The sequence below is a fragment of the Fringilla coelebs genome (genome assembly GCF_963513975.1).
Source record: "Fringilla coelebs genome assembly, chromosome: 5".
In the NCBI taxonomy this organism is placed as follows: Eukaryota; Metazoa; Chordata; class Aves; order Passeriformes; family Fringillidae; genus Fringilla; species Fringilla coelebs.
In genome coordinates, this window is record NC_140033.1 from 47,174,617 (window position 1) to 47,245,763 (window position 71,147).

The 71,147-nt window shown below is 44.9% G+C and overlaps 3 protein-coding genes across 3 annotated transcripts; 1 reads left to right on the forward strand and 2 right to left on the reverse strand.

The window, feature by feature from the left end:
* Positions 1-1,619: 1,619 nt before the first annotated feature.
* HEBP1 (heme binding protein 1) lies at positions 1,620-5,865 on the reverse strand. Its single transcript, XM_084205540.1, has 4 exons — positions 5,690-5,865; positions 5,419-5,557; positions 3,767-3,947; positions 1,620-2,461 (listed from the first exon to the last, which is right to left on the reverse strand). Exons 1-4 carry the CDS (start codon positions 5,765-5,767, stop codon positions 2,290-2,292), a joined length of 570 nt encoding a protein of 189 aa, XP_084061666.1. The 5' UTR covers positions 5,768-5,865; the 3' UTR covers positions 1,620-2,289.
* Positions 5,866-21,354: 15,489 nt separating this feature from the next.
* Positions 21,355-42,673, forward strand: FAM234B (family with sequence similarity 234 member B). Its single transcript, XM_084205529.1, has 13 exons — positions 21,355-21,427; positions 26,483-26,875; positions 27,827-27,925; positions 30,168-30,356; positions 32,219-32,349; positions 33,043-33,190; positions 33,534-33,675; positions 34,303-34,446; positions 37,780-37,861; positions 38,079-38,234; positions 38,814-38,931; positions 40,058-40,284; positions 40,696-42,673. Exons 1-13 carry the CDS (start codon positions 21,391-21,393, stop codon positions 40,699-40,701), a joined length of 1,872 nt encoding a protein of 623 aa, XP_084061655.1. The 5' UTR covers positions 21,355-21,390; the 3' UTR covers positions 40,702-42,673.
* An 872-nt stretch (positions 42,674-43,545) lies between these two features.
* On the reverse strand, positions 43,546-50,509 carry GSG1 (germ cell associated 1; the record flags this gene model as incomplete). Its single annotated transcript, XM_084205533.1, has 6 exons — positions 43,546-43,858; positions 45,062-45,173; positions 45,293-45,445; positions 47,491-47,538; positions 50,035-50,353; positions 50,492-50,509. The coding sequence occupies 6 exons, from the start codon at positions 50,507-50,509 to the stop codon at positions 43,546-43,548; spliced, it is 963 nt and encodes a 320-aa protein (XP_084061659.1).
* Positions 50,510-71,147: the final 20,638 nt, after the last annotated feature.

The window sequence follows — 71,147 nt, forward strand, 5'->3', positions numbered from 1 at the left end:
AATAGAAAGATAAACTGGCAACCTACGGTCTAGCAAATCAACTACTCCCACTGAGCTCACAAAGTCAGGGATCAGAACAGAAGTTGTAAATCACAATATCATTATTCATTTATTTATTTCAAAACTAGAAAATGCAGACAAAACACAGGCATCTTCATGTGTACAGAAAAGACAATTCAGTTTGCGTAAGGCTTTGACATTATTTAACAATGTTTATGAAATTCTATCCTGCCTGCCTGATGCAAAAGGCAGGCCAGGAGCAGGGCTGCACAGGCAGAGCCTACAGATGTTTGCTCTCACTGTTGGGTCTGAAGCTCTCACTCTCTGTTCAGAGGGTATGCACTTTATAAAAGAACCCTGTATCTGCTGAACTGTGCAGCTCTGTTTATACCAGGTTTATTACTGGCATCCCTAACATCTGAGATTTCACAAGATGAATTTTGAGAAATTTCAAGGTTTTGATCATTGAAGGACATTCACCACAGGTCTCCAGACTGCACCCACAAAAGCTCCAAAACGAACCTGGGAAGGCACAAACTGGACAACACTGTGCTCCTCCATTCCTCACCCACACAGGTTAAAATAATCTGGGACATGAACCGTCCCTTTGGATTCAGATGCAAGCTTTAAAAGGGCATTTGCTGCTTCAAAAATTCACTCAAAAGCCTAATTCTTTGTTTGTCTTGATTTCTCTTTGTATTCTTCCTCCCCTGCACTGCAATCACTAACCACAGCCAATAGTTTTTCCCCGTCATTGTTGTTTGCTTTTTGCTTAATTAAATGGTATCTGCTCTTTTTACCCCTCCTGAACTAGCTGCTCTTGCACACAGGTGACTGAAACTCTCATGAAGTTCACAGCAAAGCTCTCATATGGCTCAGCAAGAGAGAAAATGAAAGCAGATCAAAACCTCAGGTTTTCTCCTTTTCCTGCTGAGATTTGTTCTCAGAAAGCAGGAGCACGTGCAACAGCTTGACCAGCCAGAAGCCACAATGCCAGCTGACAAATGTCTCTTTCAGCTCCGGGGGAAAATGGCTTTTGGAAAGCACCTGAACTATGGGGCACTTCACCACCAGAGGAGCACACCTCTTTTAGTGCAGGTAAGGAATTGTACACACCCAGTAGCAGGGTGAGCATTCCCACTGTGGGCACTCTGGCGTGTCCCTGGCAGAGCCAACAGCTAAAATGCTGGTTTGATGCCTGACATTTCAACAGTGCCACTCTTCCTGAAACATGACCCACACTTGCTATTGTATTTGAAGTTTCCAAAAGGCTACTGATTATTTGACCCAAGTCCCTGCTTTCCAGAACAGCCATGTTTTCCTTTTCCTCCTCTAAAGAAAACAGCTGGTCTACATAGCCCTTCAAAAATTGACACCTTTTAAGAAAAGTTTTTTAGATTGGCACCCATGGTAGTTTCACCATATTTTCACCATTCTTCAAATGCACCCTCAGATCACAAGTAATAGACATCTGCTTTCTTCCCAGCCTTGCATTTCTCTAATTCAATTAGATAACCACACACATTTCTGCTTTGGCCCTTGCATAGGCTAGTTTTAAAGACATGTTACACAAAAGTAATAGGATGGGGAGGAAACAATCTTGAGGTCTCCAGGTAACATTGTCCAGCTGCTAGCTGAGATGAAGACACAGCACACGCCAAAACATCTCTCCTCAAACAAAAGAAAGCTGCAAACAGAATCTGGATCTTTCTCTGAATGGCATTTCTCAGACAGATGACAGAAGCGCTGATCTTCTGCACACTCTGAATGAATGTAAAGGATGTTTATTTCTTCTATGCTGTGTTGGCAGCAATGCCCGTGTCCCTTTAGATTGTTTGTGGAAGGGCAAAGATAAAAGCAGCATTTTACAGCTGCAGCAAACTGAAGGAGATAAAAAAGTCTCTGTATGCACTTTTGTCATGTTCCCCTGCCCGTCTCGGGTGAGACTAATAGTCTGCCTACACTTGGACGTGACTCCTGTCAGGCACCAGTCAATTAAGTACTTTTGGCTTTCTCAGCACTGAACTCTGGAAGCACAAAAGAGATAAAAACAAAGCCACGGAAAGATCCCGAGTCTGTGTGGCTGAGGACCTGGTCTGGAATGAAGGAGCAGGACCGTCAGCAGGGTCAGCAAGCGTTCTTCTAAAATGGCTTTTATGGTCCATAAAAGACTAAGGCATAGGCATGGAAAAAGGCCTCTGTTGAATTCTTAGTTTATTTTATAAAGAGGACAGGGACATAGCGTGGGGAGGTTATCAGAGCAAGGCAGCACCACGGGGAGCCAGACACTCACTCCTTCACAAACCAGACCTCATTGCGGCGTCCGTAAGGCTTCATGGGGGGGTCATAACCATTGCACAAGTAGGAATCCTTTTGATAGGCAGCATCACTCCCCAGAGCAGCCTTCAGCTTGGCAGCATAGCTCACATAGTCTGCCTCTTTGGCATAGCCACCAAACTGCCTGCAAAGAAACCAGAGAGATGTTGAGCAGTCCTGGAAAAGCAAAGAAGGAAGACAGAGAGAACAATAAATAGCCACAGTATATTTACACACACATTTGATCCAGGCCCTGCCAACATGCACTCATATGTGCACTGTTCATTGTGAAGCAGCACACTTCATCTGGGACAGATGAAGTCTCATGGGTGACACGGCCAAGGGTGACAAGTGCATGAGATAAAATCCACCTGGGTCCACCAAGCACAATAACAAAAGTCCCTGGGCAGTTATCCATTGGGAGGCCCCAGAGGGATCCCCCCAAACAGCCCCACGTATGTCAGCCAGCAGAATGGCCCTGCCCCGTGAATCAGCACCATATCAGAGAAACAACTTTCTAAAATACAAGGTTATCTCAAGTCAGCTCAGCCCACAGCCCCCACCAGTGCTGTCAACAACCATGTTCACTGTGGTGTGAACAGCCGTCTGCTGGCTCATGAAGGAAAGCCAAACTCGAGCTAGCCCAAGAAAAAGGGGAGGTAGGAACACACAATTGGCAGTTACAGAACACAATGCTGTGTAAAAGGGGTGGACTGAAATGGGCCTGGTTTATGTCGACCTCCCACCAACAGGAACTGTTCCCACATCAGCCTGCACCTCACCACCCTCCCTCGGAGCTGAAATTTGAGACAAAACTGGCTGATATTGCAGAAGTGGCCCACACCCAGAGAGCAAAGGCCAAGCAGCAGTTGGAGGCAAGAAAGAAGTCAGTTAGTCAGCCAAAATAGTTCAAGAAAGTAGGCAGGGGAACCTCCAAAGGGTAAAGATAAGGTGAAGAGCTTATTGCTATTGTGATGCTAGTTTGAGTCCAGGCTGTCAGTCAACACTCCAAGACATTCAAAGATGACTTGAAGCAACGCAGTGGCCTCTTTGTTTCCATGGTGGAGTCTGGTATGAGTCCATCTGAATGATGCTTCAGTGGACAGTTTGTGAACTGCACCAAAGAACATTCTTAACGAATATGAACAATCTGGAACCCAGAAAAATGGGAAAAATAGATTCATACAATAGAAATGGGACAGTATCTTTCAGGGTTAGCCTCCACGCTTGTTTAGCCAGTGGAAAAAAATCCATATTCCACACCAGTGCAACATGACCAGGGGTAAGAAGTGACATAAAACACCTGTCTTCAGTCTAGACATATCCTCCATCTCCTTCTGCCACATGCACCCCTTGTACAGCAAGTCACCTGGTAAAACAAACACTGCTTATCAGAGCACCCTAAAGACCTCATCACTTGAGACTGGAGATCCCAGGATGCAATCCTTACGTGGAATAAATGGTCATCCCCTGTCTTTCTTCAATCTTAATGCTTTCATCAGTAGGACATGGAGGGCTGTCTTGAAACTGACTCGGGATCCGCAGAGAGACTTTCACCTTCTGCTGAAAGGAGCCATCTTCAGCAGGAAAAGCAGTGATGGAGACAGGAGCAGTCATGCCCATTCCAACCCCTGAAACAAACAGACATTACTAAAGAAGTCTAACCTCTCAGGAGCTCACAAAATTAACAGGGAATTCACAAAAGCTAATTTTAGTTTTGGAAAACTCCTCATATGAACAAACTCCTTGTCAGGAGTGGGCTCCTCTGGGGAAGCAGAACAGCCATCATCAGGCTTGTGCTTGGGCCAAGCTCCCTGTCCACACCAGGAGCCTGGGAAATAAGTGTCCCAACTGACCTCTGGAGTGCTTTTCATTAATGGTGCTGCTTTCGTGGTTCTATTAAGACACTCTGTTCTTCTGACAAATCAGCTGTAAGACAGCAGGGTCTGTAGCTCCAGGGCAGGCTGGTGGCACGTATAAATCTACATCAGCATTTAAATTAACACTATCTGCACTTAGTCGTGAGCCACAGCCAATACTGGGTGACAGCTTTCTCTTAAAACCTCCCAAATGCTTCCAGACATCCTACAAGTTCCAGCGCCCCAAACCTCTGTGCTATTACGGCTTTCAGCAGGACTCCCCATACTTTCCACACTCCAGGAACAGCATGGTTTTTTCCTACTCATTACCACCAAGAAGTACCACATGGCACTGAAGACCAGCTTTTTTCACTCTTTTTGCAGCAATAGGGAACCCAGCAGAGATCAAGCCATCTTTCTCATTTATTTTCTTTTGATGTCATACCTTTGTTTGTGTCACATGTTATAGAAGGCACCCCTTCTACTACAGCAACAGCAATCATCACCTTTCCAAAAATGTTGCTGCAAATACCATTTCCCACTGCATCCACCTGCTACTCCTATAGAGACTACACTAGTCCCTCTCCCAGATGCTAGAGAAAGGTGTTTAAGAGCATGTATATGCCTCAGAGCTACTCTGCAGTCTTCTCCTGCTATGAATGGTTAAAATGGGCACATTTTAGTAAGATGAGAATTAGAAGCAATCACCTGGAAGCACTGCCATAAAACATTAAAATATACCATTAAAAAGAAAGCTCACTGTTCATTACCCTTTCATGAATAAAAATAGCCAGATAAAATATCAAGGTCGTAACTGGTATTTCACTGCCCACAAGGGCACATCATAGAACTGAAGTGTCCCAGATACTCTGGATTTCATCAGCTACTGCTCACCCAGGGAGCTGTGATAGATACCTGTCTGCCTGTCCTCATGTTATCCCAACTGCAAGGTAACTCATTCCTGTTTAAACAAATAATTTTTGAGATTTCATCCTGAAACAGAGACAGGTTATAAGCGGACTCATAGCATGAGTTGGCTGGGCACGACTTAGCCTGTTACAAATTCTTTCTTAGCCTGTTACAAATACTTTTACCAGTGAGGGGCCATCCCCGCCAAAGACCCGCTGCGCCAGGAGCCACAAGCCAGGCGGGTCTGCAGTGCCATTGCCTCCATCCATCCTGCCGTCACCAAGCCTCAACCACAAACACCCGCCAAGCCCCGCGGGGCAGGCAGCATCCTCACCCTTGTCGTTGCTTCCTCCGACGTACTTGAGGAGCTTGACCGCCCCTTCCTTCGAGGCTTCGTCGAACGGTTTCCCCACCAGCTCCACCGCCGCGAACTTCCCGCCCTCGTACGTCCTCTCCTCGTAGCTGACCTGATCCTGGGGAAGGAGATGGGGATGGAGGCGCTGCCAGGAGGATCGCGCTGCCCGGGGCCGATCCCCGCTTTCCCTCGCAGCGCCTCAGCGCAGACCCGCCGGGGGCAGCGCACACCCGCCCGCCCCGGCACAGACCTTCTCGCCCTTGCTCAGCAGGCGGTAGGGCCATGCCTCCACCGTGCTCAGCAGCGAGTTCTTCACCATGCCCAGCATGATGCCGCGCCTCGGCTCTGCCCCGCTGGCTTCGGCTCTGCCCCGCTGGGCTCGGCTCTGCCCCGCCGGGCTCGGCTCTGCCCCGCCGGGCTCGGCCCTGCCCCTGCCGGCTCGGCTCGGCCCCGCTCGGAGGAGGCGGGAGGGCCGGAGCCGCCCCGCCCGCAGCGCGGCCGTCGCCCCCGGCGTGCGCCCGAGGCCGGCGGCGCCGCGGGGCCGGGGCCGGGCGAGGGCAGCGGGAGCGGCGGCCCCGGAGGGTGAGGTGTGGGGGACGCCGAGAAGTGTCAGGAGTCATGAAGTGCGGGGACAGATGGTATTCATCTCTGGGAGACAGGAAATATGAGAGGGGATATGAAAGGAATGAAATACAGGAAAAGGGAAGTACTGGCAAAGTGTGTCATGCATAGCGTGGAAGGGCACCGTGGTCCTGGAGTTGCAAAATCATAACCTCTTGTTTTTTAAGTCTTTTGTGGTTTTTAAAAATACACTGAAATAAGGGGAACATAGTCGTTTTTTAAGGAGGTGGTCTGGTCACTGGATATTGTAAGCTTTTGGTGAAGGATAGATTTTAGAAGTTCCTAATGATACTTGATCTCCCTCCACTGACCACCCAACTGGTCACCTCAGTTTAAAAGCTCCGTCCAGATCCTTTCCCAGAAATACATGTAAATGAACGCAGCAGAGAGCTTTGATGGCTTCTGTGGCTGGATATGCATGGAGGACTTGGACACCTTGTAACAAGTGTTTTTTTGTTGTGTAAGCCACGTCTAAGGGCAAGTGCCAGCTAGAGAAAGTGCCTTACCCAGGATCTTTTAAGAAGAGGTTAGCAGGAGCAGAAATCAAATACCAGTCCCTGGGAATCAGTCCTATGGGTCAGGCCAGCTTCCCCAGGCAGATGGGACAGAGGCATCTCAAGTTGCTCAGCTGGACTGCTACCTCCTCAAATAGAAGGTGAACAATGCAGAAGTAGGCTGGCACATAACCTTCCTACACTCTTAAAGAGCAAAGAATAAAATTATAAGATAAATAGGACACTAACACTTTTCCATTTAGAGAGAGGGTTGTGCAAAGAGGTGAAAGAAGCTGGCTGTTATCATCTGATCAAACAGGCTGTGTTCAGGTCAGGGAGCTGGGCTGGAGCCTGGCATGGGCTTTCACAGTGGATGGCAGGGCTGCTGTCACTGGTGCCAAGGTCACAGATTAGTAATTTATTAACCATTTATATTACTTGGTTTATTCACCATTGTGCAAGAAATTGAAGAATTGTTAATATACATTGCATGCTGCAGCTTATTCTCTTTTAAAGTAGACGGTGACTTTCTCCCTTGTGCTGAGGAGGTTTTGCCAAGATTACAAACTTGCACATATCAGCATAGGAATACGGGACTGGGTTAGACTGGGGGTCCACCTTGGTCTGCCCTCTGTCTCTAGCAGAAGCTGGTGGTGGACATTTAGGTATAAAGTAAAAGTATGCAATGATCTGGCCTGGCCTCCCACCACCAGCCATCTGTGACTTGAGGGACTTAGGGAAGTCTCATCTTTGTGTTTCAAGTAGTCCTTGATTTATACAACTTCAGGTTGCCTGATAAAATGCTTGTGTCTAAAATACAACCATGAAAGCTAACATTTATGTTGTACTCTTCCTCCAGATAGGCCAAAATAAAAAGCAGTCCCTACAGCCCCAAGCAAAGCATCCCTTGGAGGGATCAGCAGTCTGTGCAAGGATGCAGCTGTTGCTACAGCATAGCCTAGAAACTCTGAATGCAGAATAACAAGAAGTTAGGGGCCTTTCTCTCCTGTTATTCCTTGTAATTTATGTAAATATATTCTGGGATCAAAATGCTCTACATTTCCTGAGAAATTATGATGACAACTTCAACAAAGGCTCAACTGTATCTTTTTATCAGCCTTTTCACAGTCTGGATTTTCCTCTTCTCTAGCTAAGCAGCATTTCAAGTTCCCAAGTAAAAGCCAAAGAGGGCCAAGTTCGAGTTTTGTTATTTTCTGAAAACCTGAACTCAGAGAACTTACATCCAGGAATTACTTACCAGATTGTCTTATACCTCCCCCACTCAACTAACTCCCAGGCTGCAGCTAAAATTCTTGCTGCATTAATTCTTTTAGTTCATTCTGAAAGATATAACACAAAACTAGTTTTTACCCCTTTCCTTTTGGAGGTTATTGTACTGTCACTGAATTTCTTTCTATAAACTCAGGCTTTGGGAATCCTTAAATAGCTAGTCTGCATCCTCACTGTGACCGGACAGTGTTTTCAAAACAACTGACATGCCACACACCCCCACAATCATTTAGACATAATCCATTCTTTATTTGTGTTCTCATAAATTGCTTCATCCAGACCTTAAAGACAACCTGTTTCTTTTCCTCCCTGACTCTCTTTCTTATGTTTCAACACATGTCATGTACACAGTTGACTGCTGTGCTGAATGGAAATCTCTGTATTGGATTTATCTTTAGAGACCTGAAGGGCAAAGCCAGTCTATCCTCCATTCAGTGCATAATTTGATTCATGCACTCTTTTTTTCTCACCAGCTTTATTGTCAGGAAGACACAGGCAAAGACAAGCTGAAGGCAGGGTATTCTGGGTAATCCCTGAGGGACCAAAGTCTTTGTAGAGTGTGGTTGTTAATTTTCTACAGATATTAATTGTGCTAAAGGATGGTGGAAAATGTCTGGAGGTCAGGGCTGGCATGTGGAGAAAATACTCACGCCAATTGAATTATTATCTGTGATTTTGGGGACTGAAGAGTCTCTTAAGCTATTTTGGAAAATCTTTCCAGACACCTATCTTTGCCATTAGGTATCTAAAAAGTATTGAAAAAAAAATTAAAAATCCCCTGGTTTCCATGGGTCTGTGGCAAAAATCAGTTCAGTGTGTTTCAGAGTGCTGGAAATTCTGAACATATCTACTGAATAACACCATTCTGAGTGCACAGTTCCAGGTAGTAAGAAAAAGACTCTCTGCAGAAGGTGGATGTTCATATTTGGTCCCTAGCAGTTGATATATCTTCAGTGTTGAATCATGGTGTACAGACCAAGGTTATCCAGCCCTACTCACCCCCTGAACATATGAACATGGACAATAGGTTAAGGTGATATTCTGAAACATAAGTTCCTCTCCCTCTCCCTGCCCAGCAGGAAGTGCCAAGCACTAATCCATCTTTCTGCATTTATCAGTTGTTCAACACTTTCGAAGTTCAAATTCCCCAGCTGTTTCAGATGGAGTGCTTTAAAAAGAGGGCAGAGAGAGAAATTCACCTGATCTTTATAGAAAGACCTTCCTCTGGTAAGCAGAAAGAATGCCTGTATACAATAAAGGTATTCATACTCAAGAAGACTGAGCTTGTCAAGTTTTTTCTTTTGCTTGCGACACAAAACAGCCGTCATTAAAGAACAGGGTCAGTTTTTGCCTACTGACCTAAGGCAGCAACAAAATGCAGAAGTTCTGGTCTCCTTAGCAAAGCTGACTTGTGTGTGTGCTTTACTTTCTTTCTCTCCAGCAATGTCTCATTGAGAAAGGCTTAAGCAGATGAAAAAAAATTTAAAGATTTCCCTTTTTTTCTGGTAGAGAATTAAGTGCTCTGAGGTCTGCTCTGAGGTCTCCTGCGAGCATATAACCTTCTCCTGTGTGTCGGGAGTCTCCTCAGCTGAGTATTCCCACGCCTCTGGCTCTGCAGAGCATTCAGTCGAAGGGGAAGGACAGTTTTGCTGATGACATTGAGACGTTCGTTCAGTTCTTCCAGCCTTTTCCTTATTGACTGGACTTCCCTCACAAGGTTGTCCACAGCTGCAGAGACAGGGCGGAGACTACAACGAGAGTAATGCAGAAGAATAAATCAGTTTTCTAGGGAGTGTTTCTGAGCATGCAAAGTAATTTACCATGACCTTTGTTTCTTGCTGGGTAAGGGCCCTTGATGATGAAAGAGTTGCAACCATTAAAAATGCTTCAAAGGTACCCTGCTCTTCAGTGATGGGAGTTCATCTGAGGGCCCCATCTGAACCCTGGAAAGCACAAGCTTCAGGACCAGCATGAACAACATGGTCTTTCTACCACCTTATTTTAATTAGTAATAATTAACTAGGAGTACACCTGGAGGCTAGGCCAGTGGTTTCCATGGAGTGCTGTTAGTCCTCAACATTGCTAATGGACTAGTCTGTGTCCTTGCCAGCAAACTGGTAATTCAAAGCCCAGTACAGGATGTATGGCTGGATACTCTCATCACATCTTCCTGGACTAAAGTTACAGCTTCCCAAATACAAGACTTAATATCGTCCCTGATAATCTGAGGCACCAATGAATTTCAGCACTGTCAGTGGGAAAGTTGTGATGAATTCTGTGCTAGCAACAGCCACCATGCAGCCAGGGAGAAATCCCCTTGATGCCAAAGGCCAATGTACAGTCTATGACGTATCCTCCCGAAACACTGATTTGCACAGATACCATGTGACCACCTGCCCAATGCCTTTTTTATTCTTCTAACCTTTCCTCTTCAACTGGTTCAATGTGTAACATTTGCAAACTTGTTTTTTCTTGTCTCCTGAAGAGAACAATTAGTTATGGAAGACAGCTACTTTACTTGCTTTAGGAACAATTCTGATTTAAGTGATATTAGGTTTCTAGTAATACCCAATATTTCCTTTTTCCTCTCTTTCTTTCCCAGCCTTTCCTACTCTCTTTTTGGAAATATGAGATTGAATTAAATTTTATGAGTTTGTTCAACAGTTAATATGTCCAGCAATGCAAAGGGGGAATATGATGACATGAACTCGTGAATTGCTTTCTCAGATCTAGGTGTTAGAGATTGAAATTAAAAAAACATCACAGACCAAATCAGCTTCTTTTCCCTGATCTGTGGCCAAGCCCATGTGTGGATTTGTAGAACAATTCATTTTTTCCAGCCTGTTCTCACAAGTGTGAGCTGCCAAGGGCATTTCTTTAGGAAGATTCTTGTAATACAATGATGGCAGTTGAGAGTGTTTCACAATAAATAGTTAGCAGAGTATTCAGTTTACTAATCAGAGCTGGTAGCACAACAGGTACTGAGATAGTGTGTTTTATTTCCCCCAGCTGAGAAATATGAAAATTCATCTTTTAGAAGATGAGTGCTGCTCAGGGAAGGACACCCAGGAGAGGACTGAATCCCACCTCCAGATGAGAGGAATTACCTGGAGAACTCAGGCAGGAGAGCATTTGGGTTGTTCAGCAGGGTATGCTTCATTTGCCAGAAGATGTCATTTCCCCATTTCTCGAGGGTTTGAGTAATGCTGTAAACACCTTCTATGTTGACCTTGTCAGCTAGGTTAGCAGGACATCCATGGAAGAGAGGAAAACAAATGTGTCAGCACAAGGAAATACAAGCCAGCGCTCCGAGTTTGATTCCATTCCCCATCACAACTCAGTTGGGATGAAATGCCCTATATCAAACACATGGAGGATCTAAATTAAAAAGCAGGTAACTCTCCCTCACAGTGTAATGCTCTGCCTCCAGGTGCCCAGGTTTTCTGCTGTCACTGGATAACCCAGCTGATTATTTCTAAAACCATTTTTTTCTCCACAAGTCTCAGCAGCTACCCAGGAATCAAGAAAGAGCAGTCATGGATGAGCAGTGTCTATCTCACTCCAAGGACGAAATAAGTGAATCTGCATCTCTGAGTTACTGAACACCTCCCATGCTGAACCACCACTGTGACCTCCTACCGCCTTCTCTGTAGTTCCACTTCTGATGCTGGTCCAGAAAGTCCTCCTGAGATTTACTGCAGGGCAAAAGGATGAAGAGGAGGAAAAGAGGAAGAGTCACCATGATAGCTGTTGTAGGATCTTGACTTCCCCCTGCCTCTGTGGAGACAAAATGTCTTGCTAAGTGCTTTATTTCTTTTTTCTTCTCTTTCTCCACTTCCCATCTGTCGTCACAACACCAAATTTCTCTGCTGATGTTTTTATTTAAAATCTTGTTCAGGTTGCTCAGAATAGGTTTTACAGAAGCACAGGGACCTTTCTTCTTCTCAAGTATGAACTTTACTTCCCTTTCAAGCAACAGAGTGGTACTGAGATGCTTCATCAACCAGCAGCAGCTGGGAAAGTAGCTTTGCTTCCTATGTAGCTGTGTTGGGATATCACCTTATAGCTACAATTGTTCTAGCAGTGTCAGGAGGAGGTACTACAAAGTGTGAAAATCACTGCATCCCTACTCTGCATTTTGGAGAAACAAGGTAAACAACCATTGAACAATTTATCAAGTGTCTCATAGTGGCCAGAATAAAAAAAAAAAAGTTCTTTTTGATCACTAACCAGTTGCAATATCTTAGGTGCTGCCCAGTGATGGAGCCTCAAAGGTAACCCCACCCCCCCTGTACTATCTCCACCTTGCCCTGGTGTCACGGGGTCAGTTCCTCCTGAGCAAAGCTGCAGAGTTGACAGGACATGTATATGAACTGATGTGAACACTTACCCAACTCCTTGTTTTCTTTCAAGTTTCCCATCATTCCCAAGCCAACCCTAACCCACAAGCCCTCCTGGGCAAGCACCATCCCTAAACGTAAAGTCTCTCCACAGCTTACTCATGCTGATTTGTTATTCCTTCCCAATAAATTAGTCCCTCAGTGTTGAATCTGGTACTTTAATTAAAAAAAAAAAAATGTCATGAACAGCTGTTCTGCTAGAAATTGGCTGAAAATATCCATTATGCACATATTGCACATAGCAAACAGGAAAAATGCATTGCCAAGTTCATGGGGTTTAGTGATGATTTTGGTCATCTGTAGTCACAGTGATGGAGGGGCTCATGTGAGAAGCAGGCACATCCAGAAAATCTGAATTATTTTCCTGTTCAGGCACATGCATCAAAAGCCTAAGATCTCACTGTGGACATTTATGAGGACATTAAATTTCTTTTTTAATACAATATAACCATCTGAGAAGAATTAAATCACCTCAAAACCTACTAGAAGCTGTGTGCAGATAAAGCAGTAAATAAATAATTCCTTTCACTTTGTGCCTTTCTTACATTTGATCACTAGTGCATTTTAATTGCAACTGCATTTATTTTTCCACTATTTAAAGTATCATTATGAATATAACCATACTAATGGAAAATGTCATGATACTTTAAAAACATTCCTTTCCATCTGTCAGGATGTAATTTGCATTTAGTATTCTTCATCTAATTGCAGTATTCATTTAAAGGAAAAATAAATTACCTTCTTCCTATCTCACACATGCATACACCTTTTCTTCCCTCTAACTCAGAGCTGCCAAAATAAAGATCTGTAAGAAGGTCTGACAATATCACCAAGGCTCAAAATGAAAAGGTCTTCATGGACCTTCTTGAAACTATTTGCATTGACACCATACCTCCTCCACCTCTCAGCTTTTCCAGATAAATGCGCCAGCCTTTACAGCTTTTTTTCCCCTCTCTTTCTTTGAATGACTATGCCCTGCACATGCCTTTTTAATCTTCCCTGATGGGAAAGGACTTACAGACACCTATGTGTCTAATTGCAAATGATTTGAAAATGCTGCCAACATCAAGGAGACAGTGTGGCTTCCAAGCTAATTGGAAAACTTCCTGTAGAGATTGTCCATTCCTTATCCTTTCCAACTCCCACTTGTTTCAATACCCCACAGCTGGGATACTTTGATCTTTTTCTTTTTGTTAAAAGTAGAGTGGTAATAAATTCCACCTACATCTTAGACTGAAAATCCACGCTACTTGAGCTCCAACTTTTTAAAACATCAGGTGTCCAAATGAAACACAATACCCACATGTTCTATTTGCAAGGCCCCTCACAGACCAGTTTCTTTGTAGCTTTGCTCCCTGCATTCCTGAGGGTCTACTGTAATTTATTATCACAGTAAACATCAGGTTATAATCATCTTTGAAGTAGATTCTCATACCTCAGGCCCACAGAAAATGAGCAATCTTCCCTCTCTTAGGTGGAATTGTAGACAGCAAATGGATATTCACGAACAAAGTTCCTAGCTGAAAAAGTCTGCGGGGTCATCTGTAACAGGAACCAGATCCCCAGCCGATTCAAATATGTCTTCTGCTCTTTTGCAGAGTTGCACTGGAAAGTACTATCAGGGTAGAACACAGATGGACAAGCAGGGACAACTCTCCCACATCCTTGGATGGAAACTCTTTCCTAAATGCAGAGAATAACAATATCAACATATTAGCTTTGTCATTGTTACTATTACTTACAATAATATGAAGTGCTGTCAGAAAATTACATCACATTCTGCCCTTGGAGCAGAGTAGGCTCAGTGATTCACTGGACAGGCCCTTCATCTGGAGGCAGTGAAGACCAACATATTTGTCTCATTATTACACAATATTTTTTTCATCATTTAACCTTTTGATTCCTCACTTCAGCATGATCAAAGAGCTCAGCTAGCTTAATACCCTGAGCATAGCCCTGCTGGGATCAGCAGTTGAGCCATCCGAGCCAGAATCGCTGCCCCAAAGCAAAGGAGTACTGCCAGTATTTGAACTCCCATCACTGTCCCTCTCCCATTAACCCCTTTGGTTTCTTGTTGCTCCATTTCCAGTGTTCATCCCTCCTCACAATGTAGCGCGTAATCCCAACAGAGCCCTGAGATTTCCTTGGTATCTGCCTCAGACTTTGACAACTGGGGTCGAGCACGACATGCACCACTGCTTGTGGGTTGTGCTGCCTGCCAGGATATGGGGGATTTACCCAGATTACTGCTTCTAGTACCAAACACAGCTTCATTTCAGAGAGCCCTGTCTCCGCTGAAGCCTGAGGAGAACACACATCCTATTGCAGACAGGCGAGTTGTTGCTTTATGATGCAGAGTTTGCCTGCCCCCTGTACATCAAGAGGGCTCAAAACCTTCCCCTGTTCTTCTGACTGTTCCAAACACATGCCCTCTCTGAGTGCATCAGCATCCCAGTGTGTTAGCTCAAGCCCATGCTTGTTTTGAGAGGAGGATGTTGTTGATTACAGTTATCAATCCCTGCAGTGATACCTAGAATAAGGGATTTTTTTTCTGCATTTGAACATTGAAATGTGAGTGAATTATATAAATGCTTTTCATTTGAGTTCTGTTCTCCTCTCAAAACTTTTTCAAGTTCCTGTTGAGCTACTGTCAGACTGAAGCTGAAGAGTGATTCTGGATTTTGGGTCGTTTGCAGGGAAATAAAATATAGCTCTAAGTGAATCAGGGAGTTTGATCTCAGGTGAATCATAAATACGTAAAATGTAGCTCTCACTCCAATGATAATGGGTATTTAAACATCAAAGCATGTTTAAGATTCTCTATTTTGTAAAGGATCTCAATAGATAATAAAGCTAGTTTTGCATACTGTTGGAGTTCCTCTTTGCCTTTTTTTCCTTCTACCTCTTTTATTTCCATTGCAGTATTTTAAGGTTATATTACTTACACACACCAAACTGAAAGGTTCTGTTTTATGTATTAGGTTCAAGAAGGTTTCAGTTATATAAACCAAACAGTTTCTTATTTAAAAAAAAAAAAAAAAAAAGCATATTGTAGCTGCATACAATTTCTAATGCCAGTTCTGTGAGACTCCCAGCCTGGGATCTTGAAAGGTCTCTAAGCTTTTAGAGGAGATAGCTGCCAAGCCTGTGAGTCCAGAACAATCAAAGTATTTGCAAGAGCTCTACTTGCAAAGTGGATGGCATTTGTTAGCTCTCCAAGCCAAAAAAAAAAAAAAAAAGCAACATTAACATATGCTTGTAGAATTATGTAATGGTGGAAAGATCATGAAAAAGGCCAAAAATAATTTTAAAAATTGGATCCTACAATATTAAGCCAGCCACAGTGGTACAGAGAGAGTATCACCTGTTTCAGAAGTCTTTGTTATGAATCCATAGTAATGGAATAATCTTCAATTTACACGTGTGGGTACAATGCTATATGTTGGTAGACACACACACTCAGTTTGAGGTTGGAATAACAATATGTAGGAATAACAATATCCTCCTGAGTTTTTCCAGTTTGGCTACAAATTTGAGTTAAATAGTGCTTTTTCATTTAACTAAGAGTTACAGTGCTCATTTTCTACCTGGATGTTGCGTGAAAGTGAAGGGCATCTGAATCCCGGAAACAGCCTGACCACCCTGTCAAACACGGAGATCTGATTGAGAGCCCTGATAACAGACAGCTAAGGTGATGCTGTTGCCAGCAGGCAGCCATAGTGGGGATATAGAAGAAAAGAAAACAAAAAGCCATCCAGGTGCAAAGCAAACATCTGCTGCAATACATCTGTAAAGTACAGTTGGTTTTGAGGAGGTAATATTCACCTTCTGCCTCTTCTCCAGGAGTGCCTGCTTTTTCAGGATATGTCTTATCTTCAACTCTCTCTCATTTATACTCGGTCCTTCCTCTTAGGAAGTTTCCTCTCTCTCCTTAGATAGACACTCACAGACCTTGCACTCTCCATGTCTGTCTGTCTGACAGTCTGCCTGACTAAGGACTTTTTCTTTCTCCCTATTTCTCTTACTCTGCACACCCCTGTTCTCTGTAGGAACTGTAGGTAGCAATCCTCCAACCTCCACGTCCATGCCAGTCTGCATATAGTTTGTCCTCTCCTGGCTCTTCCCACAGGTGCCTTTAGAGTCCCTCCATGCAACAACCTCTTTCTGAGGTGTATGGATCTGTTTCCTCCAGAGGAAGAAACAAAACATTCCTGGGAAAGAAGGCAGAGAATTGTATACAAGCATTACCTTTGCTCTTGAGGCCAGTTCTTCTGTGATGAAGCTTCCAAATCTCTGCCTCCCTGCTCCTTTCTTCCCCTTACCACCCCCTCTGCATTTCAGCTTGCAACGAGTGACGTGTCCCTCTTCATTTCCCTGCTTTCCACATTTCCACAGTCTTTCCGTGGAGCCTCCTCCAGCTGTACCTCTGTTACCCCTCCCTCCCACTCCTGCAAACTGGCCATCTTCCCCCACACATGGGAGCCTCATGGGAAGGGAAGCCTGGGCGATGGAGCCCTTCTCAGAAACAGCTCCGTCTCCAAGGACACTCGCGTTATCTTTGCCCCCGGTTCTTTTGGGCAGCTCTCAGCCGCCGGCTCTCTGGCACAGCTGCATGACTTCTCCTGCTAGTCACAGTTTCCACTATGCAGTGCTTCTCTCTGGCTGCTTGAACCCTCCAGCCATCCAGTCATGAATTTGTTCACCGCGTTCTTCCTGCCTTTTAACTAACACGCCAATTAATTCCCTGCTGATTAGTTCATTCCTGATGCGTTCTGCCAAATCTATTTCTAGTGGAATAAACAAGGAGGGATGAATCGGCTGCAGTGTTGTTGTTTTTTTCCCTTGATCCCCTCCCCCAGGTCTGCATTTGCCAAATCAAACAGGCTTTGGTCTGGTTAGTACTTAATAAAGCGATTTCTAAACAAATGCAAAGTGTTAAAGGGATGGGTTTTGTGAAGCAGGGGTGAACCCCTGACTCTGGTCCGATGTCTGTGTCAAACTGGTACTGGGCTGTGATTTGAGAAGATGTGCAGCCACCGCAGCCCGAAGCTGAAGAATTGCTGCGCGCATCTCTCATGACTAGACCCATGGCACTGCTTGCGAGTGCCTTGGCCAAATCTGCATTCTTTTTAGTATTACTTCTCCAGTATCAACTGGCAAAAACACCCTCTCTGCTTCCTGACCAGCCTATTCTTACTTAATTCAGCTTTTCACAGCCAAGACGCTGCACTATACAGTGAGAAAAAAGACACTTTTCTCACAGAGCAAAAGACTGCCCAGCCACTAAGAATAAAAGCAAACACCCAGAAGTAAGGAACCAGGGGGTATATGCAAGTGATACAGACAGAGCAGTTAAAAATGCAGTATTGTGATCACAGCAGATGCTGGTGTACACCAACTGAGGAGCTGATTGTAAGGGAAGATGAGTGGCTTTTAAGCATAAACATCAGCCAGCGTTATCCTTTAGTCAGCCACTTAAATCCAGTCAAGAAGAAAGAGGTTCCACTGGAACCAGACTCAGGGATAGCTGCTTCTCTGACACCAGAAGCATGTTGTTCTGGCTGCTCCTGCTCCCCCAGTCCCACTGGCTCTGGGGCAGGGAAATTTCTGAGAAGACTGCCTTATTCGTGGAGCCTTGCCACTGAAACAGCAGGACGCTCATTTGCAAAGTTATAAAACACCAGTTTTTAAAATCAACGCACAATATACAGGCTTAACACAGACCAGCCTCCGGTGGAACTGGAAACATATTTTTTCAGGGCTCAAACAAGCAAACAAAATGTCCAGGCAACAGGCAAATAACCCAAACAATCATCTGCCTCCAGCTGTTTCCCATTCAGCATGTGGCAAACGCAGTCCTGTTATGCCTTTGCATCTCCCTGCTAAGAGGAAGCAAACTGCTGATGGTCAGTGTGAGATGAGGACACCAGCTTGAATGCTCTGAGCAGGACCCCCTCCATGGGGGCATAGCACAGAACCACTGGGTGAGCAAACCTGATGGCACCTCAGAGCATGCATCGAGCCAGTGCTGGCAGACCCAGCTGCTCCGAGGGAAGAGGGCAGTTCCCAGGGGCACATTAAGATGTATGCTTGCTGCTGGGCAGTTTGTGGGATTTTGCAGCAGGTGCTGCCTTCCCTTTTGTATAACATATCACTTTATTATCTACCCTCTCCTTCTCTTTATTGTGTCTCCAGTTCATAAAGGACTGGGCACTTCCCTCTGGGCTCTCAGCCACAGGGTGCCCAGTGTTGGCAGAACAATGCTGAGAATAGAAACAGGGCCATCAGGAGTTTGGCTGGGGCAACCCTCTGCAGTAACTCCCTTAACTAACACACCCCGTGAAGGCAGCGTGTGGGCACATCCCACAGCCTCAGGTGCTGCACAGATTAAACTTTCCACAGTCCTGACCATCTTTTGGCCTTTTCTCATGCTAGGGTGAACTGGTGTTGGTTTTACTGCATGGGTTCATTAGAAACTCCACGGTGATCTGCACTATTTAAAACTTCCTGAAGTGTGCTGTTTCTCACCTCCTAGAAATGCTGTTGGCACTTTTCCTGGGTTCACTTGCCTTTATTTTTGTTACTGTTATCCTTCACTGCTTGATTGTATTTATTTTGTTGTTTGAACAAGCATTTCCTGTTTATTGCAATGTCTGCTCCTGTGTGATGACCCTGTCATGGAAGGACTCAGCCAGGCACAGGAGGAAAGAGGATGGTGTTCCTGGCCTTGCCTTGTAGCCAGGCAGAACAGAAGGATGGGATGAATAGAGTGGGTAAAAACATTGGCTTAGCACTAGTAGGAATGCAAAGATACAGTTACTTCTTTGCTCTGGATGCCTGGAAAAAGTGAACAGCTGGGAGCAGCTCCTGCCCCAGCAGCTCGTCAGGAGGTGACTGCCCTCTGATCTTCCAGCAGGGCTGTGTGTGCAGCCCCTCCATTGTGCAGCTCTGCAGGAGTGACCCTCTCCAGCCTGAGAACCTTAAATAGCAGTGTTTCATGTGGCTCCTTTCAGGGTCAAGGAGCAAGCAGAGGTTTTAGCTCCAGCAGGCTGGAAAAGGCTGTAGTCTCTGGCAGACAGGTGGCAAGAAGCAAGGGGTGGCACAGGCTTAACACTGATGAGGGGCTGGTGGATGTGTATTTTCATGCTTTTTGCTTGTCACATTTTTCTAAAATGACCACATCGTCTACACAAAGCTCTCAAGTCTAACCCCAAGTATCTAACTTTTCACCATCTGGCTATTTCAAACTACTTTGGAAAAGAAAAAATAAAATAAAATTAATGGTGACATTCACATCAATTAATGAACTATTTGCAGCTTTTTGATTGATATTCAAACACTTGACAGGTCCAATTTATATGCAAATCAGCTTACATTCACAGCGTAAAGAAGGAAAACTTAATTTCTCATGCTTTGCAAATCATTAAATCCTCTGAACATATTGCTTAGTCATATGTTCCTCAAAAGCATCAGTTTAACCACAAATCACTTGTCCTTGCAATCCATTAGCCTCACAGAGAACTCTGAGCTTGGGGAACAAGCCATTTTTGTAGGGACACATTAAATTAGGAGTGGGCTATGCTGCACCCCAAATGTAAAAGCATAGCAAACTGTGGGCTTTTGCACTGTACGTGTGTGTGCCAGATGTTAGAAGATCACAAATGAGGACACCAGACATCCCAGCTCCTGCTTCTGGCTGTTTTCTGCCGTTCCTTTGCTCCCAGCCCTAATTGGTACCAGAAGCATTTTCTTAGAAGGAGTCACTCTGCTGGACAGCTCTTGCCCTGTCTATCACAGGCTTTGCTAACTGAGACTTGGGAAGGATCCAGGATCTGTCCTGTAAATATTTACATAGATACAGGACTGTCACTGCTCTTAAATCAAAGCCTGGAGGACAGGAAATGGCACATGGAACAGAAAGACTCTGTATTCAGAAAGACCTGGAAGGGGAAGAGTGACAACAGCTGTGATGGCTTCTCCAGAGTTTGCCACCTGGGACTGCCCCCGCAAGTGCTGTGTTTGTTCTCAGGAAGGTCTCTCCTTGAAGCCTGGTGACATCAGTGGAAAAAAAAACCCTCTGCTACCAAAAGATTTTGGATCAGAACTATTCTCTCTCCTGTTCATATCTGTGGAAAAAAACAACAAAACCTCTCTTCACCAACTAGACCACTTGGTGTCTCTCTTCTGCTCCTTATTGTTACTGTTCAAGGAGTTCCAGGGCAGAGCTGGACATGACAGAGTGAGGACACCATTGGCAGAAACAGCACCTGAGACAGGGGAAAGCAAGAGCAGCAGCAGATGCTGAGGAAACGTGATGTGTTCATTAGCCAGGCAGAGTCTCTTTTGATGTATTTGGCCAATATTCTCCCCTCTCATTCAGTGGCAGAGGATGTTGCCTTGTGAGTTCTCACATAAATCATGATTTGAAGAAGTGGCATGGTTGGAGGCCTGGGAATCAGGAAGCCTTGTGGCTTTGGGGAAGCCACAAAACCCTCCTTGCTCAGCTTCCCCCTTGTGGGAAAGGGAGAGTTCACTTATTCACTCACCTCGGAAGGCCGCGGTGACTGAGGACAGCTTTGGAAAACAACCTGGCCGTCTTTTGTAATTAACCAACTACAACAATAAAATAAAATAAAATAAAATAAAATAAAATAAAATAAAATAAAATAAAATAAAATAAAATAAAATAAAATAAAATAAAATAAAATAAAATAAAATAAAATAAAATAAAACAAAATAAAATAAAACAAAATAAAATAAAATAAAATAAAATAAAATAAAATAAAATAAAATAAAATTGCAAAACAAAAAGAAAACAACTAGATTTCTTCCAACCAAAATGAAGGCATATATTTATAGCAACAGCAATTTAAGGGGACTGGCGCTTTCTCTGCAAGCCACGTAGGATGACAAGCCTGTTTTTCATCTGTGCGTGCCCACACAGCCGCGCAGGCTGCGGAGATCTGGGCTCTCCTGGGTCACGGCTGGCTGCCCCCGGCCCGGCCCTGCCCGCGGCTCTCTGCCCCTCAGACCCGCGGGGACACGGAGGGCCCGGCCTCTTCTCCCGCCTGGGAACTACAATTCCCAGCAGGCCGCGGGGCGGCGCGGGGAGCGGGGCGGCGCGCGAGCGCACTGCCGTGTCCAGCATGGCTACGGTGCTGTCCCGGGCGCTGAAGCTGCCGGGTAAGGGCTGCGCGCCCGCGGGACGGACCGACCGCCGGCCGGGCCGGGCTGGGCCGGGCCGGGGGAGGCTGGGGCGGGCCGAGCCGGGCGGGGACAGCCGCGGCCAGGGCAGCCCCGATGGCGGGAGGCGCGGGTGCCGCTGCCTGAGGGCTGCGGGCGCGTTGCCATAGCGATGTGGCGATGTGGGGTGAGGCCCGGCCGTGCGGGCGGTGAGGGGCGGCCGGCGGGCTCCGCGCGGGGCCTGCGGCCGTGGGACGGACGCAGGGGCCGGCGCGGCGTCTCGGGGCTCGGAGGGCGTCGTGTGTGGCAGAGGGGAGCCTGGGCCGCGGCCCTGTGAGGGGGCTGCGCGGGAGGAAAGGAAGCGCTGACCTCTCGGATCCGCTCCTGCCGGGTTTTGCCCACAGAAGCCAGGCCAGGAGTTCGGTAAGTGCCAGTGCAATTACCCAGGTAAATGTTTAAAGCCTGCCTGCCGCCTCTGCACCTTCCAGCCAGAGATCTGCAGCGAGATGAAAGGATATTGAAGCATAAGGGGCTATTGTGTGCGGTGAGCAGCAGTCAAACAGCCATTCTCTTCAGTAAGGAGATTAAAAGGGAATTAAAATACCTTGCCAAACCAGATCTTGGAAGCATGCTAGTTGCTGTTGTATGTACTGTAGACGGTGCCAGTGCACCTGGCTGCATTAACTTCAGTGGGAAGAGCTCACTGCTCTTCCTGACCGTGTCTTGCCTTTGGGACAGCCCTGGGACAGACAGGGCCCAGCTGTGTGCTGCTGGGGAGGGCTTCTCCTTGGCACTACACCCCGCAGTGGTCCTGCATGGCCCCAGCCTCTGAGGCTCACTGATCATCCTTTCTGCCTCCAGCAGTCCCTGAAGGTCCTTCCTTCCGTCTTTTCGTAACCCTTACCAGGAGTCATTACTTTTAGTTTTGTTTCTTACTTGTTTTATACATACATACATACATACATACATACATACATACATACATACATACATATATATACACCTATACCTTTGTCTAAATGGGAGGGAATACATTACCCTGAAGTCTATTTAGGACGAGTGCAAACTGGTAGGTGTAGGTGTGTGCATTAGGGCATGACTACTGCAATAAGAAGTGCAGATCTCTTCTGGGACCTTTGGAACCAGCATGATGTTGGGAAACACTGATTTGGAAAAGGATTGTAATAGGCCTTGCAGCTGCATTTAAGAGCACAGTTCTTGTATCAATCCTGAGGTTAAATGCAGAGATCACACCTTTCTTGTGTGTTTAATTGTTGAGAAATGCAGCTTCCAACAGCAATGAGAAAGCGGAAAGACTATTCCTATATCTGTTTTTTTTTCCTGCATCTCATTAAATTAATTAAAAATCCATATGGGCTTAGAGATATGTCTGCAGTACCCAGTGACTGGTGCCTGCCAATTGCCAGAAAAATAAACAGAACATGAAATTAGCACAACACGTACTGGAACCTGTGTGCCATTATTGGAATAATGCAATGAAAATTGCATTTGTCTAAAGTCCAAAATCTGCTCTTTTCACTCCAAAGTAAATGCAAAGAAAAGCCTTCCCCATCTGTTGAAACCAAGAAAAATATCTTTGTTTACTCTACCTGTAGGAAGGAGGGAACACAGAGCTATAGGGAAACTGACTTTGCTGATACTAGCCCCATACCTGTGAGGTGGATGCAAGAAGTACATATACACTTGGTATGTATTCACTTGGAGTCTCTTTGGAAGACAGATAACAAAGTGTGAGTTACACAGACCTGGTACCTACATAAGGCCACAGAACTGCAGCTTGCTTTAGCACAGAGACTAATTTCTCATGGAGGCTACACGGTGGTTATCCTTTCAGGACATACAGTGAGAGTTTCACCAAGAGGTCAACTCAGATCTTACCATTTCTACTTCCACCATGGAAAACTGAAAACTGTGTGTGTTCCCTGACAGCTGGTTGCTTGCAATAGAGGCAGTTTTAGCTTTCTCTTGATGGACTGTTTTCCTTCATCCTGAGCCTTATTGTTGACCAGAAAGAAAAGAGCTTGATTTCTGAAACACTTAAAAATAAATCTTCATTCTCTAAAAGGTGTGAGACTGCCTGTGTTTTCACACATTCTTTACTGGTTTTTATGTTAGTTTGTGCTTTTCTGCTGAAAAATCATCTGGGAGTGATTAGTGAAAACCAGGTGTGTTATCCCTCCTTCCCACAGCTAGTGACCTAAAATTTGGATGAGGAGTCATGTTCCTTCTGCTCTCCCTCCAGCCAGGTGAATCATGAGTTACATGTTCTCTGTACCACAGAACAGCCTTGGGAGGCTGAGCTGAGCACATGCTTGCCAGCATTCCAAATGCATTCCCAAAACACCTACAGATTGGTTAAGGTTCTCTCTGAACAGTAGGGGATAAGTGTTTGAGTCCTCTGAGATGAGCTATACAATTGGGTTTTACATGTGCTAGATGAGTGCTCCAGCAGCCTTTCTTAAAGGGCAATATCTTCCCTCCTTTTGGCTTAAAAAACCCCAAAACTGCAGGGCACTTTCTGCCTGGGTTTACTGAATGGCTGTGCCTTGTGGGTGTGTTGGATAACCTTTTGGGGAAAGATAGGGTGAAGGAGTGCTGGTTTCTGATTCCTGCTCTAGCTTAGACATGAATTAAGACTGAGCAGCTCTCTGCCTTATAGCTCTCCTATTTTTCTCCAGATTCTTAACTATGTAGATCATCAGAAGCTGTCACTACTGTGTAGTGGCTGTTTTCTAGCCACTGCTCAGTGGTTCTCAGTAGGGCAGGTGTTCCTGTTACAGGTTGTGGTTGATACCACTGTTGATCTCAGCATCTCAGTCCCTGCCAGTTTGAGGAGTGGGTGAGCCATATTTTCAAGGTTCTTTCTCTCTCCAGAAAGGCATCCAGAACAAAACTGTTCTAGATAAATTTAATTGATACCAATGCTTTCAGTTGCATCAAGGATGATCAGCAGGTTCCAGTCTTTTGGTTGACTGTTTGGAATTAAAATAATTAAACAAAACATAGTATATGTGAAGCATAATTATACTTTGAGTTGTTTTACTCAAAGGTTACCAGTTTCCAAAATCAGGAGCAGTCTAGTTAACACAACTGTCTGGCTTTGACTTCCTGGGCTTAATACCATTTACTCTTGGGCCAGCCATGTTTGTTTTTCATGCCATTCTGACCTGGCTTGAACTGGCACATCTGGATCTGTTGTGAGAAGCTGCAAGTACCCTGGCAGCGAGACCTCTGGAATTTTTTGTTTTGGCTGAGTTGTCTTCCAGTCACTTTTTAGCACAACTTATGGTAATACACACCTGTGAAATTACACTGCAACCTCTGAGCAGAGAATTGTGTGCCACCAGGGTCGGTGGCCTTCTGTGCACTCACTCACAGGATGGAGCCAAGGTTCTCAGGACTTCCTGAAAAGCCCACGCTTTGAGCACATGTTTAGAGCAGAGCTATGTGAAACAATGCAGTATGTCACAGGTATACACCAGACCGACCCATAGGAATGCAGTATCTCTTGGTTCCTGCCTCCACAAGGAACTGTGTTTTGGAGTGTGTATGTGCACCAGGTTTTTGAGTCTTTTTGAGTAGAAGCCCCTAATTCAAAAAGGAAGAGTCTGTCTTAGATATGTGAATATGTTGGATATTTTTATTTTCCTCTGTTCAGTGTAGGTGAGTTGTCCTGGCTGTTCCACCTAATTTGGAGCATTTAGTTTTTAGTGAGATTGTTTTTCTTAAATCCTAACAATGAAGCTGAATACCACTTGTAAGTGGTAGATGAAGGGAAAGTGAAGGTCCTTTTGTGGGGTGAGAAATGAGGAAGAACTAAGATACATGTGCTGCAAAATACACCCTAGATTATGCAGAATAGCTGTGTTGCACTAACTAGGTACTACAGTACATCTGTAACTTGAGTGTCTTTAGCAGGAAAACCAGAAGTATGGTATACTATCTTTAGTCAGGAAGAATAATCATGAAAGCCCTAAAATTTCCGCTTTGTAAAGCCTTCCCATCATCTTAGTGTCTGAGAGGGGTTACAGCTTGCCTATTTTTGCTTATTAGTTATGCCTTGCATGTATCACTTCAGGAATCTTCAGGCACAAGCTAGTTCCTGTTTCAGATCAGCTTTAAACAAAAGGAAATGAGACAGATACCTAGGATAGCAAGGTCCCACCTTGTAATCGGAGAGAGAGAGAACCAGACTGAGACTCTAGAATCGTCAGAGCATTGGCCATGGCTCCATGCCCAGCCTTGTGGCACGGGGCAGCTCCCTGAGACGTGACCCTGCACTCGTAGCTCGGGGCAGTGAGTCTGCGTGATCTTTTCTGTCCCCATAGCCAGATGGTGCTGGGCTTATGCCAGGGTGTGTGACCGGCTCTACACCTGCCCTCACCGCACTCCTGCAGCTCTCCAGGGCTTGGGGGAGAGGACGTGTGCTGGGCACCTGTGCAGGAGACACCCAAAACTAAGCTACCTTCCTGCACCACCACCTGAAGGGATCAGTACCAAGTTACCTATCTTGGCCAGGCTAAGCACAGACTGTGGGCTCTGGTGGGAGCAGGAGCAGAGCAGGTGCACTGTGGTTGCCTCAGGCAGGGGTTAGAGTGTTCCCTCTCACAGAACTGAGCCATGCAGAGAAAGTGGTGTCTTGAAGGAACAGCCTGATTCCTCCAGACATCAGCTTGTTACTGGCCCAAAGGGGCAAAATTACTTTCTCCTTATCTTCAGGGAAAGTTCATGTTTCATTACTAATCAAGAAAGAATTTAATCAGCCATGAATTCCATATAGACGTATGCATGCACATACATATATGAGTATACACACACATCTGAGGAAAATAAACTGTCAGCATCTTTTCTCCCACAGATGCTACTGTGAAACATGGAGAGACCCTGTCATTTCTCTCACGCTTCTCACTTGGAGCCATGCAAAATGCAAACTACTCTGTCGCCCCTTTTGTATCACTCTGCACTGCAGCCTTTTCTGCACTGAGATCCTGCAAAAACTCATGCTTTATTGTCTCTCTCCATCTTTTTTCTCAGGAAAGAAGAGCCCAGACCTTGGGGAATATGATCCCCTCACTCAGGCTGACAGTGATGAAAGTGAAGATGACCTTGTACTCAACATCCAGAAGAATGGGGGGGTCAAGAATGGAAAGAGCCCCCCTGAAGAGATGCAGGACCCTGATTCTGATGTGGAGGTTGGGATGACAAAGCAGCACACGTCAGAGAGCACGCCCGAGGGTTATCCTGCCGAGACAGCTGGGAGTTTGGAGCAGAAGGCTGCTCCCTCCCTCATGCCATACCTGCGCACTGCCATCTTTTTGCTCACTGTGGTGATCTCGATGATTCTTGTGCTGGTGTGCGCATTTCTAATTCCCTGTCCCCCTAGAGACTTGCATAACACCTGGAGCCGCAACCTAGGTCAGGGAGCAGGTGAGAAAGCCCCAGGAACAGCATCTGGCATGGGGGAGGTGGCAGCTCCTAGGCTGGGCATTGGTGGGAGAGACATATCTGGGAGAGCCAGGTCAGAGCAGAGAGCCTTCTTCACCACTACAGATGCTCCAAAATAATAGACAGGTGGCTGTGTCCTGCTCACTCAGACCAGCTGAACGTCCAGCTGAATGTCCAGCTGAGGCATGTGAAATCTGGCATCCGCACATAACAGTGCCACAAAATTTTGTTTCTGCCAACATCAGAAATTATTTTGACTCTTCTTCCATCCTGCCTTTTTGTCTGGATGTTGTGCTCTGTTCCAGATGGAGATGGCCCAGCCCACTCTAAAATAGTGCCTCCCTTTCTACAGCCTGGACTTTACCAGTACCTCCATGCTGAAGTATGTGGTTGTGTTTGACAGGAGAGGGATAGAAGTCTTTATGTCTTCTAACTAGCTTAACTAACCTTATTCCATTGTCTTCTATTCCTGCTTGAATCCATAAATCAACATTTGAGATCTTCTGTCATCCTGTATGGGTCACTGGTATCTCCCATTCTGGTTTCTGCAATAAAGTAACACTGTTTTGTGAAGTAATTTCTGCCAGGTCTGCTATGTCTCTGCCTCCTTGCTTTTTGCCCCTGGCTTCCAAATCCAAGCTTTTCATAAGATACTTGGCTTCACATTGCTTCAGAAATGGAAGTGGGGAAACATCAGTCTTTCTCTGTTAGCCACTCCATTTCTCCTTTCCCTTTCTCTGACCCAGATGCTACATTTCTGTCTTTTCATGAAATTCACCATGGTGTGAGCTGCGTGCCCTTGGTGGTTCCTTGGCAGACTTTGTGAGGCTTGTCTATGCATAAGTTCATTTCTGGGCCAGCCCTCCTCTCCCAGTGTGAAAAATGAGCTGGGTGGCCTTTTTGACATGCAGTGACGCTCTGTAATTTTTGCAGGTGGTGTGTTATCCCCACTGGAGCTGTGTGATGTGAATGGTGATGGCCTCCCTGACATACTCATTGTCTTCACTGCCTTGATGAATGCCAGTGTCATGGGTAAGCACTTCAGCTCCTTTCCATTCCTCTTAATGTATCAGTATGGACCTTTGTATGTTTGTCTTACACACAGGAAGAGTCCCTGCCACTGCAAATCCACTGCATTGCTCTTTTCAGAGTTCCTTCAAATTGCTGGTGTACTGTGCCTGTGGTTGGTCATGCTTAAAATTTTCATTACAAGCCTGTGATCCTATATCTTTTGGTCAGCATCATCTATTTGCACTTACCTCATCTAGGGGCAGCTCTGTCTCTTTGTCCTGCATTTGTGCACACTTCACTTTGTTTTTAGAAACACTGTACTTTGCTGCCTTTTTCTCCAGGTCACTCCATATACTTGCCAGGCTCCAAATCACTCTTAATTCACAAATAATAGGCTGGTGATGGGGAAGCTACTGTGCCTTGCTTTTTAGCGGGTTTTGCCCTGGTTCCTCCTCCTGCTTGCTTTGCTTTCTCTGTTAGTTCTCACACCCTTCAGGTAACATAGCAGAACCTGCTGATGCTGGCCACCATTACGCAGGGGCTGCCAAATCCGGTGGCACCCTGTTGCACTGGGCTTCTGAAGCCCTGGGGGTTCCCAGCTGCCTGCTGTACTGCATCTGCGTATCCTGGCATCACCTGGTGTCAGATGAATCTGTTCTGCCTCAGAGATGTATTCAGGGAGCAAGCATACATTGCACAACCTGAAGAAAATTCTTGGAGCAAAATGCCTTGGTTCTTCAAAGAGGTAGTAAAAATATTGTTAGAGGATAGGGAAGATGCCTTTCTCCATGGCCCAAGCAAGGCCTGTGGTATTTGACAGCAAGTTGTGTAAAAAGAAACTTATGAACATAGAGAAAACTGTAAAGTAACTTAAAAACAGAGAGGGAGATATGGTTGACATAAAGGCTGCTTTCCAATATATAGGTTGTACTTGCACTCTATATTTTTGCCATTACATTGCTTTTATTTTTTATCCCAGATACACACATAGTCAGCATGCTCTGAATGAAACTAGTCATACCTACTTGCATCCTGGGTTGTAGCTGTGCAGGAAGACAAAAAACAGACACTAAAACAGGTGTAAGCAGATCACAATCGAAAACTCACATAGTTGGGTATCAGCCACCTGTAGCTTGTGCTTGGAGCATTCACGCAGTGCCAAGTAGAGATAAGCTTGGAATAGGCACCCGGTGGAGTAATCTGCAACACTGTTAATTGTTTCTCCAACTTGCACACACAGCAGCTGTGAGCTGCATTCAGGAGTTAGTTGTTCTTGGTTCCTATCAATGTAACAAAGATAACTTGGTCTGGGGCAACCCCTTAGCATAAGCCACTTGATTTTCAGTTGAGAAGAGAGTGAGTTTGATTTAGAGACTGGACTCAGCCTTGTGTTTAGCCAGTGGCCCTTATATGCCCTTTGTGTCATTCAGTCACATGCTAATGAGACAGAAGTTGGCTGGGTCTGTTGTTATTTTGAAATGTGTGGGAGTTCATCATAAATTGTGATATGACCATACTAGGTGGAGATTAGTTACAATAACCACACTGAAGTCTCAGGGCAGGCTGAGCTAAAAGTTGTTCACATTTGGAATCAGAACCAACAATCAATTGAAACAGCATAGACTACTTTATTTTACAATTATTTTATGCTAATTGGTGAATTGGAGAATGAATACCAAGTTCCACCAATTGTTTGCATTCAATCTGTTTTTCACAACAATGAAACTCCTTTGGAAAACAAAAGAAAGCTCCCTCAGACCACCAATCACTTTCTGTTGCTCCAGAATTACAAACAAACCAGCACTTTCATGTGAGGTGACATCTGCCTTGGGAGTCCATTAAGGTTTCCCCTTGTTGCTAGCTGTTTTGTTGAGGGAGAGGGGATCAGAAGAATCAGTCTGATTTGACAGCAGTAAATTTCACAGGAGGAAGACACCACAACTGAGCACATTGTCCCCAGGAACTTGGTTCTCTCTGCCCAGCTGACCACATTTCTTGCTATGAGCTCAGGTTTACATGATTTTCTGGGCTGTCGATTTTCAGCCCAACTTGTTTGGAGATCACTGCTAAGCTCTGCAGCAGAGAAATTCAGCCATGAGGTGACATTTGACCTTTGCTTTCAGGCAGTATGGATTTGTCTGTCTTGAACTGCTCAGCTCCAGGAATTAGAGCTGGATCTCCAGCTCAAGGACCCAAGGCAACGTGGTCAGAGTAATCCCTCTGACACCAAGGGATTACATTCTCTCTTTCCTGCTTCTTCTAGGTGTCTCTAGACCCTCTGTAACTGTGGTGGCACTTTCTGGTATGAATGGCAGCACCTTGTGGTCCGTCCAGCTTCCAGAGGAGACACAAAGTGTGCAGTGCAATGGGCTCTCACTGGGGGCAGCTGCAGGGCCTGTCTGCCTTGTTACAGGAACATCAAAATTCCTCAGCCTTCTCAGTGCCTCCACAGGTAAAGTTAACTACCAGCATATTAGAAATGTGCTGTTGCTTTTTTGTTTACCTTAAAGGACTAATAAGCATGAATGATTTGGTTCTGACACATCATGGTGGCTGTTACTTTGTGACACACAGAATGGAGTCAAAACACTAGTATATTTCTAGTTACACAGGATAAGAGAATCCAAAACATTTCATCTCTGTGGCAGCATCTTCATCCTACATCTCAGAGTATTTCAAAGTGTTAATCTTACCCTGTAGCATCTCCATGTCATAAAGAATATGTAAAGTCTGTTCTCATTAGCATTGAGCTGCTGGTACAACTCAGGACCTACCTAACAGCACTGCAAAGCAGAACAGCATTCTTGGAGAAGTTACATAAGGATATACACGACATCCAGGAAACCTTGCAGAGAAGTTAGGCCCATAGTTGAATTGATTAGATGTGAATGAATATTGCATTTTTAATCACTTGATCATGTGTATCTTTATTCTCTGATTGCTGTTTGTTCTCCCAGACTAATTCATTGGCAGAAATAGCCATAGGAAGGTATAGAGTTGCTTTTGGAATCAACTAAAAAGTACCTTGAAGGCGTGTAACTTTGGGGTGGAGGTGTATGTTAATATTACAGTTAGGTTTTAATGAACTCCGTTCATCCAGAGACAATGATTTCACCACAGTTGCTGGCTCAGCAACAAGGCACTTTCTCCTATCTCCCCTGGCTGACAGGTGCTGTGCCGTTTATCAGCTGCACAGTGCCATCAAGTTCCCCTCTCTGCAAGGATTTCTACAGCCTGGGTGTGGTATTCCCACTCCACCCTTTGTTCCATCCCCTTTAGCAGGTGCTGTGGTTGCAGATTGTGTGTGTGTGGAGTCATGCTGGAATAGGTTTCAGGCATGCCAATCACATTCCATCCAGGGAGCAGCAACTAATTTTACCATAAAATTTCCATACTGTTAGAACTTCTGTTAGGATGTGAATATAACTTCTCAAGTTTCCTCTAATTTTACCCCCAGCTGTCTTCCCACACTTTTCAAATGCTTTTAGGGACCTGGTTACTTGCACGGTGTTTGCATGGTCAGGACCGTGAGCTGCCTCCTTTACCAGCAGTAGTAATGTACAAGTTTGGTCCTTGGTGTACTTTGTCATTCAGGGCCAAACCTTTTCCTACAGAGCAGCAGCAGAAAAACATTTTAAAATATTTTAAAAGCAGAAGTGTTGGCAAAAGAGTTATAAAAAACTAATCAAATTTAATTGTTGCCCTTTTTTTTGATGTTTATTTGCAAGTTTTCAAGTCTGGTTTTACTGTGTTTCCAGCTGGGTCTGTGCTGGACTGCTGAACCATTTGACATCACGTCTGTTAACATGCTTTCCCCCTGAGGTGGAGTGAGCATGTCATGCCGGAGTGGTAATTTGCTCCTGGGAATTTAACTGAGACACAGATTTGCACTCTGAATATCAGAACTATCCATCTGTTTCCTTTCCTCACATCTACCTAGCCTTTACTGCTGGCTGAGGCAAACAACTGTTGTCCTGCAGAGCAGCACTCTCATTTGGGTTCTCCTTTGTAAAATGAACCTTAAATATTCTCTGCTATTTCAGAAATTATTTAGGGCTCAGGTCTTTTATAGAGATGCTAAGGAGGAAGCACAGCAGAGTTGGGACCTGACTCAAAGGCAATCTGAAGAAATGCTGGGAGAAGAATTTTGCTTCCCACTACTGTTTGTCTCAGTTTGTAGATGTGTCTTTCCCTTTCACACAGAATAGGAGAAATAATTTCTCTTGCTCCCTTTTCAAGAAGGTTTTGTGGAACCTCTAGGGATGCCCTCTGGTTCCCCAAGTACAGGTCTCTTTTATCCTGTTCTTTCCACAGGGAAGACCATCTGGACACTGAACTCCATTCATCTTTCAAGTGGGATCCTGGCTGCACCAGCTGCAACTCTTCCAGATGTAGATGGAGATGGCATTAGGGATATTGTTGTTCTGGTTCTCAAAGAAACACAGGTACAGCACATCCCTACACAAGGTTTGAAAGGACCTTTACTATTTGTATAGAGGAAAAATAGACTGATGTGGACTGTAACCAGAGCTGCAAGAACCCCTAATTTTCATTCCCTTGGATTTTGCTGAAAAGAACCCTTTTTTTTCCAGTAGCTCAGAGCAGTGAGATCAAACAATAAAGACACTACCTGCATTCTTGACAGCTGGGAATGAACAGAAGGGTCCTTATTTGCACTTGACTGAGACTTGAGAATTATCTCTTTCTATTCAGTGAATGTGTGGTTTGAAGTGAGTGTTTTGCAGCAGTGTAGGGATGGATCTCTGGAGAAAGGAGCATTTAGCTTATCCAAAAGAAAGAAATACTTTCTTTTATTAATTAATTCAGATTAATTGTGTGATTAATTCAGATGCAGATTTCCTTTATGCTCATCCCTCCTCACAATTCTAACATAGATTTTGTTAGAGGAGCTCAGATTTTTGAATTCCCTTTCATATTTGATGCATTTGTGTCAAGAGAAAAACATGAATGTGAGATGCCTAGGAAGCCGGACTGAGCAAAGAGAAAGCAAACACTATCTAGACCTTGCTGAGGGGGAAATTATCAGTGCAGCTTCATGCTATGGGGCTGGGAGAAGATTCTGAGTGCAGAGGTGCTTGAAAACACTGATAAAAATCTCTGCCTCCCTCTCCTTGCAGCCTGATGTGGTTTTCATCTTGGTATCAGGAAAGACTGGAACTGCTTTGGGTGGGCCTGTCAGGTACAGCACCAATGGAGAAGGGAAAGTGATTGGCCCCCAAGTCCACATCACCAGCCGGGGAGCTATCTACATCCTGTTTGGTTTTGGTAAGATGCACCTTGCCTCTGCAGCACTTCACCTTCCTGAGAAAACATTTGTTTTACCTAAAATGGTCCAGAATGTCCCTGGGATACTTGTGCCGTGCCTTCTGCTGTAAAATCTAAGAGGGCAAAAGCACAAGTCTCACTGCCATGGTGTGGAAAATACAGGAGCACCAATACCTGCTAGTCTCAAATACTTTGGAGTTTCCCAAAGGCACATCATGTCAGGGAAGTTCCAGCTCTGGGCATTTCATTGCCTTCCACCACAACTGCCGTGGTCCCAATTACCCTCTGTTCTACTGGGTTATCTTTTGCAGTCAGGACTTCTCATCTTTACTCTCCCTGGCAGGTAATGTTCAGGCTGTTGCCCTGAGGGATATCTTTACCCAAGCCAGAAACCGGGACAACTTTCCTGCAATGCTGCAGCAGGAGGAGCCAGAGTGGGAAAAGCGCAGATCTGTCAACCTGTCAGAGCTCATTGACATTTACAGGTAGAAGATGGACTTGTCATCTTGCTTCTTCTGGGAGAGGAAGGGAAGGGTAGGCATTTATTAGTGCTCCTAGGGGTGTTTGCTTCTACTTCAATACTGCCCTTCCCTTCATTCTCCAGTTGATAACTGATGAATACTATGGGGAACCTGTCATTTCCTCCCTGTCCTCTGGTTGTCCTAGCCAAAGAAGTGCAGCCTATGGTAAAAGGGAATCCTTAGCTTCTCCTGCTCCTTGTTCCTTTCTTCAGTCCTGTATATATTGCTGAAGGGAAAAAAAGAGGTGTTCCCAGCTAATGGAGTCTCTTTGGGAAGCTCAGTTTGCGTGGGCCTGGATTTCTCAGCTCATTCTTCTTTACTGGCAAACTGTGGGGCTGTCCTTGGTAGGAATAAAGGGAGGGAGCAAATGTGAACTCACAAACTTCATGCTTTTTATAGTAACTCATGATATTCAGAAGACCCCACATTTGAATTTAGTTCACTTAACTGAGGAGCTCACATCACTGGGGAAAAGATGGACTTTTCCAAGTATAGTTCATATCTTTTGTAGGAATTGCCACACGGACAGGCAGCTAGGGCTGAGATGTGTAGATACAAGCCTTGATCTCCTCTGTTTTCCATTTGTGCCAGTGGGGGTGTTGACTTTCTGCAGACAGTGAAGACACCTGACACAAACTGCAGCAACCTGCTCATCACAACCAAAGAGAGCTTGATCCTGCTGAGGGGACAGGACCTGGAGCGCCGCTGGACCCTGGAGCTGCAGAATATCAGCAGGTTACTTGTCCTATTTCTTCCTGTACCATTTCCCAACTTTCAGTTCTAAGTACGTGTGTTCCTTAGAAAGCAATTGACAGTAATTCTTCAAGTCTGAAGAGGTATCTAAGTACTGGAGGTGTGTGTTGTTGAGCCAAGTGGGGAGGGCAGGGGGAGCAAGGAACAGGAGACTGGGAACTTGAGCTGTGTGCTTGTGAGTGATCACAAATAAGGGGCCCAACTGAAGTCATGAGAATAATGTGGCATTGGAATTTAGTGGATTGCTGATGTGTGACTCAGCCCACTTGCTGTCCAGGGCTTCAGTGGAGGGGATCAGTTACATTAGTAATGTTAAAAATTTAGAGCGGATGAATGAGTATGGCCCAGAGATCTTAATGTTCCTTGAAAGTTGAAAATGAGCATTTTGATGGCAGTCAGCATCTATACTAAATGTAAACCTTAAAATAATACCGCTCATCCTCTAATTTCACACATGGAAATTAAGTAATTTTCCAGATCTTGTGGGTTGGTAATAACCAGCAATTTCAGTGCTCCCAGTATTAAATATTTGCAAAGGGCAGTTGGGCACAATTGAGGGAAATTACATGGGAAACAATTGCTTTCTCTAGTATTGAGAATAAAGAGAGCATCTCTCAGCTCTGTGTTACCCAAGTGCAAGAGCATAAATGGGAAGAAGGCACTGGAACTTCATTAAGGAAAAAAAAAAAAGGTGTTCAGCTATCTTTGATATTCAGGTAATGTCCACATTCTTGAGGGCTGATGGGTGACAAGCCACAACTTTAGGAATGAATTATGACTAGTTGATCATGCTATGGGGAAAGGAAATGGACTAGAAGTGTTTTGGGCCCAGAATCTGCAGACTTCTGAATGTGTCTGTCATCGAGTTTAAAGGGCAAGTGTGTGTAAAGTGACTAAGAAAAGCCACTTCATAGGTGCTGTAGAATCAGTTATACACAAGAAATTTCTAAATGAAGGAAGCAATAAATTGGAATACACAAATCAAGAAGGTTGAAAGGTTGAAAACTTGTTTACTACTATGGTTGAGGTTGGAATGCACCTCTGGAGATTTCCTAATCCCACCTACCTGCTCAAGCAGACTCTAGACAAGCTAGAGCAAATTACTCAGGGCTGTGTGCTGTTAGGTTTTAAATATCTTTGAGGATGGAGACTTCGCAACGTCTCTGGGTAGCTAGTATTCAAGGCTGCTGCTTTTTCCCATTCCCTGACCTCCCAAGGGACAGAATACAATACATGTAGAGAAGCTGGCAGATAATCATTGAAAAATAATGAAAGCAATTCTTGTTCTAGGCTACTGTGCTAGAGTCCTGGACTACCTGTTTTCTAAGAGTTAAGAAAGACAAAATTTACTACACTGAATGTATTGTGGGCAAGCATTTAATTAAGAGGTTTGCTTGGATTTTTTTAGAACTTAAGTTCTACTTAAGCATCAAATACAGGTCAGGGATGTTACCACAGAGTCAAACAGACTGAATTCCTTTTTAAACTAAGCTTACAAAGCCAGCTGCGAGCACGCCTTTTCCTGGGTAAACCTCCCCCAAGCACACCACTACATCCAGGCAGACTGAGTGCATGCCTGTGGGAATAATTTCTGAGAAAACCAACATGGCTACTGCAGATGTGCTGCATTTCCAGATAGCTTTTGACAAGATCCCTGGAAAACCATAAAGGAGAATCAGTAGTCATAAAACAAGGGCGAAGTTCAGAGACCATGAAATTGAGTAAGCAGTTGCAAATTGTGTTGTAAATGGATGTTTCAGATGAGAGAGGATTAATAGCAGGTTGCTGGGGGGATTACTGTTGGGCAGAATAATTACTAGCCTTCTGGTTCATTTGAGCAAGTGCCCAGGGGATTTTTTGCTTGATTGGTAGCATCCGATGTACTTACATTTGTGTGCATTCAGTTTGTGGGGTCTGCCACTGACTGTGACCCATAAGGGCAGAGGCACCTTAGGAGATGTTTTGAGTTTGTGGTCATAGGATAGAATTGTCTGCTACTTCCTTTTGCTACTGGAGAGCTTTCAAGCTATAGGGGTGTCTCGTGATGCTGCCTTGAAGGCAACACCTGGTTGCCAGAGGTGTCTGTAAAGCAAATGACGTTGTTTGATGTCCTATGTATGAAGTCAAGCCACTGTGGTGCTGTAGTTCAGGAACCATCCTGTCATGCATGTTTTAAAGGGGAAGATGGAAAAAAATTGGAAAAAGGTCTGGAAAAAATGCTTTGGCATGGAAAATTTTAATTATTGAGTTTATATGATCAAAGAGAAGCCTGAGAGGTGAGTTCATAAGCGTGTGTAAGAAATAGAAGCTAACAGGCAAGAAGCAAGTGCCTTCGAGCAACAAGCAAGAACAAGTGCCTTGAAGCAAAAGCCATTCATGTTCAGGAGAAAGAAGATGCAGGAATGTTTCTTTGGGTGAAATTAATCATTAGAACTGACTGTCATGAGAAGTGATGAATTCATCTCATCAAAGATGAGGCAAAGCCAGCCTACTGATACTTGGTTAATTGGGTGAAATACAGAAATCTGTCATAAATAAGAGGAGAGAGTAAATACTCTGATCCTGCCTTGCCATAAAATCTCTGGTTCTGTGAACTTTGTAGACTCAACTGTGGTTATTTAGAATTGTGTGTCTGGCTGTGGTGAATTGCAGGAAGACAGAGGCAAGGCTTAGAAAGCCAAAAGCAAGGAATATGGTTAAAAAACAGTTATAACAAGAGAGATTAATGTGTTATGTTACCCAGAAATGAGAGGATGAGAAGGGACTTCATTTAACCTGCTTAAGGTCACAAAAAGGCTTGTAAACCTGCCAGCAGTAAGAATACAATACAAGGAATCATGGGCTGACATTAATGTTGAGTTTGTTAAGATCCATTTCACACAGCTATGGCAGCCTGGGAAATCCACTTTCTGCAGGAGGGCAAATGTGCCAATGCATTTTGGATGGGCTGGGTAATTTTATATAATTATAGCAACAATGCTGCAGGTTCTCATGCAAAGGACAGGATGATAGAGTAGTGTACAGGAAGATAAACAGATGTCTACACAGCCCATCAAGCGATGCCCCCCACACGGACAACTCTGAAGAATGGCTGAAAAGCACCATGGGCTCTTTACCATTTTGCACTTTTCTAATCCATCAACAAATGATTCCTGACAGTCAGAATAGTTCTGAGTGAATGAAAGACCTTATTTAGCATGACAAATCCTGTCATTTTAAGAGGCAGAATGGAGGATGAAGGTAGCTATTCTGCCTCTATCTGAAATTACTTTTTTTCTACCATGGGGCTGAATGCTTCTTTTTCCAAATTTACAGCCAGCCTGTACCAGGTTACTTTGGTGCTGACCAAACTCTGGACTTCATGCTGCAAGCACAGACTGGAGATGGGAACAAAAAGGTAAAACAGATGAAGGCAGGGAGGGCAGTGGCCACACAGGAGTGGGGAAGGTTGGGTAAAAAAAGACAAACATTCTCTGGTCCTTGCTTTTCCCATGGCATTCATTAGGGTGTGGCCATAGGCATGAAAGGGAACAGCACAGGCCATACCTCTGCAAGGGGGCTCTGCATACCCATGCCTTGGCATCCATTAATGCTCAATCTCTCCTTGCCTTGAGGTGTTGGTGATAGATGGCAAATCCGGCCTCCCTGTTTGGAACCAGGAACTTCCATGGCAGAGGCAACAACTTGATGCACTCTCAGTCATGACTTTGGACAAGAAGTCTGTTTTTCTCTTCTGGGCTGATGAACCGCAGCCTGTGTTACGAAGTTTGGTGAGCATGCATCTTTTCTTCACTTTGAGGTTTCTCTGTGAAGCACATGCGGTCTGTCTTTTATTCCTATTGTCATTGAACTTGAGAATGCTGTCAGGGACATCTCTTACTTTGACATTCTGACTTCTCTGAGCCTGAACACAGGAGTTTTCATGTGCGAATTCTTCATTGTAAAGCTTTGTTGACAGAAATTTTGCATCTGCAAACCCCAAAATTTGTGAATTTCATTTTTTCATGCAGCACTGAAGAGTTGTAACTGCAGATTTGTTCCCAGCCCAGAATGCTCCTTCTGTCCATGCAGACACACAGTTTGGCATGGAGACTCAAACTTCCAGACTGTAGCTTTGCCCATCAAGCTGCATATGACAGACCTAGATTTCAACCTTATCAAAGAGAGGTTGTAAAGCAAATCAGTTTTAGGGAATTAAGGGTTTCTGGATTTAATTTTTGTAAAATCATGTGTTTTCATTCTTTGATCCATGTAAAAACAACACAGTGCCAGAAAACTTAATTTTTCTGACAAAGCTAGACTCCCCTTTGCTAGCAGTTGTTATGTTTTTGTGTCTTTCATTCCAACAGCAGCCTGGTCCCAGACCTGAGCGCCCAGGGCTGCACCACCTCTATCTCCTCCATCCTGTTTTTCCTACAGTCCTTTTGGACCTCACCAATGCAACAGACAAAGTCATTGCTTCAGCAGGTGAGTACAAATGGAGGAGAAATTACCTAGGCTAGAAACATGGAGAGAGAACTAGCTGTGAGAAACAATGGGCTGCAGTTGTGCTTTTAAAGGTAGCACCTAAGGTCCAGCACACATAGCACGACAATGGGAAATAAGATTCATCTTCCTTCTGAAGGAGCATCCTGTCCACCCCCTACTTTGCAAATAAAAGACCTCCAAAGTTTCTTACATGTTTAACCAATGACAGGTTTAATGCATGTTTTACACCAGAGAAGTTGTGTTGCTTTCCATGGAGCTATATTTAATTTAATGCTGTGCATAAAGTATCACTATAAAACTTTTCTCTGTCGCCTCAGATACACTTCTGGTGTTGTTGGCAAAGTCCCACTCTTTGGCATAGGAGCTGTTCTACTTCCTCTTTATTTTTGTAAGGGGGAATCAAAATATATGTGTGTTTTCAGGGAAAAGTAGATCTGGCTTTAACATCTATACAAGATTTTACAGTCCCTGTTCAATTTTCTTGCTCTTTCTAAAGCAGTTCAGCAAATAACCAGCCTCTTGTGCATGGGAGTGTGGGATAAAAGATCAGTTCATGCAGAACTAAGAGAAGTAGGCCAGGAAGTGTAGAAAAACTGCTGCATAGTAATAACATCTAATTGGACTTGAATCAAAAACACAGTTCAGGCAAGAACAAATAGAATACTATTGTTACAGGGTTTTTTTTAGAAACTAGGATTTCTGAGGTCTGTACAGATCATTCTGCAGTGACTGGAGTCATCTGACTTGCCAGTGCTTTACAAATTTCCCATTTTATAGAGGTAAAGAATAGCTACTAACAGGTGTGGGAAGGAAAGCTGAGAGTGAACTGTATGCTTGAAGTATGTTCATAATCTATGTCAAACTCAAAAGCATAACCTGGAACCAAACCCTTCCATTTCTGATCTATATTTCAGCTTCTTTCCATGGAAAAATGTTAAAATAATTTTTCCTTATCAACTAAGGTACATAGAATTGTAAAGTCAGACTGAATATGCTATCAGTCTAGTGGATGTTTTGACTGAGAAAGGGCTATAAGATTTCTTTTGGAAGAAACATAATAATTTCCTCCTCACCACTGTTTTCTTGCCCTTTTCCAATGGACCAGTTGGAATTAATGATCTCCAGAAGGATGCATTTCACATCACTGTGACAACAACTGCAACCTCTGACAAACAGCCAGGATTTCTCTCAGTCAGCAAGCTGGGCCTGAAGTGGGCCATGATGAGTCAAGGCCGAATGGTGTGGTTAAAGGACAGCAGGACTCCAAAAATCAGCCGTGGAGAAGTGAGGCGATTTCTTGCCCGGATGAAATTTGCTGACTTTCCTCAGAAGGTGAGATTGTGCAGGAATCCCTCATGAAATCCAGGCCTTTGAAAACATCTGATCTCTTCCCCACTGACACAGTTAAGGTGCTCTTTGGGATGAAAAGAGACTGGTGGGATGCAAAATGACTGTTAGCAAGATGACTGGCTGCCCCTTTGGGCCTGAGATAGACAGATGATGAAGCGAAGATGTACTTAGGCACTTGAACACAGCACAGGATCTTAGAAAGAAGCAGGGATGATGACCGTAAGAGACTGAGAGACTTGCAGAGGGATCAGAGAGGTGGGACTGAGATCACTTGTTTTGACATGGGCAAGCAAGGATCCTCCATATAGTGGTGCCCAGGTTCTGTTGCTGACTTTACCAGACTAGATGATAATAGATTTTGGCTTTAATGTTTGTTTGCTTTTTCTTCTTCAGCTCTAGCCTGTGGTTCCTCAGATGTTGGTTGGACCTGTGACCGTATTGGGAATATAGGAAGCTGTGCTGTTTATCTTCAGGAAAATGGCTATATAGAGGGAATGGGGTCTAAAAGCACTTCCCCTTTCTTCAGCTCTCTGGGGAATGCTGCTGGAGGCAGGTTTGTCCTAGGCAGACCTGTTCTGTGCCAGAGAAACCTTGTTCAGCAACTCCCTCTCCGTATGCTGTTCTTGCATGCTTCCTTCCAGGTAACACAGAAATGTGAATTTATAGGTTATATACATATATATATATAAAATCAGGCTTTATATATATATGTGTTAATTTATACAATGTATGTATATTTTTTGTATGTTTAATTTATGAATGAGATTTAGGACACACCTTTTTATGTCCAGACGGTGTTCCCAAGCAGTCTAACAAGCTCTATGCCTAGAGTGGACCATGATCAGTCAAGGCAAGTGGTGTGGCTAAAGGACATCCCTAATCTTTTTATTTTTTGAGAGAAGCCTCTGGCTCCTGCAGGTTTAGTCTTATCTATAACTTCTCCTGTGCTCTCAGCTCTCTTGTCCATGCTGTTGCCAGACTCACAAACAAACTAGTTCTCTGTCTGAATTACCTGATCTAGAGAAAGATGGTCTCCACAGCATTTGCCAGCCCCTTGCACTTGTGTCTTTCTTTCCCAGTTCCAAGTTCAGGACACCAAATTCAGGCATATGTGGGTGATGTAGAAGTGAAAGGTTCACAGCTTATTTCTCTCTATCCTTAAGGTTTGTATGAACCCACATTATCACTGTAACATCACACAGCAGTCCAATGGGCAGTCTCCCTTTGCCAATGTATCATACCCCCCTTGGGATAGGAGGTCCAGCAGATCCCAAATGTCACTGTAAAGGTCACTCAGTCTTGCCACAGAAAAGCTGATTCTTACACTGCTGCTCCAGGGTTTAGAGGTTCAGACAGAGACAGAACTAGAAAGATTTTCTGTGCATTTTAACACTATAATGAGCTCAATATTGCCATTCCCTTGCCAGCCCAGCCCTGTGTACAGCTCCAGGAGGAGCAAGCTACCCCTGGGACACATTTGTTCACAGTGTGTTAGGTGTGTCCCACTCTGTCCCAGAGTGTGCCATCATTCTCTGTTGCATTTGAGGAGCATCTGTATGAATTTTCTTGTAGTAGAAATGACCATATAAAAGTGAAACAATTTGGTGCCCCGGTAGTTCCCCACCGGTAGTTTAGGGCAACAATATGGGAGCTCCTTTCTTAATATGCCATTCCAAGCCTGGCCTTTGACATTAAACAGAGCTGGGATGAGGATTAAACAGGGTGAGATGAGGATTGCAAATGACTTTTCCATATAGCATGTGCCCTTCCAGCCTCCCCACATTTCCCCATGAGTTATGAGGTGACAGCAGACTTTGACCCTCCTTCCCGATGGGCACATTAGCCATGTGTTTGCTCTTCTGGGCCCTTGACACCTCCCTTTGCTGTATCACCCTTTCCATCATCCCACATTTCTATATAAAGCTTCCAGGATAGCCCTTCAGGTTTAGCTGCAAGCCCCAAGGCTGGTCTTTGGGCCCTGATCTCCTTATGTCAGAGCTGTGAACAGTTTGTATATGTTTAATGGTATTTTTGTGTAAATAGCTTTGTATATATTAGCACAACTGTAGCAATGGCTTTAGGCCTGGTATTTTCCTCCAGACAGGGTTTAGTGTTTATAATAGAGCTAGTGTCAGTTTATAGAGCTGCATAATAGGACTGAAAGTGTGAGGACCAGTAACGTATGAGGGATTAAACAGGAGTGTTTCTTCCCTCCTGTCCAGCCACCACCTTGCTGGGAAAGGTGAATCGGCTGTTACCTAAGTAGTTACTTCTGAGATTCTTCCTGAGAGAACTGATATTCAAGAGCAGTGATATTAGCTCCTCCTTAATGTGAATTCACCCTGCCCACACCGCCCCGCCCCCCACTGTAAATAAAGAGTCTGTCTGTATATTGTTGGAAAAATGTATTTGAACTGCAGTGAAACAAAATAAATACTGTGTACAGCGTCACGTGTGATGTGAACCAGTGTTTCACCTTTGAGAGATTATGAGTTTGCTTGGGGTTTTGATTCAGGGGTTGCTTGCGATATTTTTACAATGGACAAAAAGGAACAGATGAATAGAAGTAACATAAAAAGCAAAAGTCGGGCCAAATTCTTAATGGTTACAAAGAAACAGTAAAAAGAGGCAGACAGCAAAGTACTTCAGAATGGGAGATTTTTGGGCAAAAAGCAAGAAGGAAACGTGGGAGTCATTACAGATAGGAAGGAGGAGGAGATGTCTGAAAGCTACCCCCTATTCCTACTGTAGCAGGACTTTAAATCTGGGGGCAGGGAGAAGAATTTGGGCTTGGAAATTAAGAATAAGCAGTGTCTTCAGAGAGGGTGACAGCTGATCAATATGAACACTGATGGCCTCCACCATAGCACTGAACTGGAGGTGCTGACGGAAGGTCAGTGTGACGCCACCCAGCAGTGCAGTTTGCCATCTGGATGGTGCTGACTGTCTGTTCCCCAGTGCAGTACTGGGATTAGGACATCTGACTCAACTCTGAAAGTTCTTGGAGACAGCTGGCACCAGCATGTCCCTCCAGTTCACCCTTGTCAGAGGGTACCATCACACTGTGTATGACCAGGGAGGACCCCCAAACTTCTACTCTAGTTGCCCTGACCCAGTGCCTGCCTCCTTACTCCCTTTAGAGACTGGAAGAGCTCCCCAAAGCCTGCTAACAGTGGTGCTAGTGCTTGGTTCAGAGCTCTTGTTCCTCCCAAATCCTGCTGTTCTGTCCCTGTACACTGATCCCTAACAGCGATCCTCCCCGATTGTCTGGCCCAAGACTTCATCCAGGTCCAGCTCTGGTTCCCGCTGTAGCATCTTCTGCTGCAGATCAGTGTAGAAGTCAACTCCCTCCGAGACTGAATGGAAGACCTTGCCTTTGGGCTCATAGTAGCTGCTTATTTGCTGTATGAAGCACTGGTGGTGCTGAGGGTGATCCTTGAAGGTCCCATCGTATCCCTTGATGTGGTTCCTTTTGAACTCCAGTATCGTCTTGGTGTAGGTATTGAGAGTGGTGACAGCAGAGGCCATGCAGCAGGTAAAGGAGGCCCAGGCCATGCTGCCAGAGACACACAGAAGAAGCACGTGCTGTGAAAAGCTATGTAGAGTAAGGAACGCCATGACACACCCCAATCCTCCCTGACTACCCAGGCAGAGTTTTCTGGGCACAGACATAAACTAGAGTGACTAAGGCTCATAGCATTACAGTTCTTAGGGGTCATCCCACCACAAGATTCTTCCTAGATCAGTGGATTAAATATTGGTCATCCCCATGACAGGGAAGGGAGTGACACAGGGAGAAGGGCAGCAGAAGCATGTGTAACTGGTCAGAGCAAGGGAGCACTCCTCGGAAGCAAGTTCGCTCTCAGTGTCTTACTGTGCGTGAGCCTTGTCTACCTGAGCGTAACCAAATTGCCATCCTGGCATTTGATGTCAGGGTGGCACATGGCACTGGAGTGTTTAAGAATCAATGTGGTCATCAATACAGTGTTGAAATTGAACCTGCACCTTCCATGGGCACCTGCAAGGCTCATCCAACTGTTTTTCAGGTCAGGTATGTCATGTCCGCTGTGCTTGGCTGCTTTATTCTTTAGAGAAGGGCACACTGAGCCACCTGCTTTTTGTAGCCCCTCTTCCTGGCTCACAAGTGACACTGTGGTGTACTGCCTGCTTTCCCTCCTTCCTGCACATAGTACCATCTGAAGTTGGCCTTGGCCTCCAGTGCAGCTGCCATTGTATGGCTGGGCCAGCACTGGAGAAGATGGTGTGGCTGTTGGTTGGGGGCTGAGCCGTGCCCACATCTTCAGGCTCATGTCTAGGCTTGGTGTTGCAGGAATAGGCCCTCTGGCCCAACACTGGTTAGTGAAGATGCCAAAACAGCATGCAACTTGTTAAAGTTGCAGAAAAACAAGGTGTGTTTGAGAACATCATTACAAGTGTGACACTGGCCTCTGCACACAGGGAAGAGTTGAGACCAAACAGGGCAAACCAGCAGAGGGGCAAGCCTAATTAATCAGCAGGGCTGAAGGCAATTGTTTAGGTGTCACCCCACTGCTTTCTCAGTCCTTTGGTAACCATTCATTTAAGTAGCTCAGCCACCATTTATTAAAACAGGGTGAGGCAAAGACAGGAGATTAGTAGTAGTAGAACCTTGGTACACCTGTTTTTGGAACACACAGAAGGTCAAGAAAGGAGGAGGAAGCAGGTGGCATGGCTGAAGCTCTAAAGGCTGGGGGTGAAGATGGCTTCAGAGCTCACGTACTAGAATGCCCAGCCATAGTCCCATGTGTGCGGCCTCCAGTCCTCCGGTCCCAGATTAACTGTTGCCTGGAAGACTTGAGTGTACATCATGTGTGCCACCATCCCAAGGAGACCTGGACACAGAGGACAAAGCAAAGAAGTTACAGCAGGAGTCAGAGCAGCATACTTCAGCCTTGAGTGGAAAAGCAGGCTCTCCAGTGCTGAGATTACAAGACTACAGTAATACACTTACCTGACAGCACTGAGGAGACAGCAGCAAAAGCATTGAGCTTCATCCCACAGACAGGATTGCCAGTATGCAGAATTTCCACCATCAGGAGGATGAAGCTGATGAGCAGCAAGCTGATGTACAGCATCTCTGATCCCAGTGATAGCCATAGGATTCCTGCGAGGAATACGGGATGCAACCTTGTTCAAGGAAGAGTACTCCCCTCTCCCAACCCAGTCCTGAAAGGATGTCCTTTGGGTAGAAGGGAATGAAGGAAAACAGCAAACACCCAAAAGCAATCTCCCCAGCCTGTGAGCAAGGAATCAATGGATGCTGTAGGGGACAGAGTGCATGTCACAGAGGATGGCTTGTCTCCTCTAGCATGGCAGAGCTGAGGGGATCTAAAATGGCCTCTGTAAACAAGCCAGCACTATTCATAAACAGCAAGGAGGAAAGCGAAGGGAAAAAGACAGGGGAAGATGTTGACTATTAGCATAAAATCTAATGGTCATAGATTGGCCACAAACACGTCCAAGCTCTAATCACAACAATGAAAGCAAAAAACTTTTAACCTGGGACTCAGCTATTTAAGAACTATATGGTGCATCCATGACTGTCTGGGACATGGCCTCAGGGATGCAGGAAGCCTCTTGCAAACCTGTATTTCTCACTGAAACCCCAATTAAAATGAAAGTATGTTCCTTGGGGTTGATATCCAGCCAGGGCAGTAACACTGACTGCCCTCCCTGCTTCTTGAACAGGGTGCAGGTACTTTCATGCTGGGATTTCGAGTGGGATTTAAGTGATACCAGAGTCCACAGCTGAGCTGAGTTCTACAGCTCTGCAATAAGAACTAAAGGAGGCTGAAGAAAGGCACTCTGTAATGCTGGGCTGGGGAAAAGCACAGGATCCAGTGAGGAAGAAACATTAATCTGACAAATGAAGCAGCACTGTGAACGCTACTGTTAGCAACTATTAATGGCTGTAGAGGAGACATTCAACTGGGGAAAAGGAGTGTGAAGAAAACTCTCATTAATGTGGCACTGACTTGAATACTCAACATCATTAGTGCCGTAAAGTCAACCAGCTATTTAGCAGAAATAGATGAGCTGCATTCCTTGTTTAAAGGAGCTGGCTTGCTTGCTGCAGCACCATCAAGGAGAATATTTCATTAAAGGTCAGACTGTCAAAAGTCTTCTGGAGGTTGCAGGCACCACACATACACAGAGATCTCTGCATAATTTTCCTTGTGAGTCCAGGCTTCCCACTGATGATGTGTACTTTGGTCTTGTAATGTTGCCTGTGTTCTCTGGAGCTGCTCTGCACACAGCCAGCTCAGGCAGCCCATCCCACAGTCAGCAGTCACACCCCCTTGTGCAGTGCTAACCCAGCCATACAACAGCACCTGCACCGGACATGTTGAGATTATACTTTGTGCAGGAAGGGGTGAAAATGGTGCTTGCAAATCCCCAGCATTTATTGCGCCCTTGCTTTCAGGGTTTGAGTGCTGTGACAGGCTTTGCACCCCAGGCCTTTCCCTTCATATATGAACATCTTCTGAAATTACTTTTCTCCAGCCTCCATCTCAGAGAATAGTTAGCCAGCCCACACCAATTGAAAAGCTTTCATTAAGTAGAATCTTCGTAGCATATGTACACTTACATCAAAGTATACTGAAGCTATCCACAGGGTGATTTGAAATGTGACAATGACAGCAAGGGTGATCTCTCCTACCCAAATGTAGCTTTGTTTTTAATGAGGCAGGGACTTCACCTTGAAAGCGTAATTTTCAGATGTCCTGTTCACTTACCACAAAGTAAGAGGTGATTCAGCTTCCAGATTCATCTTATTAGACCTCAAACTGAAGCACTGGGTTAACATGTAGTCTGTGTAGGAGGGACTGCCCTGAGGCTGCATCTATTCTCTTCCCCTTTACTACAGCAAGATGACAACCCCAGACCAGGCAACTCACTACATGGGAGAAATCCCACCTCATACTGGAGGGAATCTGAGGTTTCTAGCACTGACTTCACAAATGGCAGTGGTTTATGCAAACATCTGGGAGGAAATCTTTGCTCTTTTAGAAACTACAAGGACAGGATTTCTTACCTGGCTCTTTGGGGACCCACCCTGCTGTCCCCACACAGGCAAAATGCTGCAGGCCCCCTGTCCCTAGGAGATGAACTGTGCAGCTACAGGGAAATACAGGGATTTGCTCTTACCTCTCTCTGCTGGTGGTGAAAGCTCAATAAAGCTGCGGCATTTCTCTTCTGCAACACAAAAGCAAAGCTTTTAGTTTATAAAATGATACAGGGAACACAGGGGAGAAGAAAATCTCTTCATCTCACTTTCTCTTCAGCGCATAGATCCGTTCATCCCTGAATCTACCCATCAGACCTTCTCACCTCTGGTCTTTTTCTATCTTTCCAGACCTTCACTGAGGCAAAGGATAGGAAAGCAGCATTTGCCTGCAAAACTAGAAATTACCTTTTCGGAAAAAAAGCTTCAGCCATTCGTAAATCTTTCTAGCCTCTGTTGAATATAAAAATCTGTTGCTACTCATTCACAACATTACTGATGATGAGGTCTATTAAGGCTGTAGCTTGTAACAGGCTGCAGATCCATCACTTCTGCTGAATTCCCACACACCCTAATCTCAGAAGAGAATTTCTAGCACTGCTTCTCAAAGAAGAAAGCAAAAAAAGAACTTCCCAAGTGAAATACTTTGTGACAGAGATACATGTCCCCCTTCTGTGGCAGAGACTCATACAGAAATATGGTCCTTGGTCCTCACATTTTAGGCATGCTATTTCAACAAATTGTGTTAATATCTGCTTTGGCAAACTACTGTCTCAGCTGAGGGTCCATCATTATTATCTGTAAGCCTCTGTCCCTGCATACTGCATTACTGCAGTTGAGGGTCCTCTCCTCCACTTGGCACAGTATTTTCTCCCAGACTTTTCCGCTTCATGTAAGAATCTAATTTTCTTAATTTCTATCCCCAGTTCTAATCTTTCCAAATCTCCTGTGCTACTTCTGTCATCCACAGCTCTCAGGATGCTACCCAGTTTAGTGCCATCTGCAGTTCTCATTAACTTGCAATTTGCTACTTCACCTAGAACTTTAATGAGGATATTCAGTAATGGCTCATCTAAACTGATCCTGCGATTAGCCTGAAAATGAAATCCTTTCTCCAGCTCAACTCAAACTCCTTTTGTTCAGAGTAGTCCCTTCTTTGTTGCTTTTTATTGTCTATGCAGTTGCTTCAAAGATGCACAGTAGTGGGTGGGTGATTTACAGGAAGCAGGAGACTGAGACTGACTGTGCTTCTATCCCGTGCTCTATCCCGTGTTCTGCTGTGATCCAGATGTTACATACTTTCTCTGTTCCTTCAGGCACTGGGGTTATTCCAGGACTGCCCAGTGAACAGAAAAGTTGTTTAGAGAAATCAGTCAAGGGATGTAGTTTCATTCCCACTAGCATCATGGAAACACAACCCAACCCAAAGCAGTCCTAAATAAACACATCTCCTTCCACAGCCCTTCTGGAAACGCTCATAACAAAAAAGCAGCCCACTTGTTAGGACATGAGAGTTTCAAGCACATTCCCTTCTGCTCCAACCCCTCCTTCTGTCTGCTTTTCTTCACCAGTTATTTATTTTCAAACTGACAGAAACAGAGATGAAAAATACTATACTGGAAGGATGGCTTGGTTAAAGAAGGTGAGACGTTTGTACTTGGGCAGAGATGAAGGGAGGGTGGTGGGCTCTGGGGAATGGCCCTGATGAAAGTCACTTTCGTCACTCTATTTTTAGATACAAATCTCTGAGTTGGCCACCTTCTGGATTAGTTCTGATCCTTGATGTGTGTGCCGGGTAGAAAAGGGCATCTGAGCACTGCAGAGCACCCACCTGTGCTGGTGTGGCACAGGTTTCAGGAGAAGGACGTGAGCAGGTCTGGGCAGGAGCACGTCAAGGGTGAAGGGAAGCACCAAAGGGTTCTAGTACAGGTTGCACAACCAGTCCCTGGCACTTCAGGATTTACAGCGCCAGTCCCACGTGGTCAGAAATCACTAATAAAATCTGTCACAATATCACAAAAACTAAAAACAATTACAATATTGCAGCTCCAATCCTTAGGTTAATTTACCTAATAGTTTTCGTTCCTTTGGGTTCAGATCCTCCAGGTTTTCTCTGAATCTATAAGGTAGTAATTCCCTTTCTCTGTTTTTTTAAGAAAAGCCCAGTCTCTGTTAAATGACACAAAACTACTCAGTTTGATGATTTAAGAACACCAACTCTTGTTGTCCTCACAGTGATAGCTGAAAATTATCATCATGCATAAAATCACTGTACTTAGATTTCTGAAAGGACATGCACAAATTTACCCTGAGGAGCTTGAAGTAAGCTGTGTATAGGAATGGAAATATGGGGAAAGGGAAAGGAGGCTCATGGAAATTCCCATCAGGATGAACAGTACTATCATAAAGCCACTGCCACCACCACCATCACTTGCACTTCACAGCCCCTATTCCAGACCAAAGGGCACACCAGAGACAACCACTCTCCATTTCCCTGCTCTGTGAAGGACAGGAATTCCAATGAAGGACAGAAATATATTGACTGCACCAGTGCACAGGGCTGATACCATCTAGGAAAAGGAAGAATACTTTTCTCCCACGTGTTCTCAGCCTTCCACCTTTCAGTTTCAAACTTCTGTGGAGTAAATACAAGGCAATAAGTTGTGTCTGCCTGAGCAAAACACTACCTGGCCCTTCCATGCTCTCTTCACAGGAAAGCCACATCCCTGTGTGGAAGTATCTGAAGGCAAAGCGGTCATCCCCAGTCTCCCAGCTGTAGTGCACTGTGTCCTCCGAGGAAACGTTGCTCGTGTCTGCATCGGACGGCATGGGGACACCCACGCACTGGGAGGCTTTGCTCTTCCCACACAAAGGCTTGGGTACTTTCTGGGTCCCGGTGCACCAGTAGCTGCCCAGCAAGGCTGTGGTGGAGAGGGTGAGAGCCAGCAGGTTGAGGATGACAGCCAGGAAAGTACGGCGCAAGGGCAGTCCCTTCAGCAGCTCCATCTACAACACACAAATAGGGCAGACCATCGCACCGCCCACTTGTCCCACACAGCCTCACAAATCCCCCTTTTGCCAGCATGCAGCTGTGGGGAGGGGTTATGAGCACTCTGCCCTCCTCACAACATCCCAACAGCTCACCCAGCATGGAAGAACCATGAAAGCCAGGGCAGTGGACCTGGTCAGCTTCAACCATATTCAGCAAAGTATTCTGAATATCTCTACTGGGGAAGAGAGGGTGACATAGCAGGGCTGAGTGCACTGAGGTGTGTGAGCACGTGAGCAAAACGAAAGGAACGTAACATTCATCCATCTCAGAGATGATAGGGAGAAACTGGTAACCACCTTCCCTGAGTACCATGTGTTGCCTTCACATGAAATACGAAAGCTCTCTCCAATTATATGAGAAATCTTGCTGCCAAGTGTCCCAAAACACTTTTTCAAACAGCTCATTACTGTACCTAGGGAGGTAGAGAGTATAGTGATTTCTCAGTGGGAAAAGGCAGGAAAATGTTCCTAAATCACTGAAGGTCACACATCAAAGCAGTGACCGGCTCAGAGGGAACACCCAGCTATCCAGACCTGGGATCTTAAGTACAAGCCACAGAGCAGCACCTTCCACCTGAGCTGTCATCTGCACATCAGAAATTTGGTAGGGTGGTGGGATGGCAGCGTCTGTGCTTTCACACAAGGTGCCAAAGGTGTTTTCCCTATAAGGGCGAGTGTTGCCACAAACATTCTTACTGATTTCATCTCATAATTTAAAGTAATTCAGAAAGCAGTTTGTGAACCAGGGACTTTCGCACTCAGAGGGAAGATGAAGACTTTAGGGTTCCTGCAAAACCCTGCACTGACTCCTGAGAACCCCAAAATATCACTCCATAGATTGATTAGATGTCATCTACCCACACATCAAATTTCATGTAATCAATGCATGTCTCTTCCCACGTGGCACTCCCTGTGTTGGGCACAACTTCATCCAGATACTCCCACCCTTTCCTATTTATGACTCTGAAAATCTATTTACCCATGAATAGATTCAGTTTGTACAGACACTGCCTGCTGCGGGTCCTCTTCACTTAACTTCAGCTGACTCACCCAGCGCTGAACGTGTGAGAAAGACCATTCTGTGGACATCACTATAAATAAACAATACAGACCCAGCTTTGCATTGTCTGTGACTGCAACACTGATAAAAGTGGTGCACTTAGAACCAATTTTTTCTGCTACCCAGCAAGCTTGGAAACACGGTCGACAAAGACAGTGCAGAAGCTCGTCTTGAAAAGCAGGACCTTATTAGCATCTCATCACACTGAGAAAGCAGCGCCCAGCCCCAAAAACCCTCGCTGAAAGCAAGATAATACTCGGCTCCTGAAATTTTCCTGTGCTTTTTCATACTCTGGCTTCTTTTGCCTCTTCACCAGGACATTTCTTTCGGCACCCTGGAGATGGTAACTTAGTGATGCCATAACTAATGGCTTTCATGATTTGAAGGCATTTTGAATATCACCATTTTCACAAAGAAGACACTTACTAGGAAGAGTTCCTGGCTAAGATTAGTGTCAAACTTCTCACTGAAAGTTTTTTTGGTGGAAAATTTGGCTTATGACTGAAAAGGAAATTGCAGACAAAATTGCTCTTCTCAAAACCAGTTTTTCACCTGAAAATTGAAACATTCAGCACACAAAGTTTTTCAGTTTTTCATCAATGCTTAATGATAAGATTTTCTGTCATCAGGTTTTGGGTTGCTAATGCTTTTATTTTATTTAACAAAAAAAAAAATCCACTCACAATATTTACAAAAATCATCTTTCTAATTTAAATCCTCAGTAGTGGGAAAAATATTCTCTCCAGTTGATTTATGACAGTAGTTGAAAGGCCGTATAATTTCAGGAAGAGTGTTAAGGAAAAGACATAAAAAGTACAAGAAACAAATGAGTCAGAAGTAGGAAGTGGATCAAGGATGCAGAAGACATATGGAATAAAAAGCAAATCTGAACTACTTCCTGAAAACATTGTTAGAAAAGCTTCCCTCCACAAAAGCCAAGCACTCATTGGTAGTAACCAACCATAATGTCTAGATAACCCCAAAAAGGAATGACAGTTGAATTTACCTTAGCAGCAAGTCTTTGAAGTCCTGTTAATTTGGATGAACAGCACAGAAGTGGGACTCAGGCTTTGTCTGCTGTTTTGTTCATCTCTATATCCTCCAAGAAACCCAATTGCTGCAAAATCCCTTCCTCCTTTGTCTGGTCCCCTCCTCCTTCTCCTTGCCAGTGATTATTAAATGCTATCCTTCTGATCAGCAGCTGTTTTGTGGAAAATGGTCATTTTGTAATCCACAATGCAATCACAGCACAGCTGTTCTGGGAGATTATATGGGAAGCGATTGGTACGGCGGGTTTGGATTAAGTGCAGAAGAGTGACCTGTATTAACTGAGTAGAAAGTTTCTCTAAAACACTGAAAGATTCCAGCCATCCCCATGTGGTGGGTATCTGGGAGCTTGTATGGAGGAAAGATGGCAGCTTTGGCCAATGCTACAGGGGAGGAGTGACCTTAGCTGGGAAACTGCCAGCACCCTTGGCATCAGGTCACCCCTTGCACTGTGCACTGTCCCAGCGGAATGGCAAAGACCAAAAGCATCCTAGGATATCTTCCTGGCCACACCCAATAGTTTCAGAAAGGGCAGAATAAAATAAATGGGGAGAGGAAAGTTTATGCAACTGCACCTGCTCTGAGGACTGAGGATCTCAGTCCCTGAAGAGATACCAGTAGAGATCTCCCCATGGGCACTGGAATTGTTGATGCCAAAAGGAGCCTCTTAGCAGAAGAGCTGCTGAGTGGCAGACTGACACCATGGCATCACTACCATGAAGGAGGTATTTGAAACAGCAGCAAGTCAAGCCAATAGTCAAAGCACAGGAGAATGAGGTAGATTGTCAGTGTCACTTGTAGTGGCAGCTTTTACCAAAATGCGAAGGTCACTGGGAGTCCCAGCTGGTTCACATTGGATGAATTTGGGAACCTAGTAAGAAGAGACAGAGACTCACATTGACAGAGTCCCCTCTGAGCTCTTGTCCTGAAAGTTTAAAGGCTCTCAAAATACCTGTGTGGTATCAAACCCATGAAAAGTAAGAATGTCACCACCTCTCATGAGAAGGTGCTAGAAGCCATGGAGCAGAGCTGCACTGAATCAAACTGCAAGGGAGGAGAGCATCGGGGAGGGGAGCATCCCAAAGGAAGACACATCCTGTCCTCCCCACAAGCGCTCTGCCCAGTGGCAAGCGGGTGAAGCTCGTACCACCACTGGGAGGGAAGGAGGCAGATTCCCTGCATGCTGCTCTGCCAAGACAGAGGAAGCCAGTGGTCCATCCATTGTCACGCCCCGTGCCCAACACCGGGGCGCAGAGGCTGGAGCAGGAGCAGGAATAGCTGTGGGTGACAGCACAGCTGTGACAGCCCCACACAGCACGGGCAGCAGACAGAGAAGTTCACGGTCCAGCACAGGGGCTGTGCCATGCCGGGCTCCTGACCCTCCCTGCCCTGAGCAGAACGGGCAGGAGCTCTGTGGATATTTTAATCCAGTCGCTGCATAAACTCCTCTCATGTAGATAAGCGTTTCTAAGACAGGCTAACTGAAAGCAATGCTGAATGTCCCTGTGCTCCATGGACCGCCTGCAGGTTTTTGATTAATAAAAAGGTTCTGTTTGAAACAGATGTACTTAATTTACTGGAGTAGGTAGAACAGCAGCTGATGCCATTTAAAAGGAGAGTGATTTTTTTTGCTTTCTTTTTTGCATCTGGACACCTTAAATTTAACTTCTAAATGCTCGGTTAAAAAAAAAAAAAAGCCTGGTTTACGAGCTCAAGAATAAATAAAGTCCAACTCTACTGATAATCCTTAACACCTTCCTAATTTTAAGCTTCATTAGAATATCATTAAAAGCCAAGATTCTCTGTCAGTTTCTAAAGTTGGATTCATGGCATATATCGATGAAATTAAACTGAATTGGTTTTATATTAATAAGAATTCATGTTGGGAAATAAATTGATCAGAAATATGCTATGGTTTAAAAAATATGCTTATAGCAGATTTAGTATTCTTAATAATGGCAGATATTTATCCTTCCAGAAGATGGCAATCTTTCTCTAGTCTTCTTTTCAGGAGTCTCTGCTGCTCACATGTATGCTGGGGGAAAGCAACACTGAAGTTTAGACTTCTATTCCTTCCCTTGAAATTCCTCCCTCCTTCCCCTTATGTATATATTTTTTAACAATTTTATGAACACAAACTCTTTACCTTGATTCTGAAATGGGGTGTGGATCCGTCCCTTGGAATTATCTGAGTATGGGAACACTTGAAATCACTGGGAAAAGAAAAAAAAGAGGAAAGATTGCGGGAGCTTGGCTTTTGCTCACCTTCTGCCCTGCATGAAACTATTCTTTCTAACACTTTTCATAATATTTTGTCAAGTATCACATTAAATTTCCCCAGATTATTGCACACAACTCATAGAACACCAACACCAGAGCATGTTTCCCGACGTTCAACAAACTCCCCTTCGCAAAATTATGGGGATTTTATCTGGTTTTGGTTTGGCTTTTGGTTGGCTGGTTGTTTTTTTAAATTTTCTATATTAACTTCACCTCAATCTGACCTATTATAGACAGGAAAGTCAACTGTATCTGTCTTTCACCCTGCTGTGCCTTCAGTTTTCTCCTCTTTGTATCTGATATTTCCCACCATAATTTGGCTTGGCTAGAGTTTTTGGATGCCTCTTTCTCTTTGAACTCAGCAGCAGCCAGTCCCTGGTGACTCGTTTAAAATTCGCCCATTGAAGTGAATGCCCATAGCAGTTGATTTCCTGTGCAATCAGCCAAATGCTTGACTTATAGAAACAGAACAAGGAAACAAAATGCAAAAACCCCCGAAATCATTGCGCAGCACCACTGAAGAGAGTGCCAACTCTAAAGAAGCCTGGCCATTGACGAGTGATGCATTTTTATCCTGGCTCTATCACCATCATCACCCTGGCTTGGGTGTGTCCTGCCCCAAAGTGACAAATTCAACTCCCAGGGATGTTGGTGGAAAAGAAGGTCACGGAGACCTTGCCAGATAGAACCCCAAAGTTGCAATATTTAACTGGTGGGTCTCCAGAGGCACACGGCTCCCCACAGCCCCCCGTGCAGCGATGCTCCAGGGATATCAGGGACCATTTGCCATCCTGACACTGGCTCTTCAGCTGACCTGAAGAGGAAAGGAGAGGAGGAAGGGGGGCTATTTACACCCCTAGAGTGGCTCTGTGAAAACTGGACAAAGACAGGCTCATACTCACCCCTCATTCCACACATTCCTCGCACATGACACTTCCCACTGCTCCTGTTTTTGCTGTTTTTACAGGAAGATCACTCGGAGCCACAGTCCCCTCCCTTACTGCCGCGCAGAAAGCAGGATGTCTCCCGAGTGACAGTGACATGGAGAGAGCCAGACTTCTCAAACCCAGTGACAGACTGCAAATGCCAGATTTCTCCCTGAGCTCTGAATAATTCCACTCAGATTGTAACCTTTATTTAGCTGTTTGCATGATGCATTAACTCTTGCTCTGAAAATGACCTCACCAGGGATATTTTTTTCTAGTCTAAGCACATTTAAAGGTGAATTCTGTTTCTAAGATGATCAGCTTACGTTGCTAGACACTGAGACTGTGGCATAAACAAAGATTGAACTGGACTAAGTAAATGCATCTTAAAGATGGACAAACCAGTCAGTCAGTTTGGACCTAACTACTTTTTTTTTTTTCCTTCATTTTTTTTTCTCGAAACAAGTCTTAGTTGGCTGGATTTTTTTTCCTAATCTTTATGGTTGTCAGACACTCAAAAACCACAGAGAAAGCAGACATGAAAAGGAAAAAAAATCAGATGCAGCAACAAAGACTTTGAGGATTCACTAGAGATTCATTCTAGGTGTCTCAATTTCTGGATAGGAAGTATAAGACTATATATTATATATAAGGCTAGGGGGTTACTTTTCACAGAGTACTTAAACTCTAGGATGTGTTCACCAGAGCACATAGAAAAAAAAAAAGTGTTTATGAATTTAGCTAACCATAAACTGCAAACAGACATGAAAACCACAAATTTACACATAGATCTATAAGGATATTAAAGAGGTGCCAGTCCAGAAAAGGGTCTGTACAAAACCCCGAGCAGATAAATGCTTACCTTATCCACTGCCCACTATTCCCATCTGCTCTTCTGAAACATCCAGTGAAATACTACAAGGTGATCGTGGATTTGCCCCCATGTCTTTCTGTCTGACTGAGCATGTAGTAGCCAAGAAATTCCATGAGATCTGAGCAGATGCTTTGAAAAGTACCAAGTCTGTCATTTTATTGATGGTTTAATTCTTTCTGAGCTCGCTAAATCATCACAGCACATTATATCAGCTGCTAGATTGGCAGGGCGTCCACTTCTGCAGAATGAGCCTTTGTAATTTGGTAGTCCTCTCTATGAAAATTGTTGCTACTTTTAAATCTACCACTGACAAGATCTCAGTCTGTTACTACTCAGAATCACAAACACTCAGACTCAATGACTACCACAGGCTCCTGGGGCTTTTTATCATCAAGGGGGAACCATTGCAACAACATAGTCTCCTCTCAGATGTAACAGAGCCCAAATAACTTCGGATAATCACCTCTAGTGATACACAGAACTCCTACCAGAGCCATAGCACATATTTTATACTACTATCTGGTATTGACTGTGCAGCAGAATATGATGGAGAACCCATCACATCCTTAGAAAAGTTATTCCAACGATTAATTAATCTCATTCTTAAAATTTTACTCTTGCTCTGTAAACAGCGTCTGCTTTAGTTTTCCAACCTGACCAGGCTGCTCCAACACGCAAATAAATAGCCAGTGAAGTGATTTCCTAAAAATGTTATTGTAGGAGTCACAAATCAATGTGTTTCATTAGAGGCACACACTGTGATCTAACCAGCTGGCTGGTGGCCCAAATTCCTAGTTCTGTACTTGGCTCTGACACATCATTTTCCCCTCCCATCGGCCAAGTCATTAGTGGTGCGTTTACACTGCAGTCAAAGCAGTGGCAGTGATGGGGAGTAAACATTCAGTGCTTGTTTTAATTGGGTGTTGCTAGGAATTTCACTCCAGCAGTATGGAGCACAATGCAGGGTACAAACCTAAGGCCAGGAACAGAGCAAACTGCGCCAAGCTCCACATAGCCATGGCTGGATTGATAGTTCAAAATAGCCCTTGTTTCCACACACTATAAAGTTGGGTCCTTGGAGTCATTCCCACAGATGCAAATCTACAGCACAGGGGATCCGTGTTGATACTGGAATCAGCACAAAGGCAGTGGGAGACATTCTGTTTTGGTAATGAAAAAATTTGAGGACCTAAAATTAATCTGTGCAGAGAGTACTTCACACAGATGCAAGTGATCTTGCAGTCAAGGATATGTTTAATATGTTTTAAAGCAAAAAAAAATAAAATTTGGAACAATACAGTTAAACCACATTGTACTTCGGTTTCACTCATGGAAATGAGAAAGCTAAAGCAATTGTTCTTTGCTTCAATTTATCTTTTCCTCCATTTCACTATGGGGAATCAGAAAAAGCAGAGTTAGAGGAAGCCTCCAAAGATTATTAAATCAATCCATCTGCATCACTATGACCTTAGCGCCCTGAAAACCTTCAAGCCTACTGTTAAAATTTTTTGCGAGGGAGACACCACTCCATCCTGGAATACAGTCCTTTGTAATATCTTATTTTTCCAATCAAATCACGATGTAAACCAGAAAACCTTTCCATCTCTGCAAAATGCCATGGTGTCCATTCCACATCTGATTTATTTATTCACATGGATTGACCTCTCAAGGCCATTGGAGCTACATAGTTCATTAAGGTTCTACTCACATGCTGGTATTTGAGGAACCAGCGCCTCAAACGAGACATCTTAGCTAGCAGGAAAGGTTTGGAAACCTAAAAGAGTGAGTAAGACAGAGAGTTAGCTTTTTTAAGGCAAGGCGTGGGAGGTGTTTTCGTTCTTTAGCTATTAAAAACTCCTTGCTTTGACAAGAAAAAAAAAAAAAAAGGGGGAGGAAGAGAAAACTGGGAGGGGAAGGATTAATGAATAAAGAGGCAGCATGGCGAGTAATGCAGTAAGCATGATGGCCAGAAGGCACGAGCGAGTTTCTCAGGCTGGGTTCCCTGACAGAGCAGGGGTGCTAGCAAGCACAGATCAGAGGGGTCAAGGTCTAATATGCTGTCTGAAGAGAAAAATGGGACCAGCTTTCTTACAGGGCTGAGCAGAGGGGTTTTGCTACAGTGGGTGCTTTGAAAACAATCATGCTGGATATTACAATTGCCCCTTTTATCTTTCCAGATATCCTGATAATTATCCAGGATTGAGCACATCTCCTTTTTTGCTCAGATTTGATGAGGATTTGTGATTCCTTTCCCTTCCTTTATGGCATTTTGGAGCTGTGGCCTCACAGACAGTCCTGCTGTCAAACCCACTCCCCGTGGCTCATGCATGCTGCGGTGGGCAGCGCTGAAGCCACCTGTGCACCAGGGAGGGGACAGGGCAGGAAGGGCAGCAGTGACACCAGTGTGGGGCCCTGGCCCCGTGCCCTGGAGGCCCAGTGGGAGCAAGGAATGCCAGGATCAGATGGTGTCCCTGCCATGGGCATGGGGTGGAGGCAGCACGTGCCTGCTGTGCCAGGGGAGTTTCGGGGCACCCAGGCTTCCCTACAAGTCCTGAGGGAAAGGAGTGCCCCAGTGGCGGAAAACAAAAACACAAAATATTTTGGAGACAGCCAGCAATTGGGCGTCTGCCTCTCTTCTGCTGTTTTGTTTTTTTTTTTTTTATTGCCTTCCTTTCTGTTGGGTGTTTTTTTTTGTCTCTCCTCCTCTCTCCACACCTCCCTGTTTCCTCATAGCCAGGATTCTGCATGCCCAGGTAACCCCAGCTCCATGCATGGGCCAAGGACATCAGCTCCCAAGGGTGACCCAGCCATGGAAAGGAGGGGCCAGGCACAGTGACAGCATCCTGGCCCAAGGGAGGCCAGAACGAGGTGACCCTGCAGCCACAGCCAGGGGCCTTTCTGCAAGTACCCTAGAACCTGGGTCTTGAACCACGTGCTATTTTTCCATCAGGCTCAAAGTTTAAAAAAAAAAAGATAAACAACAGTCCTTCCTAGCCCCCATTATTTTTTTTCTGATCAGGCCCAAGCTGCAATATCTCAAAAGCTCATTATTTAGCCAACTTTGCAGGGGCTTTTGTCATAGATGACAAAAGATCTGTTTCTGACAGAAAAAGTGTGATTTATTTTAGTGCAAGACATTGCTCAAAACGTGGTTTGTTGGGTTTTTTTAAAGAAAAAGTAATTAGGATTTTTAAAATGTGGATAAAACAGAGAATTCCCCTGCCAGCCTTGTTCTCAAGAAATAGCAAAGTGGTCATGACTGAAATTAAAAACAAAACCAAAAAGAGCCCTGTAAAACTCCTGGAGCAGACATGAGCTAGATGATGTTGGTTTCAAGTCTGGCAAAGGCAAAAGCAGCCAAAGCCAGACCTTGTGATGGAGTGTGTCAAGTGACTGTTGCAGTAAAGAGACAACAGAACTTCTGCTGTGCTCTGTGCACCCATTACCACGCTAATCTCAACCTCAGTCTCTTCCAGGTAGCCAAGGACTATTATTGCTGAGCTTTACAACTAAGCATTAAGCATTGTGGCTAAACAGCTTGACTGAACAAGAATTATTTGCCATCACCTGGACCAGGTAAGCATGAAGGCAGGAGAACCCAGCTAGCATGTTACCACAGGCAGGACTTGAAGAAATTAGGTCAGGCAGAATGGAAAGAAAACTTCAGAAACCTCTTCCAAACAGTGAAAAGTAGTCCTCTGTGGTACAGTTTCTCATGGGAAGCAAAGGATGCAGGCTGGGTAATGCACTGGAAAATATATTGCAGGCAAGAATCTTGCAGGAATTGGGCTAGGCTAGAATGTAAAATAATGGACTGGATGAGCTAGCAAGATTTTCCAATCTCTAATTTCCAGGGTTAAAAAAAATTGCCACAGTTAGCATTGCTTGAAATTCCTTCACATGAGTTAGAGAATCTCTGAGTGAGGCAGAATATGAGGCTGGAGCAAGAGAGGTGGGTGTGTTTCCTGGATGACACAAAAGAGAAAAAGAAGAAGTCCTCAGCCTGGAATAGGCTATGAAACTAGGAGACTGGCTGGAGAGAAAAGGAGGGAACACAGCTTCCCACCAGGCTGAAACATGGGTGAGATACACTGAGGACACCACGGTGAAGCCTTAGGGGCTGGGTCAGTGGTAAAGAGGGTGACTCTGAGGGAGCAGTGACACTGCCTAAGCATGCTGTCATCACTCATGGTCAGTCTTCAGCTCTGGGTAAGAAGTGGGAAGGCTCAGCTCCTGCTCTCTGCACGACTCTCCAATATTATTTTTCACCAGCAGAGTTTGCAATTATCAGGATATTTTGATGAGGGGCTTCTCTCCCACTCTCCTTGTCTTTAAAACAAGAATTTTCTGTTTTGCTTTGGTTTGGACTCAAATTTCAGAGGGTTGGATTAAAACAAGGGATTGAAGAGCTGGTCTTTCGCTCCAATCCAGTGCTGGAAAATAAATATCCTCAATCACTCCCATCATTCATGAAGCCTCACACACAGCTTTACCCATGCAATCCTGACTTTCAACATCCCCAGCATTTCAGTTCATGAGTGGATGCAGTCCCAGGTCAGCCACACCCCTTTCAAAGCAGGTGACTGGCCTGTGCTAGGGCCCTTTACCAGGTCTGGTAAATCTGTCTGTGCTGCAATCCTGAGGATGCCCTCGGGCTCTGCTAAGGGACACCTGAAGTCCAACCTTATTGAGCATTTCCCAATCGGCCCCAGGAGAGTTCAGTCAATCCTACTGTAGCACATTTCTTATTCCAGCCTTGGAACACCTCTAGGGCTAGCACAGCAGACCAGGAAAACAGCTCCCTCTGTAATCATCATGCTCCAGGTTTGGTACAAAGGTGACGTGGGAAGTACAATATTGCTAAGATTCCAAATGAAACCATTCCTGAGCTTACTGGTGTTTCTTTCCACCCACAGTCTGTTACAGACCTTAAATGTGTGCTTCGTGGCTTTGTTGGAGCAGATCTGCTGTTCCCCTCTCTTCATAGATTAAAAAGCATTTTTTAATTATTAAATGAAAATTAAAATCTATTGTGAACTTCCCCACAGACCTTCTTGGCCATTTTTACAGCTGGCTTAAACTCTGCACTGAAGATCTAGAGACTGTTGTTTCAAAAGCTCTTCTGAGGTCCTCAAGAAGCTTTGAGATCCTCTAGAACAGAAGAGCTACTGATGTCTTTTCATTGTTGCTAAAGAAAAAACCTGTGGGTCGCAGATCAAATCTGGCAAAGTACAGGTTGTCCCAGACAGCACCAATTGCTGCCTTGGGGATGTATTCAGGAAGGCGTAGGCAGGGGTGTCAGAGGAGCCATACATCCAATCTGGCTTTGTTTACTGTATTTCCTAATGGGAAGATGCCTGTACTATTCCTTCTCCACCTTCCCAGGCATTCACTGGTGTCCTGACTCAGACACCCAGCTCACTAGCCTGTAACCAAAATGTACAGGCAGGGAAAGTGACCCGATGTCTGCAGGATCCTAGCCAGCTTATTCCACCACTGCTTGGAAAATAGCCATGGCTTGGGATGCCTATGTCCACCCCCAAAAAGCTTCTCTCTCTTTTTCTGAGCCCAGGGCCTCTCTAAGCTACTGGGTTATGTGTGGGCGCTCAGACTTCCCACAGGAGAGAGCAGCAGGGAATGCAGAGAGAGCCACTTCAATCTCCTGTCCCAGAGGCAGATTGAAGCGAGTGCTTTCCACAGAGCTTAGGGCTCCTAGCAGTGATGAAGGAGACTGAGTCTCTTCACAATCTTTGGAGGTTCTCACAGAGGCTTTCCCTGTGGCAGTCACACTTTTCAGGGACACAGGGGCACCAGCTGGACACAGCAGTTACCTGCTCTGACCCCGTGCACAGCATTCACCCTTGGGGTTTCTCCTGACCACATTGCAGCCATGGTTTCTCTTAAATCTCTGTCTTAATAGGGTAACATCCAAGCTGGGCTGAAAAACTTCAATTGGCAAGGAATTTACTACCCCTAAACTGTCCCAGTAGCAAACCAACCTCTCCGTTCAGAGTGCACACCCTATTTCTGGATGGTCTTCACTGCCAGCCAGGGAGGTGACTTCTCTATTGGCAACCTAAGCAGTTCAAGACATGCACAAGCCCTGACAGGCAATTTTCCATGTTGTTCACATGCTTTGTGGCAAGTTCTGGCGTGTGGCAGCCAGTGCTCTCTGAACAGCAGGAGGGTTCTCTCCTAACAGCAGGGCTGACTCTGGCAGCATGGGTCAGGGCATCATTCCTAACAGATTATTTGGGCAAGGCTACCTTCTTTGGGGGAGAAGAAGTTTTATTCAAATGAATGCTGTACCACTTGCCCTCAGGTTCAGAGCACTAACCCTAGATCACTTTATTTACCAGTGTAGGTGTAACCTAGATTTCTACAAGACCTTTTCTTCCAGCACTGTTTACTATTAGAAACCTATCTCTCAAGTGAAATATTTGTGGACTTTGATTAAGTCAATTCCTAACTTTCTTTTACGTAAACTACATTTTGAGTCCTTTCCAGTTTTTAGCATCCTTTGAGAGCTTCAAACAGGGAAACAGGAGACAGTAGTCCAGCATGATCTCACGAGCCAGGCCTGTGCCGCAGGCTCTTCCCAGCTTGCCTTCCTCTTAGGAGCACAGCACAAGGCACAAGTCCTCCTGTCCTCACCTGTGTACCTCATCTCCAGGGTCAGGACCCTACAGAATTGTGCCAAGGGGGGAATACACTAATCTTGTTCCTGATATGAATTCTCAGGGGACTGAGACTTTAGAGGGTGCCAGGTTATACTTCCACTGCTCAGCTTGGACACAGAAGCTAGTGGGACTGAAAAAATGAAAATGTTGTCCCACTCACTGTTCTCCTCATACGTTCCAGAGCGATGTCTTTCCTAATCTGGTGAGGTTTTTAGCCTGGAGCCTATTTATTTTGATTCCCATATCCTCTATAGTGGCACTGTGAGACAGGATACTGTCTCCAATCTCCCTGCCACATCCCAATACCCACTTTGCTACAAGAAGGTAGCCATAGCAGTTTGTTGTTTAAATGCACTGAAGAGATCCATCTGTGCAGTTTGAGCTGACCTTACTGTTGTCGTCCTCCTCCCTGTCATTTATGTGATACACAAACATGGCAGAAATTAAATTTTCCTGATAAATGAGTTCAGGAGATGATAAAAGGTGACATCCATGGGACCCCCTTCCCCCAGAAGCACTTGCTAATGAGAGGATCTCCCCTGGCAGGTACTTTCTGAGGTCTAACCACCGACACGCTTTCCAGCCGTGCCGCAGGAGTGCTGCTGGCTATTTGCCTCTACCCCTGCCATCCACAAGAACGTTTCTGCCTCACAGCCCACGGGCTCTTACACGCCACGGTCTCGTTCATTCCATCCCAACACAGAAATAGCTCCTGCTCCGTCCCTTTGCCTCTGTGACTGCTCAAGGCTCCGTCACTCCTGTCCGCGGGGCCGCCGGTCACGCCGAGGCAGGGAGCCGCTGCAGGGCACTCGGGGCTGCAGGCTGGGCCAGCACGTAGACAGTGTCACCCTGTCCTGCACCAGCTCCATTGACTCAGGGGGACACTGATGCAAGCTTTGCGCTGTTGCAAAACAAATACTACGGAGTTTCAGCCTCACCAGCCCGCAGGTGTGACACAGCTGTCACCGTGCCTCAGCACGAGTGTCACTGCCGTGCTAGGCAACCATCACAACACGGTAATGGCCTGTCAATGTACCACGGGAAGGTCACAAGGCTGAGTCTTGAACCTGCAGCAGCAAACTCCGGGACTTCTTTTGTTGAGCTCTCCATGGTCAGGTAGCCCAGGAGACAGAAATTATCTCCATCAATCAATATTTGTATTAGTAATAAAAAAGAAAAAGAAAAAAAAAGCCTCAGCCTGCTTTGCAAGCATAAGTACAATTTGCAGCTGTGAGCTTAACTTCCCAGCTATCAGAATGCATTTTTCTCCATGTCTGTCTGTCTTCTCCCCAAGGCAAACACTTCACTATCATGGGCAAAGTTTTAGGGGCTATATTGAGCTCTCTTGGAAAATACACAATTAGCATACAAGAAGCTTACTGTCCTTATTGTCAGTGCAAAGACTTCCCCCTGAAGTTTTGCCCCTGACTGGTAACCTCTGCTGGGGCACTTAAAGGGACAACTTTGCTTCAGCAGAGAGCAAGGTGGCATTAAGGTCTGAGCACTAGATAAAGCCAAGAAAGCAGGAGTCTCATTGTGCTAACCCTTATCTCCAGAAACACCTTTGACATGCACAATGTTTGTTCGAGGTGATTACCTGGGTGGAGAGGTTATTGTTGCATAAATTATTTACTTTTAAAACCACAGTTATTTGCCTCCACCCTTCTCACCACTGCCCTGTGTACCCCACTCCTAACACACCTTAGCATTTGGGAGCACTGGGAAGAGCTAGGAGGATAGCTGTGCTGGGATGCACCTGGCAACAGACAGATGTCCACTGGGACCAGTCATTAGCACAAAAGAGCAAAAATAGTCACCTGCAAATGAAGGGAAGTAGGACCAAGCCTGGCAGCAAGGCAGCAATTCCTTTGCCTTTGCCTTTCCCTGTCTCTGCCACATCAGAGGCCAGGGTGAGTTTCAGTTAATCAACAGCACTTGAGGACATGGTTTAGAGGTGAACATGGTGGTGATGCTGGCGGGACAGTTGGACTTGGTGATCTGAGAGGTCTTCTCCAACTTTAACCACTCTGTGGTTCTGTGAAATAAACATAGTCTAGCAAGCCTCATGCACAACAGAGATATGCTCCCTCCCATCCCTGCAGGTGAAAAGTATATCTGGCTTTCTTCTTCTAATGCTCTGTGCATCTGAAACTCTCAGAACTATTCCTTAACAGCTGCCTGAAGGGAGCAAGCAGTAGAATTGAATGGAAGGGGTTTGGATATACCCATGACACAGCTGCACTGATAAGAAACACCTTAGATTGAAGAGGAGAGATGGAAAATCAGCACTGGGTTACTGGGTAGAAGGAAGGTCACTGGCAACACTCACATTGCTTTTTTGTGGTGCAGGATTGCACCCATGGTCTTAATCCCAGACAAAGCAAGGTAATTTCCTGGCCTGCAGTAGGCCCTGCTGTGTCCAGTCCAGCACTGGAGACCAGAACCAACAGGCTTCCATTACTGGGTTTCCCTTGGGAAGCTACTCCACACATCAACAAAAGTCAGTCCTGATATTCAACTAAAAATTCCCTTTCTTTCCATTACACCAGATACTTTCTTCTGGATCTTCTCCCTCAAGCAGCATATTCCCCGTTCCTCTGTCCTCCCAAGACAAAGTTTCATCACTGTGTATGCAAACCCAGTCCTTCAGAGGACCTGCCTGTCCAGCCCTGCCCTGCCTTGGTTCACCACCCTGTCAAAAGGATGCACAGCACGTGCAGTGCTGGGAGCAGGACTCAGATTTTCAGAATTGTTAAGGAATCACAATCCCAGAGCAGTCTGTGGGAGCTGCAGCAGTGACCATGTCCAGCTGCCACAGCAGGCAAAGAGGCTACAGACCCAGTGGGACTGGACTGGTTACCTCCAGAACAGGTCTTGCTGCTCCTGATGACAGCATTGATCACCAGAAACAGAATGACTGCGGTACGAAGGTCAGAGTCACATGTACAGAAATACTCCCCAAAGTATCAAAACTGAAGAGAATCATGAAAATAAAATGGTTTCCTTTCAGGCCAATGACTGCACTCTGAAACAGAGACACAGATCTCTGTGATAGCCGTGCTAGTGATGACTACTGCCTTTCAACATCACCTGGATTTCCAAGGGCAGGGGTGGTGATTATATTTCTGAGCAGCATCTGGCACGCTGGGGCCTGGCTTCTCAGCATTGCCATGGAGCAGATAACAGTAATAATCATTAGTAATAATATGGTTTGGTTTGCTTCCTCAGACCGTTAGAATAAGTTGTCAGCAAGAGTAATGAGCATTGTGCTTGCCTTTCATGCCAGTGCAAATTTAATTCCAGTGCTACAAAGGTATTCACTTGGCTCTATGAGGATATAGTGACACTAGCTCTAGGCACAAGCAGCCATATTCCCCAAAATGCATGTCTATTCCAGATGCTCTGTCTCACTAAAAGAACAATTCAAGATTGAGAAAAGAAAAAAACCATCACATTCTCCAGAGCTATTAATCCCTTGTTCCTTCAGCAGGCTTACCAGGGAAACAGTCACAAAATGTGAGTCAAACTGAGGTAGCACATAGGCTGAATATGGCCCAGATATGTGCAGACCATTAAATTACATATCTTTGTGGGGCAGCCTGGAAAGCTAAATTGAGCCAGACAAGTAGCTGTAAAATCTGTCGTGGTTTAAGGCACTCTTGTTCAGTGGTTTATTGCTATCCTCTGAGCTATGACACACGAGCTGAGCGGTGCCTGTAGTGGTATGACGTGAAACAGAACAGCATAAATCACATCCTGCAATAGTTAACTTATCAAAAGGTGAATGGATGCCTTTAGTCTCTCTGGGACTGAGGACTAGAAAATTGAGACAGATCTATTATAATATATTCTTCCAGCTCTTGAGTGCATGTACATACACAATACATCTATTCTTTTCAGAATAGGGCTCACTGACTTGAAGAGTAAAAATTCAACAACCAGCCACAAATGGTTCCCAAATTATACTACCATAGAAGAATACAGACTCTCTAGTCTGTTCAGATTTGCAATACAAGAAGGAGCATCAAGGCAGATGTTTCCAGGCAAGGAAGCAAGCAGTACCTTGGTGTGGTGCCAGAAGTTAAGGCAGTTGGAACCATTCAGGTCCCAGAGATCCAATGCAGGGTGAAACACCTGAGGCTATGGGTGAAAACCAGTGAACTCCCACAGGAAAGGCACAGGGAGCTGCTGGCCATTCTCAGGACATAAAAAAAAACAGACTCCCATTGGTGAACAAACAGGACACCCCCTCACTTTTTTTTTTTAATTTTTTTTAATTACTTTAGGGAAAAGACACACCTTCGTCCTCTGTGCCAGCCCTTAAATTCCAGACCACCAGTTCAATGATCTTTGTCCTATTAGTCATGGCAGGGGCATTTACAACAAGGATGAGTGTGGCTGTCAGCATTGTAAAGCACTCCACCACGCAGTCATAGAAGAAAGCCTATACAGGCTGAGCAAGCCCAGCGATAACAAGTAAGTGTCTGTTCAGAGGTACTTAAAATTGAATTACAAATTATCCAACTTCCCGGCTAGCAGGGGTCAGATTACAGCAATTGACTCTGAGGAGGCAAGGAGGATTCAGGAAACATGAAGTTTTATTCTTCAGTGGTGGAAGTCGCCAGAAGCCTGGATGAACTGAGCTGTCCTACAGACAAAATGCAGCCCACAGGCCACTGGCTGGACCATTTGGACAAGGTCAGTTGTGGATGTTGGAACCTATGCAATGTTTCAGACAACTCATTTTAACTGTTGCTGGGTCCATTTAACACCTCAGAAGAATAAGGCTCCCTTTTCTAATTGCTTCCAAAACGTGTATTTGGAGACCTTGAAACAAGGAAACCCCTAAACCCAAAGAAAAATTCCCTCGTAGTGAAGAAAGTCTTGAAGTCTCTCATTTGTAAAAGGATATCAGAGTCACTGGTTTCTTCACCCACTCCCCTCACAAAGCCTCTTTCTGCCATGTCTGCAACAGAGTATTTAGACAGAAGGTTAATGGATTGGATTTCAAAGCAAGGAAGGTCAGAAGAGGTCTTCCAGCTGTGAATAGCCTCCAGATGTGGGCTTTTCTTCTCCAGTCCAGAGGGAGGGGATGAAAATGCCTTTCATTAGTCTCATAAAATTAAATGGAAAAACATTGTCTGCTGAGGAGGCTGGGCAGCAGAGAAGGTGGAGTCAGAAACTGGGCAGAGCAGAATAGGAAAAAAAAGCAGGACCACAGCTGAAATAGTTCAGGATGTGTATCATCCTAAAAGCTGTATTCTCTGAGGAGGGATCGGTCATTAAACAATATGGCAGGCATCAGCAATCGAGGCATTTGAAATGGAAAAGGCCAAATAAACCAAAACATAGCTTTGTTTGCAGAAAGAATATTTGCTCCTTCCCCAGAGCTGTGACAGGAGCTTAAACTGTGAAACACCTCCAGGGAGGCTGTGTCTAAAACAGCTTCTGGGTGAAACTGTGCTAAGCCACAAACAACATGCTTCTCTTACCAGCACCCCACAGTCCTGGACTTGTAGCCAGTTATCTTTTCTTCTGCAAAAATTGTCTATGGACAGCTTATACCTCCTTTCAGCTTATTCATGCAAAATTATTCTCCTTAATTGAAATTTGTCTCCAAGCAATGAATCTGTGCAAGCTGGAAAGGCCAACATCCCTGGGGACAAATTTTACTCTCAGTTATTTCTGCAAATGTACTACTCCCAACTGCAAACACACAGAATCCAAATTTAATTGCTGATACAAAATTTGGTATTTCCTGCTTGGACAGGTGTAACTGTTTGGATCAGACAGCCAGAGCACATTTACTGCGAGGGAAGACTAAGTCTCTTCTATCTTCTAAATGTCTAAGGAAATCTACTAAGGAAATCTAAGGAAACTAAAGGTAATAGGGAAAACAATGTTTTCCTCATTTTGAGAACATGACCACGATCTTTGCTTACTTTCACTCAAAAGTCCCTATTTGTGGATTATGACATGTCCTAGCACACCAGGGCAAAGAACATTAGGAATGTCCTTAAGAGATGTCAGGTCTTCATCTGGAAGCTTGTTCTCTTTTCCAGCTCATCAGTTCACTTTCCACTTCTGCAATATGTCACCAGTGGTCAGATAATAATATGGAAATGACTGTAGAACAACAACCCCAAAAAACAGCTCTACTAGAAATGTAAGACAACCTGTGCTAGCTCAGAGTGAAGAGGCAGTATCTCTTCTCTTGCAGCCACCTCACTTAGGAAAGAAATGTAAGGAACAGAGGAAATACCGACTGCGTATCCCAGTCTGCCTTCTCAGCTCCCATCAGCCTGTTGTTTAGGACACTTCTGATGCAGAGGTAACCTCTGTGCTGCTGCATTTGACACTCTCCAAAGGAAATTAGCTGCACAGATGTGCCCAACCCCTTCATGGACTGTCTTCCACCAACGGTCTGTGGCAGAGTTCCATTATTCCTTGATGCCTACGTGGAAAAGTCCATAGCCTGTTTATTTTAAACCTGTTGCCTAACCAGTTTATCAGGTGCCATTAGTTTTTGTGATATGGAACTGCATGAATGTTAGTTCTTTGTTGACATTCTCCATACCATTTGTGATTCCCTTTCAGGCATCTCTTCTTCGAGATTAGCAATCTGTGTTTACCCAGAAACTTCTCCTACTTCTGATCGTTGTTGATGACTTCTCTTCTCTTACTAGTGTTTCTTTATGCTCTTCACTGTAGTAACCAGAAACACTCACAACTTTCAGACTTTCAGCAGACCATGAAGTACACAGAAGCATAATCATGTTCTTTGTTTCTTCTGTACTCATTCCTAACATTTCTTTTTGGTTTTTTGACCTCAACAGAGCCCCGAGAGACTGTTTTCAGCAGCCTGTCTGCAATGAATCCAAGAATTTCCTTCTCTGCTGGTAGAAGCTGACTTAGAGCCATTCAATATATCTGTACAGCCAGACTGTTTTCTTCCTAGTGGAACTCCCTTGCATTTGCCACCACTGAATTTCATCTACCAGGGACAGCCTAGGCAATCACTGCCAGGAGATTTTCTGCAACCCTTTGCAGCCGGCTTTATGTTGCCTCTCTGGAATAACTGTGGGATTCAAGTAAATTCACTGCTCATGTTCCTGTCCAGACCATTACAAGTGCGTTGAACAACACTAGTGCCACCACAGAGCCCTGCGAGGTCCTTCTGATGAGCTCTTTGTCGAGACTGACCATTTGAAGTGCTCAGGTTGAGGCTTGTTTTCTTACTTCTGATCACATTTACAGAGCTCTCCACAGCCAGGGCCTGCCCCTGAGACTGGTCCAGTGCAGAGGAGAGCCTGGCACCAGCCCTTACAGATGCAGTGTGCTCAGACAGCAGGTATGTGAGGCCACTCGGTGATAACTGGACTTGGTCGCTTTAATGGCACGGACCTTAAATCAAAAAAAATCCAGGCATGCAAGAAACTGAACCCAGATGCTTGCAGGTGTCTGTGTCACTGATGCACAGAGGCATCTGAGGGCTGCATAGTAACACCAGGGCTGCTGCACAAGGAAGGTTGAGGTTATTCACACTGGGGGAGGAGAAGTGCAGATCTGCACCAGTCCACTGCAACTCCTCCCCCCACGTACCAAGGGCAGGATGGCTTAGGAACGGATCAGTGGGCCAAGTGTGAGCACAGCACAGCCCCCACTCTCCTCTGCCAAACCACAGGCTCAGCCAGGGTGTCGCCCTGATATCCTCTTCTGAAATACCTCAGCTCCTCAACATTCAGCTCCCCAGAACCCCCCAGTCGGGATTCCAAACTGCAGGATATGCCTTCTGCTCCTGACTCTGCAGCTGCCAAAAACCTCATGGTCATGTGCCCCATGGTTTCAGGTGCCACACTGTCTCCAAGGTGAGAGGGGCCAC

Excerpts from the sequence above, each read along its gene's own strand:
- HEBP1 (XM_084205540.1), bottom strand. The coding sequence starts at position 5,767 with ATGCTGGGCATGGTGAAGAACTCGCTGCTGAGCACGGTGGAGGCATGG. Across the intron at positions 5,558-5,689 it reads TGCTGAGCAAGGGCGAGAAG|GATCAGGTCAGCTACGAGGA; the intron begins GTCTGTGCCGGG and ends CTCCTTCCCCAG. Across the intron at positions 2,462-3,766 it reads GGGATGACCATTTATTCCAC|GCAGTTTGGTGGCTATGCCA; the intron begins GTAAGGATTGCA and ends GTTTCTTTGCAG.
- FAM234B (XM_084205529.1), top strand. The coding sequence starts at position 21,391 with ATGGCTACGGTGCTGTCCCGGGCGCTGAAGCTGCCGG. Across the intron at positions 33,676-34,302 it reads GAGCTCATTGACATTTACAG|TGGGGGTGTTGACTTTCTGC; the intron begins GTAGAAGATGGA and ends CATTTGTGCCAG. Across the intron at positions 38,235-38,813 it reads AGCCTGTGTTACGAAGTTTG|CAGCCTGGTCCCAGACCTGA; the intron begins GTGAGCATGCAT and ends TCATTCCAACAG.